Source organism: Cibotium barometz, chromosome 24, assembly GCF_041138505.1.
Source record: "Cibotium barometz isolate CiBa-2024 chromosome 24, ASM4113850v1, whole genome shotgun sequence".
Taxonomy (NCBI): Eukaryota; Viridiplantae; Streptophyta; class Polypodiopsida; order Cyatheales; family Cibotiaceae; genus Cibotium; species Cibotium barometz.
The window spans coordinates 45,321,385-45,393,473 of NC_141069.1; the positions used below are offsets into that span (position 1 = coordinate 45,321,385).

Genomic DNA, 72,089 nt, shown 5'->3' on the forward strand with positions numbered 1-72,089 from the left:
CCTACAGTACTATATATGGGCACCTACAGTACTATATATGGGCATGGTTTCCATGATCTATCAAAGTATATATACGCATCTACCACACCACCTATAGTACTATATATGGGCATGGTTTCCATGATCTATCAAAGTATCCAATGCTTTTGAGTATCCACCCCCTTCTACACCTCGTACATATTCCATCCATAGTCTATCTAGATTGCCATCTAAGCTCTACTTTTGAGAGCGCACGGGTGGACAGCACCATCACATGTACCTCTTTGGTATAATCGAAATTTTAATTTCTCTCCATTGTGTATATATTGCATTGTCTATTGTGCTTTATCTTGCTATCTCTTTCCGCTATGCGATATTCTATTATGGTATCAGAGCTTAGGTGCTCTTAGCAAGAATAGTGCATAAAGTTTAGTCTTTCTTTGCATAGAACCCTAGGAGTGATGGCTTGTAGCTCTGTTGTGGTGCTGCTATTGCACCAATCCTGTGCATTCTTCCACCTGCCTTCACGGAAGGCAAGCTTGATGGGACGAACTATACTCTTTGGGAATTCTAAATTAATGCCATTCTAGACTCTTATGAGCTCCTAGAAACTATTCTGGGAATGGATACAGAACTAGTGGGAAGTCTCGACCCCAACAACCTTACAAACATGCTTCCACCAGCAGATGCTACACTTCTTCAGGCATGGAGAAGGCACAATGCTGACGCACTTTGTGCCATCATCAACTAGTGTAAGTGATTCTATTCTCACTCTCATTCAACATACTACCAAGGCTATAGAGGCTTGGATCATACTGGGAAATCAGTATGAGATTCGTAATCAAACCAGGATTTTGAACCTCAGCTAGCTGGCTGAAAAGTTTGCTGGAGAAGCTGCTAAAGCATTTATCTCGTGAACTAAAAATCTGAGATGAAATGGTTGCTGTAGTAGGGATTACACACACTATAGTGAGAGGAGTTGGCCCGGAGGTGCATCCGAATTCTTGCACAAAAGTATGATGGCTTGGCTACATCACTAAACACTCAGGTTAGAGTACCGTCTTTATCATTTGAAGAATTTAGTGTTATGCTACTTGAGGAGAAGATGCGGCTAAAGACCCACGAGATGGTAGTGATGCTGCATTTTTTGCCAATGCTAAAGGCAAAGGCACGACATCTTCTAATGATAAGAAGAAGAAGCCAAAGAAGAAGAAGTTTTAAGGGAGCTGTTATTACTGTAGAAAGAAGCACGCTGACGAGAAGAATGGCACCTTGAAGTCTTCATGGAAGGGAAAGGAGTTAGTCAACAATGTCAAGATCGAGCTTGAACTTTGCATCACCATTGAAGAGGTATGTTCATCTGCTCAGACTCCAATTGATGATTCATGGATTTTGGATAGTGGAGCATCCTGACACATGACCAGTAAGAAGGGCTGGTATAGTTCCTGGAAGCCTCTACAAGAACCCATCAGTGTTGTTGTTGGGAATAATGTAAACGTCTAGCTAAAGGGTCTGGTGTTAGAATTTGTGGTGCTCATGCTAGATCAACTATGTGGAGGAGCGAGACTCACAAAATACAAGAAAATATCTTGCTTATTAAGTTGCTCAAATACAACTAGGCTTCTTGCTCCATACAAAAAAGCCTTCTAGCTCCAAATTTAAATAGATGAGCTAGTGGACCTTAAGTCCCTTCACACACACACCCTTCTCCTCCCCTTTTACATAACCTTAGTCTCTTAATACCCCCCCTCAATACCAACTATGACATAATGGAATAGGTGGTATTGGACATAGGATGCCTTTATAACATTAGGCGTACAAGGTTTGGAGTATAGGTGTGGTTACATTGAGATTTAAAACAATTTCTCATCGGAGTTAGAGGCTGATACAAAGTTAGCCTCTGACTCTTTGTTAGGACATTTAGAAGTGATATGTCCCGTTTGTTTACACTTGTTACATTTCATTTTGTTGGGATATTTGATCCAACAATTATTTGCCAAATGACCCACCTTTTTGCAATGGGCACATCTTACTTTGATCACTTGATGTGACAAAGCTTGTTCGATATTCGATGAAGTGGTTGCATTTGAAGATTCAACTCCTCCCTTTGACCTCTTTTCTTCATCAAGACAAGATTGATTGACTCCTTTAAGGGTGGGATTAGGTATGTTCTTCAGGGTGGTGACTAAGGTGGGGTACACCTTCTTGACTACTTTTAGCAAAACAGCCATCCACTGCATCATCTTCATCCATTCTCGCATTCACTGATGCAAGTTGAGCCATAAGGCCCTTCAAATGAGACATGAAGGCTCCAATGCTGTCTCCCTCTTTGAGTTCCAAGCTAAAAAATTCAATTTTGAGTGAGATCTTGGAATTCTTACCACGAGCTCCATAGAGCTTATCAAGCTCATCCCATTTCTCCTTTGCAGTCGAAAGCTAGTCCACATGGTGAATGAGAGCCTCATCAAGATGAATCATGATGATGGCTTGTGCCCTCTCATCATCTTCAATATCTTTAGCCTTTGTTCGATCAATAACCTTAGTGTCGGAGATGAATGGCCAAAAACCTTTGGACATCATCTTGTATTTGACAAAGACTTGCCAAGTGTGGAAGCCCTCTCCTGAGAACTTCTTAATTTGGGTGTTGTCCTTTGACATTGGGTATTGAAGGAGGTTACTAAAGAGTAATGGGCTGATATATGAAGAGGAAAAAACCAAAAATTTATGATATTTAGGCTTAATTAGAAAGAGATAGGCTTATGAGAGTGCAACAACCCTTAATCAAGTCAACGATGTTGCATAAATAGGAAATTAAGATGGTAAATTTTATGGTTTAGCACTTAGGGTTTGTGCCCAACCAGTAATTTTGATGGAGATTAACTTCATTAGTGTTAAAGAACACTTTGTTTGGTGATTAAGATCACCATTAGTGTTTAAAAACATGATTAGTGCTTAAGAGTATATTTTTAGTATCTAATGATACTTGTATTGGTGATTAGATTCACCATTAGTGTTTAAGAACACTCTTAGTGTTTAAAAACACTTTGGAATAACTCCCCTTTGCTAGATTAGAAGCCTCATTAGTGTTAAACAACACTATTAGTGCTCATAAGCACACTTTGAAGAGCTTTGTGAACTTGAAGATGATGAGGAAGCTTGATGACATTTTGATGAATGAGACTTATGAATGCCTCATGTGGTTGGCCACCGCTTCAAAATCAAAACTAGGATCAGTAACAAGCCCTCACAAGATCACTTAGGTGATTAGAGCAAAGGGGGGAGGATTAGAGCAAGAAAAAGCTTAATTTTGAAGCTTTAATGGTGAGCTCCTCAATGGATTGGAAGGAGTGCAGCCTGGTTTTTCCACTATAGCAGATGAATGGCTGGGAGTGAAATTAGAGCTGTAGACTCCTTAGAGTATGGGCTTCAAAAGCCCTAAGCCCACGCAACTAATAATCTACTGTGGGTGTCGAATTTCTGTACGACCTCCACGACAGCAAGAAACTGTGCCGGCCTGCACAGGTGGCAATGCCGCGACGGAAAGCAACCGATTAAGCTAATGAGCTATACGAATTCGAACACCCAGACCTCCTCTTCACTTCTTTAGTTGAAATCTCCCCAAGATATTGCCTCCCACGAGCTGCTAGAGCTCCTCCAATGGATGGGGGTTCAGCTCCACACAAGAAAAAAGTGACAATTTTGACCTATTCTACACCACAAAGGGGACCTAATCTTGCCAAGCTCTAGATACCGTGTTAGAATTCATAGTGCTCATGCTAGATCAACTATGTGGAGGAGAGAGACTCACAAAATACAAGAAAATATCTTGCTTATTAAGTTGCTCAAATACAACTAGGCTTCTTGCTCCATTACAAAAAGCCTTCTAGCTCCACCTTTAAATAGATGAGCTAGCGGACCTTAAGTCCCTTCACACACACACCCTTCTCCTCCCCTTTTACATAACCTTAGTCTCTTAATATCTCGAACCATATCTTTTGTGGTAGCTACAGGTGAAGAGAAGAAGATGTCAAATGTGTTCTATGTACCCCAGATAAAGAGAAATCTACTAATCAGTTATGTGATGACGGATCATGGGCTTGAAGTACATGCTTCAAGAAAACTGAAGCAGAAATTCTAGATGCTATTGGCAAGATAGTTGGCAAAGGAGTAAGGTGCAATAATCTCTACGAACTGAGTGCCCTTACAGTGTCTATAGACAAGAGTACAAGCATGCTTTGGCATGAGCGATTTGGTCACATTGGATTTGCCATGCTAAAGGAGATGTAGAAAAAGGTTATGGTAGCTAATTTGCATGCATTTTCATAATTGCAAGAACCATGTGAAGCTTGTATGATGGGCAAGTAACAACACAAGGCATTTCCACAGGAAAGCAGCAATCGAGCTAGGGGGATCATCTTACTTTATGCTATTAGATGACGATTATAGTAGGAAGATGTGGGTTTATTTCCTTTGGATAAGGCTGAAGGATTTGGCAATTCAAACAATGGCATAAGCTTGTGGAAAATGAGACAGGAAAGAAGGTGAAGAAGTTTCGTATAGATCGAGGAGGAGAATTCCTTTCAAAAACGAAATTGGACAGCTACTGTAAGGAGAATGGCATCAGGCGCCAACTCACCACTGCTCACACAACTCAATAAAATGGTGTTGTAGAACGCCGCAACCAAATTGTCATGGAGATGGCTCGATGCATGTTGAAGGCAAAGGGTTTGCCCAATACATTTTGGACTGAAGTAGTTAACATAGAAGTTTATGTCCTCAATCGGAGCTACACAAAGGCACTCAAAGATGTTACACTTCAAGAGGCCTACTTTGGTAAGAAACCTTCAGTCTCTCGTTTCAGAACATTTGGCTGTGAATGTTATGTGCATATTCCAAATGCATCCAGGACCAAGCTAGATTCCAAAAGCAATAAGTGTATCTTTCTTGGATATAGTCAAGAGTCCAAGGCAAATCGGCTCTATGATACACAGAGGCAAAGAAGATTGTGGCTAGTCCCGAGATGTGGTATTTGCAGAACAGCCACACTCAGTGGAGGAAGGAGGTCCATCCACTCTATCATCAGCAGTCGGAGAAATAGTCCACCATGATCTAAACCCACCAGTCAGATTTCCTCTCAAGGAGGAGGAGTTTTTAGAGGATGAAGACTCTCACACATCACAACAGCCTGCTCTACTGCACCACAAGGAAAGCCACTTCCAAAGTGGGCACAATAGCTCTTTGATGAGCGTAATCCAATACCTGAGAAGCTAGAATCTTCAGTAGATGGACCACGCAGATCAAGGAGAATAGAGGAGCAGAGAAGAGCATCTGATCTCATTGTCAATATGGCCTTGATGGATGAGATAATGGGTATAGTGAAGGAGCCAGCCACCTTGGATGAATCCTTAGCAAATCCAAAGTGGAAAGCAGCAATGCAGTCTGAGCATGACAGCATCATAAAGAACAACACATGGGAGCTAGTTGACTGACCACCAAACAGAAAGGTAATTGGTACCAAATGGGTTTGGAAAGCTAAGTATAAGGCTGATGGCTCACTTGAAAAATACAAAGCTAGGTTGGTTCCATAGGGATTTGCCCAAGTAGAGGGTTTGGACTTTGATGAAACCATTTCTCCTACAACTCATATGACAACTATCAGGGCGGTACTTGCCTTGGCTGATCACAAAAAGTGGTCAGTCTTTCACATGGATGTCAAATCAGCATTTCTGAATGGCCATCTCAAGGAAGAGGTATATGTAGCTTAACCACCAGGTTTTGAGATGCCCAGATTAGAAAACAAAATTTGCAGGTTGAAGAAGAACGCATTGTACGGGCTGAAATAGGCCCCACGGGCATGGTATCACAGGATAGACCAATTTTTCAAAAAGATTGGGTTTATAAGAAGTGCTTCTGATGCTAACTTGTATGTTCTAAAAAGTCATGACAAGATTGTGTTGGTTGTCTTGTATGTAGATGATTTAAACATTTCAGGTGACAATGAAGAGATGATCCAGAGAAGACAATGGATATCATGAGCCATGAGTTTGAGATGATAGACTTGGGTCATGCATTTCTATTTGGGGATTGAGGTCTGGCAAGAGTCAGGTAAAATCTTCATTTCACAGCAAAAGTATGCTTAGGAGATTCTCAAAGCATTTGGAATGACAAACTACAAGCCTGTGGTTATGCCAATGGAAGTGAACATGAAGCTTTCTACAGAGGATTCTTCATCACTTGTTGACATCAAGAAGTAGAGGAAGTTGGTGGGGAGTTTGTTTTTTCTCACTAACATTAGACCTGATATCAACTTCAGAGTTGGTGTGTTGAGCACGTTTTCCAATAAGCCAAAAGAGAGTCATTGGGAAGGAAGGGATGAGGGTACTTAGGTACATCAGAGGTTCTCTTGAGTATGGCATCACTTACAGCATGGGTGACACTCTGACAGGTTATTGTGACTCAGATTGGGCAGGAGATTGTGATTTTAGGAAATGAGTTTTTGGATATTATTTTTGCTTGGTTCTAGTGCTTTCTCTTAGACCAGCAAAAGCAACCTACAGTGGCACTTTCTTCCATCAGAGGTTCTCTTGAGTATGGCATCACTTATACATGGGTTGCACTCTGATAGGTTATTGTGACATCAGATTGGGCAGGTACATCAAAAATTCTCTTGAGTATGGCATCACTTATAGCATGGGTGACACTCTGACAGGTTATTGTGACTCAGATTGGGCAGGAGATTGTGATTTTAGGAAATGAGTTTTTGGATATTGTTTTTCGCTTGGTTTTGTGCTTTCTCTTGGACCAACAAAAAGCAACCTACAGTGGCACTTTCTTCCCTAGAGGCTGAGTATAAGGTAGCTTGCTTTGCTATATGTGAGGTAGTATGGCTGAGGAGAATCTTGGTTGACATGGGAGTTCAGATCAGGGAGGCTACAGTCCTTTGGTGTGATAATCAGAGTTGCATGGCTATCTCCAAGAACCCTGTGTTTCATGCTCGCCACCACGAAGCACATTGAGATTCAGTATCATTATGTGCGGGAGATGATAGAGGATAAGATAGTGGAGCTGGAGTATTGCTCTACAAAGCAAAACTGCACTGACATCTTCACCAAGGCTCTTGGGAAGGACTAGCTCACTCGGCATCTTCATCAACTTGGCGCTTGGCCAAAAACCTAGTTCATCTTCGGAGGGGGGGTGTTAGTATACACTCAATGCCCGCCTCTCAGCATGTATCTCACTTTAATGTATGATGCACATTTGTTAGGTCCCCATTATGGTGCATATGGTGCATATGGTGCATATGGTGCATATGTCTTCAGTGGGAGCCCCGGCTCTTAGACGCCGATGGGGTCATTATTATGACCATTGATGATGGGGTTAGGAGATGGTCGGGGGTATGAGCATTAGCTGGGGTCCGGGGCATCGCTCAAATATTCCCTTAGATACTAGGCCCATCATTAGTGGTGGCGGGCCACGTTCTTGATATGCGGGCGGTGATCGTGTCTATGCAGTGTAACCGCCCTCGTTGTATACGTGTCTACCATACCACCTACAATACTATATATGGACATGGTTGCTATGAGCTAAAGTATCCAATGCTTGTAAGTATCCACCCCCTTCTACACCTCGTACATACTCCATCCAGAGTCTGTCTAGATCGCCATTTAAGCTCTACTTGAGAGTGCACGGGTAGACATCACCACCATTACTTGTACTTCTTTGGTATAATCAGAATTTTAAATTCTCTCCATTGTGTATCTATTGGATTGTCTATTGTGCTTTGTCTTGCTATCTCTTTCCACTGTGCCATATTCATATAAGTGCATGCAGGTGAGCTTGCTGATTTGCAAAGGAAGCGGCCTTGTGAAATTGTTGTTGTAGGCATCCAGTACCTCTAGGGAAACAAGCTTGCTCGAGTTCTGAGCCGAGAAGTGGTCGCCCAAATTTTTTTTAGAGATGTTTAAGAAGCGAAGGCTGAAGCCTATGTCGCAAAGATGATGCGAAAGGAGCCTACCTGTTAGATTATTCACACAGCAAGGGAGAGGTTCACCAAGTTATGCATCCGCCCAATTTCGGGTGCGATAAAGCCTGAAAGGTTCATGTTGGAGAGGTCTAAAGCCTCTACCACCATCGGCGATGAACCCTAGCTTGGTGTGCTAGACATGTTGCAATGCACGCCATTCCATTTGTTGCAAGGGTACGCGGTTGTTGGCTATGTAGTGGCAACACTACACAGCCTTTGATCTTTGCCCAGTAATTCGTAATATAATTTTGATAGCATTTAACATCACATTTTAGTATTGGTAAGAGGCCACAATTGAAGAGGTAGATTGGCTAATTAAAGAATGTTTTCAAGGGGATCATATGATCTCGCTACTTGATGATAGCCACTAGAGACTTCAGCTTTGATGCGCTTGATGAGATGGACACCATAAAATTCTTTTCTTTCTCTTTGTGCTCAAAGACGGCCACTACCAGAGAGAGGCTACAACTAATTTGTTGTGCTTTGACAAAATGGCCACTAGGTTGACATGTCGATCTCTGTATGGAGGGGCGTTGAAGGATGAGCTTGCATCCCAGCCAAGGGTGTCATCCCAGATTCCCAGACACTATCCCCACAGCACCCCATATGAGAGCGTTAGATTCTAATCTATTTGTCCTTGCACCTAATAAAGGAAAAGCTTTCGTGGCTTCGTAGTGCGGACTTCATGCTTTGCTACCTGTATGAACAAGCTGTCTGTATTTTGTGTTTCTGATATTTTGATCTTTCCATTTTTTGTAATTTTATATTTTTTTCGTTTTCTTTTTATCTATAGGCTAAAGAGTGAGATACTAATGGTAAGGCCGCAACAGAGAAGCTTGCACCTCTGCAAAGGGCGAGCCGGCACAGCGACGTGTGGTGTGATAAGGTGAGAGAGAGAAGGAGCGAAAGAGAGGGAGGCATGCTAGGCAGTGTGTGTGTAATACAAATACAATGACTATGGGGTGCACCTTGAAAGCCTATGGAATAGGACTAACTGAGCATGTTTGTAAAATGTGTTGTGCTTGCCAACACAAAAAAATCGTTTGGTATGGTAAGAGGTATTCTTGATTTGAGTTTTTGTCTTTTGATCTCCACTAAACCAAAAAATCCAAGGTAAAGTAACATCGAAATATGTTGATCTAATGTAGCTTTTGTCTATACATGGTCAACTTTACTTGCATCTTAGGCATGTGGGCGGTAGAGGAACAAGTGACAAAGAAAAACAAATTCCTAATGCAATTGTGTGTCAAGGGTTCTTGGGCAATGCCTTGGTGGACGTGCATATCAAATGAACAGCAGCACAAGTGCTCGATGGGCTTCAAATTAAGGCTTGTCTGCATGGTATGCATTTCTCCCCGTGAGGAGGACGGGTGGGGGACTAGTTACTTATAAAGTGTAGTAAAAAGTTGAAAACTGGCTAAGGATGAGAAAGAAGTTTTTCGTGAGCACTGGTGTAACTGGACTACACAAGCATGCCTTTAATCTTGAATTGACACGCCAAAACTTCTCGGAGAGGTACGACAGCAGTTGCCGCGTTTGTCTTTTCTTCATTTATCACATTGTACGAAGGGTTTCTTTATATTTGTTTTGAAATCTACAGCTGTAAAGTTGATACCGATTGATTATATATACCTACATGTTTTAATTATAAAAAAATTAGTTTGGGATTATCTAGTTGCGTCATCCCATTATTTGTCAATTTTTAAAAGCACTGCGCCTCCCATGCACCATGCAGTGCTCGATAAAAAACATTTATAGAACCAATCAAAATAAGGATAAATCGACCCGTTTTTAGTTCTCAAAATGTATACATGTAAGTTCTATAACTAAAATATACTAGTATTGGACCCGCGCGTTGCTACGGCCGATAGGTAGAGTTCTAGAAAAAATAAACTCAGTTTTTCCAATTTAGGTCATGTTTTAAGTAAACACAATACATTATTTCAAGTGACTTTATATATACATATCTCAAAATAACATCCATGTCTCGTAGATTTATGGCGAAAACAAAAATATCATAGTAATGTAGCATACGAAGATGCAAAAAGGACCAATATTACATATTCTCAAAATGCACCACAAAATACGTATTCTCAGTCAGTAATGTCAGAATCAACAAATTGAATTCTTCTCTTGTGAGAAGGATCATTCAATTGTCTCCTCATCACAATACGCTCTCTATTGTAAAGCGGTGATCCATCCCGCACATGCTCTACTATCGATGAATGCAAAGGACCTGCACAAACGAAACAATGATAAATCAAATCTGCACATAACGACACATCGATAAATAAAATCTCAAAAAAATCTTATAATAAAAAAACATAATCAAAATTACCTCGTACAATAGAACATCGAGTGGATGGTACATGAGGAGCTCTAGTATAAAACGCATAACGAATACCAATGGTCATGATGGATGTAAGAAACAACCACTCATCGGGTACTGAATACCCCTCAAATGATGCAAAGCATCTGTCCATCTCTCTCCAAAACAAATAGACACCCCACTCCTCATCAGGAACACCAATCCCGTACATCTCGATGCCTTTGTCGACAACTCTTACCATAAACGTATCAATGTCATGTAATATCCTAAAATCAAAGCATAACAAATAGGTTATACAATTATTTATATATAGGTTCAAAAAATATTCATACAATGCCTAACAATTACACTTATACTTACCCATCCCTATAAGCATCAATCATAATCCCTGCTACGTGACCTGCAGTAACAGGAGCTGACCATAGCGGTGGCTCTGTATACAGATAGACATTAGTATAGAATGTCATGTTCCATACTTTGTAATCAATAAAAGTTAAGCAAATATAGAGAAAAACTCACGTACTATCCTCGACAAAGGCATGTCCAATGTAAAGGTAATCTTAAACATGTCTGTCAAAACATAAACAACAAAAATAGGTACTTTTACCATGGACAAATATGTATAAAAAAAGAAATCATAACAAAATTAATCAAATTGCAGAACTTAAATAAGAAACCTGACTTGTCACTTTGAAGTCATCAAGATCTCTTTATAAACAATATTGTTTGTTGTAGGTGTATAACTTTGAAGATCATCAAATGAACACTCCACATTAGCGTTATCCTCAAGTAACACCTTCACAGCATGAGGAGACCGTGCTCGTGACAACGCGACATACAGTTGTCCATGAGTAAACACTGGAGTCACCAAATACAACCCCAAGACATTTAGGGTTTGGCCTTGTGATTTGTTTATTGACATGCCAAATGCCAGCCACACGGGAAACTATCTCCTCCTCATGGTGAATGGTAGTTGGGCTTCGCTGCATATAAAGGTAATCCGTGGAAGAAATACTCTTTCACCAACTTTAGTACCAGTGATGATTTCAGTCTCCAAGACTTTAGAGTGAAAGGCCTTACATATCATCCGCGTACCATTACAGAGTCCACGTCTTGGATCCAAGTTACGAAGCAAAATAACAGGAGCTTCTAACTTTAAAACCAAGCAGTGAGGTGGATATCCGCCCCGAAGGTCGATTGTGTTCAAAAATTCTGTGGAATATAAGAATGAATTTTCATCATTTTCAAGAATTGAATGCACTGAAATATTGCTTAGGCTCACCAGGCATTGCATCCAAAGCTGTCTTATTCACAATATCCACTTGACTATTTATCGGAGCAAGAATAGCACGCTCACTAAAGTATGAAGCATATGTCGTAGTGATAGCCAATTCAGAGTATACCCAATGTACCAAGTCTTTAAGACTCGATCTTTGCAAGACCATATGACTTGGTAGTGTCACCATCGTATTATCATTGCTACAATCCACTCCATTCCCAATATTCATGACCCACTGTTTAAACTCATTGCATCCATTAGTATTGCTTGATTGAATACGCATATTTCCAGCTAACTTTAGAACTTTGATAGAGTTCCATAGAAAGGAACGACACAATGCTGCATTAACAATATCCCATTAGGAAGTGAATGGGGTCTTCTTGGGCCCTTTAATTTGCCCAAGCCTAATCAAGGTGATTAAGGAATAGCCAAATGGGGGGTTGCCATGTGGACTGAAATGTTGGGTTTTTAAGAGAGGTGTAAGAGTGGTCAAAGGGTGCACTTTTTCCCCAAAAAGGGGTGGGGGGGCAATTTTACAATTTTCGGACCTCCATAACTTCTACATACAAGCTCCGATTTGAGTGGAGATTACAGATCCGTGATCTACGCGTCAAGAGCTTTCCACAGATATGTTACATGATATGGTTTTATCCGCTAGATTTTAAATTCCATTTTTCCCCCAAAATTCAAATTCGAATAAAGTAGCCGTTTTGAAGCTTCTAATTAGAAAACGTTTCTTCTTAAGAGAGAAGGTTTGACTCCCTTAAACTGCCAAATAAAAGGGCCCAAGAAGCCTTCCATTGAGGTCCTAATGTCACGTCTTCCGTTCATAATAACAGGCAAGATTTGCCTAAAATCTCCTCCCATTAATACAACCTTTCCACCAAATGGCTTATCTGAGAATAATACATCTTGTAAGCTCCTATCCAATGCTTCAAAAGCATAACGATGAATCATTGGAGCCTCATCCCAAATAATGAGCTTACAAACTCTCAAAACCTCAGCAAGTTGTCCATGTACAGGGATTTTGTAAGTTGAAGAATTGTTTAGCTCCAGAGGTATCTTGAATCTAGAATGTGCAGTACGTCCATTTGCCAAGAGTAGAGAAGCAATACCTGACGATGAAGTGGCCAAAGCAACATACCCTTGTCCACGTACTCGCGCAAGCAAGCAATGATACAAATAGGTCTTGTCCGATCCCCCCGGACCATCCAGGAAAAGAATGTCACCTGCATCTGTCGCAATTGCATGCATTACAGCATCGAAAGCAACACGCTGGCTATCTGTTAATGTTGACTCCATAGCACTTGACAGGTTATATTGTTCCACAGTATCAAAAGATCTCTCTTCCAAAAGCAATATATTTTCACCCAAGACTTCCAAATCAGTTCTGTTTAGTTCAGGCATTCCTTCAAAATTTGCCAATGTCCGTCTCTGAGCACGAAGAATTTCTTCCAAATGTGGTAGTGCATGAGTTTCAGCTAATTGTTCAATACCAATAAACTGACCCCTGCTTCTCGATAACTGGTATAGAAAATCTTCTATCATTTCTTCTCGAAATCTCTTCCACAATATTCCTGGATAGGAAGGCTCACAAAATAGCAATATAGTACCAAAAAGACATCTCAATTGCAAGGCATTTTGCATAGATGATGCTTCCTCCATACATGCAACCCATTCAGAATCATCTTCCAGTATCCCTCTGGCAATGCAAGCTGCCTTGAAAGAAGGATAGATGTGACCATTGAGCGAACGCAAATCTTCAAATGACTTAGATCCTTTACATATTGTAAGAAGTAGGCGAACATAGTATGCCTCACCTGCCAAAGGAGCTACAAAGTACATGCGCCCTATAGTGTTTCCAATCTTTCTTTTGGTCCATTTCTTCAACCTGGAGTTCCAAACCCATTGTTGAGGGAAATCACTATACAATGTATTGTTTTCTTCAGGATGTTGTTGATTACACGTAAACCATTCAGTCATAGTAGTCTTGCCTACATTTTCCCTCTGAAAAACATCTGCAATATTATCATCATCTCTGAAGATAACATTATGAACCCCATCTAAGTGTACCTGCAATCATTGCACATCAGGCTTCTCATTGTGTAAATCATACTCAAAGAGTCTCCAACATGCCTCTGATGCAGAGACGTAACGTGCATCCAAATACCTCTGAATCTCATCGACTACGCAAGCAGCATTAACATCCCCACCTTGTACAATGCTAAATCTTATTGTTGCTCTGTCATGCCCCTTGTATATGTACTTGTAAAGATATTTCACTGCTGCTATTGTTGAGCATATTTCCACATTTACATGAGCATTATATGTGATTGAAAGATAAGGGTTATATGGCACAACCCATCTATTATCAACATTACACTTTTTCAATGCCACAGTTCTTCCATCGTTTCGACGCATATACACGGGGTAACCACTGTCATCCACAGTAGTCTCTTGTGCAAAAGCTCGTGGATAGTTCCTTGTGCATTTCCCTTTATCCATACAAATTGCACTTGGATTGAATGGCCCACAGGGCCCATGGATATTGCAATGCAACACGACATCATGCAGAGCAGGAAACATTTGCTTGTCAGGCAATTCGGCACATACTAATCTGTCATAGTCTTGGAGAGTCTTAGGTTTATGGGCACTATCCAAGATCAATAACGTGTGAATGAGGCAATCCTCTTTTTTGGAACTCAATGACACTCACATATCCAATCACCTTACCAAAGAGCTCCTTCTTCACGATATTTTTCATCATATCTGAATGTTTTTGGTGAAATACTCTAGTAGTCAAATCAGGCCGGTCACATGCACTTTGCCCCGAGAGTAAAGCATCTAATATCTCTGGCCACTTTGGGTTACAGGTGAAAGTAATGAATAAATCGGGCTTGCCCTTTGAGCGAACAATTGCCATGGCATCCTGATAAAGTTGATACATTTGTCGTGGCCCACCAGTAAAACTGGAAGGTAACACTATTCTACTTCCCACTGTCCTTCCTGCAATACCACTTCCACTTCCTTCCACATGAAGCATGTCTGCTAAACCACTATAAACCTCTGAACGCAAACTTTTTTGATTATGGCGTAGCCAAGATAATCGTGACTCTTCAACACTGCAATAGGCATCAACCATAAACTGTTGCAACAACCTTCCACCACGTAGCAAGCATGCATTTGTATCTGGGCGAATTTGCAATCGATAAGCATAGTATTGTCGTTGAGTCACACAATGACCATTTCTCAATGCAATCACTTGTGCATCAGCATAAATTTTTATTGAAAACATACGATTCTTTCGAATAAAATGTATAACTCAAATCTCTCTCTCTCTCTCTCTCTCTCTCTCTCTCTCTCTCTCTCTCTCTATATATATATATATATATATATATATATATATATATATATATATATATATATATGTATGTATATATATATATATATAAGTTTCTAAATGTCCACCACCATGCATTGACGTAGAGGCGGCAGAGAGAGAGAGAGAAAGAGAGTAAAATGATTTTGGATTTTTAAAAAAAAAAGTGATTTATTTTGTTGTATATATATATATAATATATATATACAAACGGCTCCTTCTCTCTCTCTCTCCCTCTCTCTCTCTCTCTTTCTCGAGAGAGTAAAATGATTTTGGATTTTCAAAATAAAAAGTGATTTATTTTGTTGTATATATATTGACGTAGAGGCGGTAGAGAGAGAGAGAGAGAGAGAGAGAGAGAGAGAGAGAGAGAGAGAGAGAGATAAATCACTTTTTATTTTAAATCATTTTACTCTCTCTCTCTCTCTCTACCACGTGAACGTGTGGGGATTGACGTAGAGAGAGAGAGAGAGAGATAAATCACTTTTTATTTTAAATCATTTTACTCTCTCTCTCTCTCTACCACGTCAACGCATGCATGCATCATCTCCCCTCTCTCTCTCTCTCTCTCTCTCTCTCTCTCTCTCTCTCTCTCTCTCTCTCTCTCTACCGCCTCTACACCACGTGGAGAAACATGCCATGCATGCATCATCTCCCTGCCTCCCTCCCTCCCTCTCCCTCCCTCTCTCTCTCTCTTTCGCCTTTACGCAGAGGCTTGGAGTCGGCTTCTTGCACGTAAACGCAGAGAGCTTTTCAGCGTTTCCGGGCAAAGCTCTCAGCATTTCTGGGCTACGTCGAGGCTTGGAGGCGGCTTGCAGCTTCTCAGTGTTTCTGGGCGCGTTGGTGGAATCTACGTCCAGGCTGGCTGCAGGCTTGGAGTCGGTTTGCAGAGAGCTTCTCACTGTTTCTGGGCGCCGTGGTGGACATGCATGCATCATCTCCCTCCCTCCCTCCCTCCCTCCCTCTCTCTCTCTCTCTCTCTCTCTCTCTCTCTCTCTGCCGCCTCTACGTCCAGGCTTGGAGTCGGCTTGTGTTTCTGGTTTTGTGTTTTGTCTTTGAGGACTTGGTCTTTGAGTCAGTCCAGAAAGCTAGCTCTCAGCATTTCACAGCTCTGTGGACTCACTCAAAGACCAAGTCCTCATAGAGAATGTCTCTTTCAACCTTTTTCTCTTCTCTCCTCCATAGCAGCGCCCCTCCCTGCCTCCCTACCTGCCCTTCGTGCCTCCCCACTCTCATGTAAGCACCTTCACAATCTGTTTGCATGCAACACAGAGGAGCTGTTGTTGCAAGCAAATAGAGGAGTTGTTGTTGCATGCAACACAGAGGAGCTGTTGTTGCATGCAACACAGAGGAGCTGTTGTTGCATGCAAATAGAGGAGTTGTTTTTGTTGTTGGAAGAGGCCATGGGGGCTGTGGGCGGCTCCGTCTTCCATCTCATCAACGCCATGAAGAACTCGCCCAGATGCGGGCTATGGACATGTGCTGCAACCCGACGCTGCACCCTTACGACACCCTTACGATGTGGGCGACAGGCGTATCATCGATGGGGTCCAGGTAGAGCAAACACGGCACCAACATGCCAGTGTTTGCTCTCTTTCCTCTCTCTCTGTGTTGCATGTATATTCTAGGGCATTTTTGACGCTATGAGGAATCCTCTTGCGTATTTTGACCTAATTGTGGCTTGCTGTCACTTGCAGATTGCCTAGTTGTTGCTGCAGGTTGCAGATTTTTGACGTAATTGTCCTTTTACCCATGCAGATTGCAGCTCAACATAGTTGTGCTTGGTAGATCTTGGTGTCTCTTTGCTCCTCCGGTTCCATCCCCTGTTTCAGTGGTGCAACATAGGAGTCAGCTGTCAAAAGCATTCTCCATGGCCATGCGAGGAGGAGGGGGAGGTCCAAACCAACAGGGTGGAAGAGGCAGAGGCGGTGGTGGGAGAGGAGGCGGCCGAGGTGGTGAAGGAGGGAGAGGAGGTGGCCAACAGAGATGGTGGGATCCAGAATGGCGAGCAGAAAAGCTGAAACAAATTCGTGCAGATGTAGGTCATCTTGTTTTTTTATCAGTCCCTCTCATCTTTGTATTTTTGCCTTCCCTCATGTGCATACACTATACATATGAATGGCTATACTTGTCGATGGCCTTACACAGAACTGCATGTGACCTCTCCATCCTCACTAACACCACCTACGTTTCTCTGCATCGCAGTCCCGACATGAAAGACGTCTTGCAGTAAAAGCAGACAATGGACACGGAGTAAAAGCAGACAATGCACGTGGAGGGAACCTTAGAAACGTACCTGCATCGTGTGGAGGTCGAGGCGAACAGCAGGCGTGGAACAGCAGGCGACTGGAATTGATTGGACCCGGGTATTTTCAAATGCAAGCGTGACGTGAGTGGGTATTTTCAAATGCAAGCGTGAACGTCACGCTTGCAAGGAGGAGGGAGTATTTTGAAATAGGCCCCCCTCCTTTGCCCACGTGGAGGGAGGGCCACTCTCCCTTAATCCTGTATAGATAATAAATAGTTTTATAATTAAAATATATAATAAATAAATATGAAAATAAGGATAACCAAAAGTCTTATAATTCTACCTTAGAAAAATACACAAAGTTACTTACCGTCTTATTCAAGCACCTCCCATTATACCTGTCTTATTCAACCACCTCCCACTGTACCTTTTTATTGCTGCAGCTTCTTGTCCTCTTCACCTTTCCCTCAATGATAAGATTCCCCATCACCTGTATGATAACAATATTGCTGCTTGCCTTTACCTAATGGTTGTGTATTGCAACTTGAATAGCTCTTTTTTTTTGGTAAATAAAACAGGATTTGTCATTCCCACGAGCTTGGCTTTTGGGCTTCCCGCGAGCTTGGCTTTGGGCTTCCAAGAAATACGATGGAAGATATTACGATGGACATTGCAGTCGAGGAGGAGCTCGACATTCCAGGAGCAGGTAGCGCAGTGCTGAAAGGGGATAACACTCAAGCCCCATCTGCCAAAAAGGTAACAGACATGGCTCAGAAGATTCCAAGGGAGCACTACAAGATTGAAGTAACAGCCGTGAAACCCGGTGAACAGTAGGGAAAGATCAACGTATCTAGCAAAGAGCATGGCCAGGCCACCTCATTGATTCCAGGAATCTCATTTGCAAACATAGTTCAGGGTATAGGCTCCAAGGAGGTGTCTAAGGCAATCCCTAGTGGAACAGAGAGGGAAGGGGGATATGACACACTAAAGATCAAGAAGGTCCGGCTGGAAAGAGAATTGAAAGAGATAATAAACAGCTGGACAGAGGAGGTAGCAGTAACAAAAGAACTAGCTCTCAAATGGATAGTGGTTGCTGAGGAGGCGATCACAGTAACTATTCCTCCAGCACTCATCAAGAAACAATTGGCCTTGCAAGCAAGTTTAACATTGATCTTTGGGTTTAGTGGAAGGACCCCAAACAGATACAAACTAACACAATGGCTGCTCTACAGGGACGTCAGTTTTACTGGTGCATGGAGGTGCAGTGGAAACTGCTAATTTCCTTGGAAAGGGCTTCTTCTCGGTTAGATTCAATGAGGAAGGAGATGTCGCTAAAATCTTGGACAAAGGGTTCACTAGTCTTCAATAGGACAACGATATGTGTACTGCCATGGGAGCCTTTGTTTGACTCGCCAGAGTCCCTTCAAGAAGTCCATCCAGTTTGGGTTGAGTTTGTAGGCTTACCTTGCTGGCTTTGGGATCATCTGAGGGACTTGGCAAGCCAATTGGGGACCCCTTTGTTTGTTCCAAACAGGAGGGATCTTGGTAGGGCGTCTAACAGAGTGTGCATTGGATGGAATGCCACGAAGACTCCACCGAAGAATATGGTGGTTAATGTGGGGGCGGGGTTGAAAACAATTCCACTTAACTTTGGGACCTACTTTGGGGCTTGTTTTTCATGTAACACTTTTGATCATTTTGCAAAGGACTGTCCAAGTAAAGCCCGTGAAAAGAAGAATACCAAGGAACAAGAGTCAGGGATAAGAGCTGATAGTCAGAGGCAATCTAGCATTGGAGCACAGATGGAGGGTGAAAAGAAGGATGAGAGCCTTTGTTTGACTCGCCAGAGTCCCTTCAAGAAGTCCATCCGGTTTGGGTTGAGTTTGTAGGCTTACCTTGCTGGCTTTGGGATCATCTGAGGGACTTGGCAAGCCAATTGGGGACCCCTTTGTTTGTTCCAAACAGGAGGGATCTTGGTAGGGCGTCTAACAGAGTGTGCATTGGATGGAATGCCACGAAGACTCCACCAAAGAATATGGTGGTTAATGTGGGGGCGGGGTTGAAAACAATTCCACTTAACTTTGGGACCTACTTTGGGGCTTGTTTTTCATGTAACACTTTCGATCATTTTGCAAAGGACTGTCCAAGTAAAGCCCGTGAAAAGAAGAATACCAAGGAACAAGAGTCAGGGATAAGAGCTGATAGTCAGAGGCAATCTAGCATTGGAGCGCAGATGGAGGGTGAAAAGAAGGATGAGACCAATAAAAAAACAAGCGCAGGGGAGATGGAGGGGGTCAACGAGGCAAAAACTATGGAAGATGTAATAGGACAACTTAAAGATGTGGTGGAGTAGCCAACGACAAGATTTCCTCAAGACACTAAAGGCATAAACAAAGAAAGTACTTTCATTTTTCAATCTGCCTCACCTAAATTCTTAATTGTGACGACTTCTTCAGCACTATAGATCCCACCCTTACAAAGGACATTCAGACCAATCAAAAGGGTGAAAGCTCTGGCTAGAGAACTTAAGGCGGGCAATAACAACACTCTTAAAGAGAAGGATAAGCATCCCCCACATGTAAATGGGAAGGCCGGTATCCCGCTACACAACCCCTTTCAAGCGTTGCAGGAGGCTGATCTGCCAGCCTTGGAAGAACCTCCTGCATCGCAGAAGACAAGAAATAAAGAAATGGATCAAACATCAGATGTTAAAGAATTTGTTCCTCTCTCCCCATGAGCTCTACACTCCAAATTGCTTCTTGGAATGTGAAGGGCATTAAAACAACAAGGAAAAGTACCCTCTTTTGGAAAGAGGTCAGGAAGGCGAAAGATAAGGATTGTTGAGCAATACAAGAGCATCATTTAGATGCTAAGTGTCTGAGAAAACAAGTCTTTGGGAAAAAGCTGGTTTTCTATGGTGATAGCATAAATGGCTTCAGTGGGGTGCTTATGATTATAGACAGGGATCTTGAGCCTCGAGTGGTGCTGAATCACGAGTCAGGTAGAGCCCTGGCTGTAAGAATTAAGTGGGCTGAGTCGACTCTTACCATAGTGAATGTTTATGGCCCATGTGATACAAAGGGGAGAGCGAAACTATGGGCAGATCTCAAGAATGCTCAGCTTGACAGCGATTGGTGCTTAGTGGGCGACTTCAACATGGTTGAAGCAAGGAAGGATAAGATAGGGTCTCCTAGCCTCCTGGACTGGATCAGAGAAAGTGAAATGGCAGGCACTCTGCGAAAAATATGCACTGGTAGATATCTGGTCGTTAGGTCCGTGGAGCAGCTCTCCAGGATTCTCCTATACAAGTCTGCAGTATGCTAACACAGCATCCAGACTGGACAGATACTATTGCTCTCACTATGCGGATTGGTGGCCCTCATCAGTGGAGGTAAGCATTGACTATTCCAAGTGCCTTTCCGATCACTTCTCCTATACAAGTCTGCAGTATGCTAATACGGCATCCAGACTGGATAGATACTATTGCTCTCACTATGCGGATTGGTGGCCCTCATCAGTGGAGGTAAGCATTGACTATTCCAAGTGCCTTTCCGATCACTTCCCACTGTTAGTAAAATTTGTGCAGACTAAGGAGGATGACTTTGTTCCACAGAGGAAGAAAAAAAACTTGATAACAGGTCAATATCTCTTCTCAGACCCCCTATTTAGATCTCTGGTCAAAAGCTCACTGTGTGCAAGTCTAGCAAAGAGACGATGGAGAATAATCCCAGGCCCTGGTATAAATTGTCAAATAGAGGATAGGCTAGGTTTCCCATGAAGGCACTTGTATCTCTAGATATGGTTGTGTTGTTTTTTTCCTCCTGCAGGCCGATGTCTGTGTATACTTGAACCCCAAGTTTTGCAAGCAAGGAGTTCCTTTTTGGAAGATTAGCCCCCTTAAGGCACAAGTGGTGCTTAAGGCCCAATGTATACTCTTTGAGAAATCAATTTAACAATACCACTCACATTTGTGAGTATTTTTATAAAAAAAAGAAGATTCCCCATCACCTCTAATGATTTAGATGCTTAAATTTGAAACCCAATCATATGGGACCAAACTGCTTGTTTGCTATTAAATAATTTGTTTGTGTGGGTGGTGAACGAATTCAAGGGCCTAAACTTTAGGCAATCGAACTTTAGGGGATGATTAAAAAACCTTACGCATGTAGAAGTGAAATCGTGAGTTCTCCAGATTCTTCTCACCGCCCCATGCAAGTATAAATACAAGCCGTGCATAGAGATTGAAATTTCTTGTGCGCCGCCTAAGAGAGAGAGAGGACGAAAATCGTTTCTGCCAGGTTGTCCCGCGAGAGCGTGAAAATCGAATAGGGGGGAGAGAGAGAGAGAGGACGTCTGTTTGTTTGCAGTGGTTGGTGGTCATTTCGCCTGAGAGAGAGAGAGAGAGGATGTCTGTTCGCCTGGTGGTCTCGTGAGAGGACGTATGTTCGCCTGGTCGTCTCATCCAGCTTGGGCGCCTTTACCCATTGTGTGTTTCAAAGGTCTGTTGGGGCTTCAAATGAAGCTTGCAAATTCACCCAAGGTTACAACACAATGTATATATATCTGTTACCATACACACAAAAAAAAATGTGGAACGAAGGTATTCATGCTTCATGATATCCCTCTGTGGCATGGTCTATATAACCGGTCGTTCTTAGTAGACCAATTAACGTGTGGTGACTTTTTGACTCTCTTTTCTCATTTCAAAATTTTGTGTCAAATTTTTTGCGTGATTTGAAGGTAATCTAATTGAAACATGCATTCGTCAAAGATTTTAAGAAAAGATATTTATATGGATTTCATACTATAAATGACTTGTTTTCTAAAACCTTTGTTTTCTTGAACAATGATTTACTCAGCTCAACCTTTATTACTACTCATCCTTTGGTGGAGTGGGAGGGCCTCGGGACTATTTGACACACCTTTTTTCAAAGGGGATCAATGGCGGACATTGTTGCTCAAAAATCGAGGATCGAGTGGGCCGTCGGATTTTTGTGATCCATGTGTAATCCCTATGAAATCCAAGTGTGAATCCTGTGTGATCCCATCTTGGCATTTGGTTCCCTTTACATTGGCTCACAAGATGGCATTTGGCATTTGGCTCACAAGACGGGATCACACAAGGTTCACACTTGGATTTCACAGGGATTACACATGGATCACAAAAATCCGATGGCCCACCCGATCGTCGATTTTTGAGTGATAATGTCCGCCATTGATCCCCTTTGAAAAAAGGGGTGTCAAATAGTCCCGAGGGTGGGAGGCCAGGTTTGAAAAGGGGTCTCGAGGAGAGCTCCCTACTACGGGTACCATAAATGACTTGTTTCCTAAAAACCTTTCTTTTCTTGAACAATGATTTACTCAGCTCATCCTTTATTACTACTCATCCTTTGGGTGGACCGAGGAGTGGGAGGCCAGGTTTGAAATGGGTCTCGAGGAGAGCTCCCTACTACGGGTACCACGAAAACCTTTATTACTACTCATCCTTTGGGTGGACCGTGGAGTGGGAGGCCAGGTTTGAAATGGGGTCTCGAGGAGAGCTCCCTACTACGGGTACCACGAAAACCTTACCATGAAATGAGCGTCATCGAACGGTAAAGGTATTGCTATAGTTCCTCCTTTTGAAGGTACCGACATTGAAGAGGATAGAGCTGATGTTCCTCGTGTGGCATCTTCTTGCTGCTATCTAGCACCCTCACTAGGAGTTGATAAAAGCCCCGTGCGACCAAGATTGCGGCATGGATCTCCTCCTCCTCCTCCTCCTCCTCCTCCTCACCAGTCGGTGAAGGACTGCTTCGACGCTCTCTTTCTACCGCTCTGCATGCCCTCCTCGTCTAGCTCGATGCCTAGCCGCCGCCGCCGCCGCCGCCGCCGCCTCCTCCTCGTACCCTCGCTCAGTGCTGCTGCTGATGGAGTATCTGCTGGGCATGGAATTGGACGAGGAGGGCTTGCACTAGAGCCGTTCAATCGATCGTCGACCTCCTCCAACAGTCTGCCGTGGAACACGTCTATTATTGCCGCGTCGCATTCGCTTTGTTGGTGATCCCATTAAATTGTTTTTCTTTTTCTTACGGCTTGAACTTTGTATACGTAAACACTCGGCTTAGCGCGCTACTCTTTTCAATTGTTTTTGTTTTTCTTAAAGGTTTTGAACTTATACCACTCACACGCACAACCACCGCATATAGTCAGCAAGGATCGAATCCAAGACCTCTTGGATAACATCATGAGAGGATAAGGAAAGATGTCCCCTCCAATTTCTCTAAAATATAGTAGTAATTGGAAGAAATTATGAAAAAAGTGCTAGCTCAAATTTGTATTTTACTCTTCAAACAACGCGTGGTGACAAGGTTTCATGTTAGGTTCACTAAAAAATGTTTCTCAGACACAGGTTCTTCAGTTATAGCACTGCGTCGTCCCCAACTCTTACGCCATCGGTTAGCTATTTATGGCGCTTTAAAAGAGAGTAAGATTTTGCTTCCTCCTCGGGGCCTAATTTTGCACTCCATCTATAGCCATATATTCACTTGTGTGAATGGAATGTGATTTGTGGCTTCATCCACAATTTGTGGTATGGCATTGATACAAAATGAGTACATGGATTTTGTTTTATCTTCTAATTTGAGTTATGCTTCAAGGATAGTACACTTTAAATCCTTTTTTGCTTTTTTGATATATGTTTTAAGGATAATATGCCTTTAATTGTTCTTTGTCTTCCTCAATTGCATGGCTTACTATTATAGCTACCTATTCTTTTTGCCAACATTTTAATTCTAAAGTGTGACAAGCTGAATGTTTTAGTATGATGCCTCAAGTTAGGACTTAAACCTTGATTTCCTATTTCAGTGCAAACGCTATGGTGAGCTTCAATAGGAGCGAGGCCATGAGGTGGTGGTGCGTGACAGAAACTTAAATTTGGTGGACTAGCATTTCAAGCTTTATTAAAATGCCCTGAAGAAAAGATTATTTGCCAACATAGTATCAAAATATTCAACCTATTTATTTATTTATGGATTGACAGGTATATGAATGTGGTGGAGACTTATATGTAGACTTGTTTATGATGTAACAAATTTTAATCTTAGGAACTTGCTCAACATGATGGTTAGCACTTTAATGAATTTTACCTCTACAAGATGCATGTACTGAGTTCACAAGATATACTCAAAAGAAAATGTAAGCAAGGGCAGTGCTCTTGGTTGTAAGGAGTAGGTCATTAGGAAGAGGGCAATGATGTTTGTTCTCTAAATGGGCGTATTGGTGTTTGAGTTACATGTAGGTTGAAATTTGATTTGAGCCTATTTATTTTGAGCTTCTCTTTATATTAACCCATTTTTTATCAAATGAAAGTAGTGAGTCATAATTTGGCATCTTGTTATTCTTATTTTTATTCCTTTCTCCCTGAATGCTAATAGACTCCCCCACACCCCTTGCTTCAACATTGCTATCAAATCAAGTTTAGTTTTTGGTGCTTATTTTCTAGTCATAGTTATTCTATGAGATCTATTCTTACCACATTTTTGAGCTTTAGTTAAAATCTCAAAGCAGGTCAGAGATCAAAATAATAAATAGTGGCATGCTTTATTCCATTGGAACTTCTACATATATAAATTAATGAGACATAGAGATATGCTTTGATAGGACCAAGATGGTCTATAGCAAAATAATGCAAAGATCTTCAAGAAGAAAGGCACATTCATCACTTACACACATCACTTATCGTTGGTTGAGTAGACTTTTAGACCTCATTGGACTTGAGATTTATGTCTAAAAAGTATTGGGGTGTGTAGAAGTGAATTAGGATCAACATCTTGACAAAGCCAATGAGAAAATGAGTGTATAATGGTAAGACAAAAGGTTTAACAAAAAGTGCATATGATAATCCATTAGATAGAGTGCCTTTTTATAGGCTTTAGTACATCTCCATTAGCCATTAATCATGTCTCATAAGTTTGAGTGCATCCCCATTAGCCATTAATCATAACCCATTAGTTTGATTAAGTTCTCTCTAATCTTTCCTAGATTTAAGCACATCTCTCTTGAACTGAGAACCCACTTGGCTTCTTTCCCACCTTCTAGGCACCTACTTTTGGCCTCCACGTGGGTTGGCCATTTCATGTATTCCTTCATATTTGGGCTCCTTTTGAACCATACTCTATGACTTTTGCAACTCATATAATCATTTGAGGGTCACATAACACTCCCCTTACTCCTACCATTTTCACAACATCTCTTGCTATTCCTTCATATTTAGGCTCCCTTTGAACCTTTAAACCATAGTCTATGACATATGCACCTCATATACTCATTTGAGGATCACATAGTACTTTCTCTTGCTCTTAACATTTACTCAACATCACTTGCTATTTCAATGCTCCCCCCCTTTGCTCCCAACATTTACTCAACATTACTCGCTATTTCTTCACCCTCCCCCTCAAGTGATGAACTACTATCATTTGCTATTTTGACACTCCCTCTCAAGTCACGAACTACTATCACCATACATACACTGGATCTATACTCTTATTTATTTGCTAGAGTGGTCTATCATAAGGTGCCTCCAAGGCCATGTTCTTGAGAAGGATTGCTATGGCATCCTCCTCTTCCAATGTAGACCCAACATATGTAAGTTATAACACTTTTTATTTGATTTAAATGTGCTTGGAATGACTTCTTCACTTTGATGTCAAATCCAAAATAATAATAATTTTTAGACTAATTGTAGAGTTCTTTTTTTTTGGCACCAAATAGCTTCTTTATTTTTTTTCCAGCACCAAATAGCACCAAAAAACTATCTCCTACTCGTAATGCAATGATGGCTAGAGCTCTCTAATCTCCTCTAAGCCAAAATCTTTTGTCGTTCCCCTTCTAATTCGAGACATTTGCCCCTTCCACTTACTACGCCCCAAAGTGCATCTTTCATGAGAATAAACATAAGTTTTACCTCCCTTATATGGAAATTATTACCATTAAATTTATCAACTCTATGAGTGGATTTGCCATGGCTTCCTTTGGGGATGGGGGAAGGTCTTTGCAATTGAGTTACCCAATGCCAGTGTCTAGTCCCTTGCAAAAGTGGAGATATGCATTTCATTTAATTAATGCTTCCTAAATAAAAAAACAAATGAGAATATCCAAAGATGTGAAGGAAATATTTCTTTACAAAATACTAAAGAAGTAAAGAATATAATAGGAAACCTTCTTTTTGTTTCTTTCCAAAATCAATTAAGAAGCAAATACAATACTAAATCTTACAAAAACTATACACACCTAAAAAGATGGAGAGAGAGAGAGAGAGAGAGAGAGAGAGAGAGAGAGAGAGAGAGAGAGAGAGGAGTTACATTAGCATAAATTAGTCTCAATGAAATTGATGAATTTAGATTTGGGTTCTTGACCAATTAAGAAGAGTTTAATTCTAGTCAACAATGTTTGTATTAGTATGATATCGAATAATATATAAAAAATGATATGTTTATTTGTTTTGTCAAATATTTATTGTACATGTGCTAAAAAAATGTTCAAATGGTTAGGGTTGGATCAAATAAGAATAGTACTATGGTTTATCTTAAACTATGTGAATCATGTGTATTTAACATATTATTAAGTTTTGATATATTTAATATGCAAGTATTTATGTGATGGCTTACCACATAATTAGCATGTTGTGAGAAAAGCCTTCTAAGAGAGCTTTATTGTGATACAGAGTGTGTTGAGATATTGAGCTCAACTAGTATTGTGGACATTAATGACCTACTTGGGTGATACCTTCCACACTTATGCCACTAGCATGGTTGGTGATATTATGGTTGATATGTCGCGAGTGGATGGTAGGTTGTGTGATAGTCACTTTAGAGTCCTAGAGTTATGGCATACTTATCGTGCCATATCATATAGTTGAGTTCATACTATGGATCCACCATTGTATGTTATTGTAGGAGAGTACAAGTTTTCACTTATAGTATGTACTCTTACCTTTTTAGTTATATGGTTGTAGAGAAGAGAAGAAGATAGAAGAAAATTTAGCCATTTGTCTCTCTCGTGTCTTGCTCTCTATTGTGTGTGTGTGTGTGCTTGCAAGGAACTCAAGCTCTCCCTCTCCCCTACATTCTCTTTATGGTATCAGAGCTCCAGTTCGTGTGAGAGCTAAGGAGGCAAAACAAGAGGCAGTACATGGCTAAGAGCATCATCATGTCTTCCCCTTCTTGTTTAGGTATGACACCTGCTAGGTAGCTCCAAGGGCTACACATCTTCGATCGAGGAGCTCTCTTCGTATACTTAGAGGTTCCTAAAACATACATAGTACTTTGTACTATGGGTTTCACTCTAGAATCACGTTTTGGTCTCCATTTGATCACTGCAAGGTGTTTTTAATATAGTTTTGGGAAGTTCTGGTGGTTGAGAACTGTCTTTGGTCGAAATTTGGTTATTACAGTGCAACAATATATTTTGGGAGTGCAAGCATTGTTTGCACATGTATTGGTGATCTCGAGTGTATGTACATGTACTTTGGTCATATCTGGTGACATACAAGTTGTGCTAAAGTACTGCCTATAGCATTCATAGAAGATACTATTGTGTTACAGTTTGCATACATAAATTATATGCCTGTTTGTAGTTTTCTGGTTGTTGTAGTCAAATATATTTGACGGACTCAATCAAATTGTTTTCTGGATGTTGTAGGCAAATATATTTGACAGACTCAATCAAATTGTCAGTTAGAAGTTAGACAAGAACAACTTCCATACTTGGAAGTTTAGAATGGTCCATTTTGTTGAAATTTGAGCATAATGATGAGCTATGGTGGATCAAACACTAGAATCAACATCATTAACAAAGTGATTAGTAAATAATTAAGACATAATTAATGGGTAATTAGCAAATAGATTAATGTAGGCATGGATACTCAAAAACCAACAAATTCTCATTAGGGCTATGCCTCAATTTATAGAGTTTACATCAAGCATCAAATCCCATTGATTTCTCCATGATTCACTCCCAGAATATCTCCACCTCTTGCCTGATTCTCTCCACCTCTGGGTGGTTGCAAGATGAGGTTATCTAGTTTCATGGCGTGGGCGCCCTTGGCTTTAGCTGAAAAACAGGCATTTTTTCAAGAAGAATAGCCAATCTCTCATAGTTAGCCAAGGAGTTTCACTTCAAGGTCTTCTAATGAAACATCATATGCAAAGTTGGGCACCTAAAACTATAATCTGATCGAATATCCAATAATTGCAAATCCCCTTTTCTTTGGGAACCAAGTTTGTATACAGGCCCTGTCCTAGGTTTAGACAGGTATAGTGAATGTGAGTAAATTGCCTATAACTTTTACATTATTACTCATACGATGTTCCCACTTTGCATTTCACAAATACAAATAACATAGAGCTTAACTTGATTTATCGAGTAATTTTTGATGTGTTCTACTATTTTCTATATTATTTAAAAGATATTAGAATTGTCAAAAAACATACTATTTTATCCTCCCACCACATCTACCATTTAAAATGCTCAAATTGTATGGATCTAGTGATGATTAGATTGGGAAAGATTAGTATAATGTGGGTATAAGATAAAATTACAAATCTAACGGTTTGATTTTTGTAGATTTACTTTGGAAAATTTATTATGACTGTCAGAGGCCCATTAAATCAATAGTAATTTAATTCTAGAAAATTAAATATTGAATCTTTCAATCTAAAAACTCATGGGATCAATACTCTTGTTGCCATGAATTTATCAAAAAAAATTTGGCTTGATTTGAGTATGGGAAGGTCCATTTTCAATCCTCCCAAGTGAAAATTCCCATATTGTGTCCACTCTCCCCTTTTCAAGTCTAAAACCAATCCTAGTTAGGTTTGGAAATCTAGGCTTGGTAAACTTCACAGCTTAGGTTTCATTCCATGTGTGAGGCTTGGGTAGGCCCAAACCTTATACATGCATGCCACTTTATGTCCACGTGAGCATCGAGAGGATCCACATAAGCAGCTTGCCACCTCAGCTTGCCACCTCCACCCTCCATGTCAACATGGTCAACCTAGTTGACTCCCCACCTCATCATCCTAGTCATCATTAATGCCACATCATCTTGCCACCTTTGCATGCCACCTCGCACATGGTGACATGGCATGCCACATCATGGAATTGCCACATCAACCATAATAGTGCCACATGTCAAGAGAATGCCACGTGTCATGCACGCTTGTGACACGTGGCATCTCCTTCCCACCTCCCCTCTTTTTTCAAAAACATATTTTTGGAAAAGTTAATTTAGTAATTTAGAGAAATAAAATATAGAAATTTAAATAATAAAATATATGTAACTTATTAAATAAAAGAATTTAAAATCACTAATTTAAAAGGATTATATTTTGGGATTAGATCAATAAAAATATTATTAAAGATCATATTATTAATTTTAAAAAAATAAATTTTTTATTTTTATATTTCTTGAAAATTTTTTATGTAGAATAAACCTTTGAATAAAATATGAAAAAAATACTTTATTTAAAAAAAGCAGTTATATAATTATAAAATAAAAGATTTCTTTAAAGATATATTTATATACATTTATATATCTGGTAATGATAAATATTTAGACTTGTTAATAAATATTATAAATAATATTAATTTTTAAGTGGATAATAGTTTATCTTTAAATATCTTTATGTTTATCTTAGTTATCCAATCAATCTTAGATAGGAAATCCAGTGAGATTTGAAGTGGATAACCTATTTTTCCTATATAATCACACATCTCTAGTACTATCCCACACTTATCTGTAGTACTATCCCATCATTGAGCCCTTATAATATTTTCTCTCTTAGCTTCCTTGAGAATGGGTTCTCAAAGCCGTAGGAGTCGGAAACGTGATAGGACTAGACTCCCCCCCATCCACCAAGTTCAAGAGGAGGAGAGGAGAAGGGTAGCTCGTGAGAGAAAGAGAGAGTGGAGAGCACGTCAACGAGCAACACCTTCCGTTGGCGATGATCCAAGCCTTGCTCCTCCTCTTCCACTTCCTCTCCCTTCGCCCTCTTCCCCCCCACTATCCCTTAGTTTAGATAATCCACATGAACCCGCCCTTCTTGAGTCCTCTCTTCTACAAGAACCCACCCCCCCTCCTTTGGGCGCCCTTCGTGTGGATAGGAAAGAACTATCAAAGTCAGGGGCACATCGTCGTGCCCGTGCAATCTTCCAATCCTATTTCAAAGACCTCACGTCTTCATCACAGGCATGTGTGCTTGATGCTTTGATTGATCTGCCCAACATGGCCAACTGCAGGGCGCTTTCCGACATTGGAGGTCGAAGAGAGAGGAGAGCTGGCATGGCGGTGCTACAAAGTGTTCGTCATTCCTATAAAGTTAACAAGAAGAGGAACTCTGCGGACGCTTTGGCTGCTCGACGGGCTATTGTGGCAGCCATAAGTAGCTCCCAAATGAAGGGTAAGGTTAGTGCCACATCTCGCATCCTTTCCATAGCACCACACGCACTTAGAGTTGGGTCTATTAGGCGACAAAGTTTAGATGCCAATGAGGTTGGTGCTATGTGGGCGAGTAGTGGTCGTGTAGCTAGGCATGATCGCCTACTAGATGAAACCACTAGAACCTTGATAGAAAGTTTTTGGGAGGAGAATTGTCGTGCATCGCCAGTTTTCAAGAAAGCTTTGCGTAAGAGAGTGACAAGAGGAGTGTTCATTGAGCACGGTGCTTGCTTTCTTGAAATGTCCCAAACTGAGTTGTATTCTCAGTTTGTAGCTTCGTATCCAGAGCTTAAAATTGGGCAAAGGTCATTTGAGGGGTGTAAGCCTTGGTTTGTGAGGTACTCACGTCAGCGTGACACATGTTGTTGTCGCTACCATGTTGAGTTCAATCTTTTTTATGATGTGTTCCGTTCTCTTAGTGGGCATAGAGAGTTGCCTCGTAGTCCACGTGATTTCATCCACTCTCTTTTGTGTGCACGCACGGAGGATGCCCAGTTCCATAGGATGCCTTGTGTGGAGAGCAATTGCACATCATGTGGTTCACTTGCACATCTACAGATGGTAGATCTTGATGCAAGTGACCAAGAGATAGTGGCATGGCAACGTTATGAGTATGTGACACACCAGCTCCAGAGTGGTGGACAGTCCAGGAAGTTGCAGCTCGTGGACAAACATACACCACGTTGTCACTTCACAGCCACATTTAGGGAGCAGATCTACCCCTACATACGGCACAGTCATTGTGCCAAGTGGCAGGATCGTCAGTTCCGAGCATGCCTAGCAGAGTTTCCTATTGGTGTGGTCGTCTCTGTGATTGATTTTGCAGAGAACTACACTTTCACACCTTTTCAGGAGATACAATCTGAGTATTACTTCTCAGAGCAGGTAATGGTTATATTTTGTACTATTTGTTTTATGTTTGAGCTTCATTACTTAATTGATTTTTTGTGTCCTAAACGTATGTATTGCTTCCCTCACCAGGTTGCTATTTTAGTCCACATTAGCTATCGACATGCAGAGGCTCATGTAGATGGGATAGCGAGTACCCCCGAGACCCGTGTCATTATTCGAGAGTATCATTTCTATATCAGTGATGATCGTTCACATGATGCACATTTTGTGCAACACTGCTTTCGTCTCCATGACGATTTTTTAGGAGATTGTGGGATCAGACATGTCCAGCGATGGGTTTGGTCTGATGGTTGTGGCGCACAGTTCAAGTCATCACGTCAATTCTATTGGCTCTACAGGTTGTACTTATGGCTTTCTTACATTTTCAATTAAACTAAATTCACTAGAACATCTTAAAGAAAACAATAACTAAGACTATCTTTTATGGATTTATAGGTGGCATGTGCAGTCTAGTATCCCAGTGATTTGGTCATTCTTTGAGACTGGTCACGGGAAGGGTGAGCATGATGGTGCAGGCGCGTGTGTGAAACGTGCCTTGAGGCGTCATCAGCTGCGACAGGATGCTCAGCGGTTCAGAGATGCGGGCCACGTAGTCGAGTGGTGCTCCCAACATTTGTGTGGGAGTGCAGCATCATCGTACCCCAGACGTGATGCTCGGATTGTCAGGAGATTTTTTTGGCATGTGGATGGTGGCACGATTGACCGCAGAGCCTCCCATGATTGTGACACAGTACCTGGCACCTTGGGCTTACATTCCATCAGGAGCACGTGCATGGCGGCCCCCACGATTTACACACGACGGTTTGCATGCTTCTGTGGAGCATGTATGGATGGCGATTGGTCACATTGTGCCTCGAGAGGATGGGCAGATGCATGGATACAGACATTCCTCTCCCCCGAGCATCCTTCACATCCAGTGGTGTCTGATGAGCACACAGGTCCTGCATTCATGGTCAGTTATGATGACCTGACAGATTTGCTACAGGAGGGTGATGTATTTGCTGTTATTGCCAGTGAGGGAAACAGCGAGGGAGTAGACTACTATCTGATGAGTTGCACTAGGCCAAAGTGCATGCTTGACCAGGATACAGTGGATGATCATGGGTTTTCTTATGATGCCCATAGCATGATTGTGGCAGGCCGGTTCTACCAGCAGATTCGACTTCATCGGGGGAGTCTTGAGTTCCAGCAGTGGAAGTGGGAGTTAGAGGCATTTCAGTTCTCTCATCTAGTGGTTGCTACCAGACTCACTCTTGTTCGAGTACAGAGCCGAAAACACAGTTCTCACCCTCGTTTTCGGCTTCGAGTGGATGACCATGAGACAATTCTAGAGCAGTTGAGAGCTAGAGAGGGTGCTGCTGACTAGATCTCTATCTTGATAGTGACTAAACTCAGACTAGCTGGGTTAGCTCACTTACATTGTACTTAGATTTTTGGGCAGTGACTAACCTCAGACTAGCTGGGGTAGCTCATTTTCATTCTGATGTTTATATCATTATGAGTTTTCTCGTTATTGAGTATCATTACATTTTAGTTGATGTTCTTGATTTTATTATATTTTTTAACACTTTGGCTATCATATTGTTTGTTGAAAATCTCCATGCCATCGTACCCAAACATGCTCTGATGGTGACCAAACTTTGCAAGCATGGGGAGGGGACCCACCCCCACACGCTTGCAAAGTTTGGTCACAATCAGAGCATGTTTGGATTGGCAATTGGCGCCCAGTGCGGGTTTTTCAAGTCTCTTGGTGCTTAAGAGGCCATGGAAAATCCGGGCCTTCCCCATACCATCGTACCCAAACATGCTCCGATGGGGACCAAACTTTGCAAGCATGTGGGGGTGGGTCCCCCCCACATGCTTGCAAAGTTTGGTCACAATCAGAGCATGTTTGGATTGGCAATCGGCGCCTAGTGCGGGTTTTTCAAGTCTCTTGGTGCTTAAGAGGCCATGGAAAATCCGGGCCTTCCCCATGCCATCGTACCCAAACATGCTCCGATAGAGACCAAACTTTGCAAGCATGTGGGGGTGGGTTCCCCCCACATGCTTGCAAAGTTTGGTCACAATCAGAGCATGTTTGGATTGGCAATCGGCGCCCAGTGCGGGTTTTTCAAGTCTCTTGGTGCTTAAGAGGCCATGGAAAATCCGGGCCTTCCCCATACCATCGTACCCAAACATGCTCCGATGGGGACCAAACTTGGCAAGCATGTGGGGGGGGAAGAGGCCATGGAAAATCCGGGCCTTCCCCATACCATCGTACCCAAACATGCTCCGATGGGGACCAAACTTGGCAAGCATGTGGGGGGGGACCCCCCCCACATGCTTGCCAAGTTTGGTCCCCATCGGAGCATGTTTGGGTACGATGGTATGGGGAAGGCCCGGATTTTCCATGGCCTCTTAAGCACCAAGAGACTTGAAAAACCCGCACTGGGCGCCGATTGCCAATCCAAACATGCTCCGATGGGGACCAAACTTTGCAAGCGTGTGGGGGGGACCCACCCCCACATGCTTGCCAAGTTTGGTCCCCATCGGAGCATGTTTGGGTACGATGGCATGGGGAAGGCCCGGATTTTCCATGGCCTCTTAAGCACCAAGAGACTTGAAAAACCCGCACTGGGCGCCGATTGCCAATCCAAACATGCTTTGATTGTGACCAAACTTTGCAAGCGTGTGGGGGGGACCCACCCCCACACGCTTGCAAAGTTTGGTCCCCATCGGAGCATGTTTGGGTACGATGGCATGGGGAAGGCCCGGATTTTCCATGGCCTCTTAAGCACCAAGAGACTTGAAAAACCCGCACTGGGCGCCGATTGCCAATCCAAACATGCTCTGATGGGGACCAAACTTTGCAAGCGTGTGGGGGGGACCCACCCCCACATGCTTGCAAAGTTTGGTCCCCATCGGAGCATGTTTGGGTACGATGGTATGGGGAAGGCCCGGATTTTCCATGGCCTCTTAAGCACCAAGAGACTTGAAAAACCCGCACTGGGCGCCGATTGCCAATCCAAACATGCTCCGATGGTGACCAAACTTTGCAAGCATGTGGGGGGGACCCACGCCCACATGCTTGCAAAGTTTGGTCCCCATCGGAGCATGTTTGGGTACGATGGTATGGGGAAGGCCCGGATTTTCCATGGCCTCTTAAGCACCAAGAGACTTGAAAAACCCGCACTGGGCGCCAATTGCCAATCCAAACATGCTCCGATGGTGACCAAACTTTGCAAGCATGTGGGGGGGACCCACGCCCACATGCTTGCAAAGTTTGGTCCCCATCGGAGCATGTTTGGGTACGATGGCATGGGGAAGGCCCGGATTTTCCATGGCCTCTTAAGCACCAAGAGACTTGAAAAACCCGCACTGGGCGCCGATTGCCAATCCAAACATGCTCCGATGGGGACCAAACTTTGCAAGCGTGTGGGGGGGACCCACCCCCACACGCTTGCAAAGTTTGGTCCCCATCGGAGCATGTTTGGGTACGATGGCATGGGGAAGGTCCGGATTTTCCATGGCCTCTTAAGCACCAAGAGACTTGAAAAACCCGCACTGGGCGCCGATTGCCAATCCAAACATGCTCCGATGGGGACCAAACTTTGCAAGCGTGTGGGGGGGACCCACCCCCACACGCTTGCAAAGTTTGGTCCCCATCGGAGCATGTTTGGGTACGATGGTATGGGGAAGGCCCGGATTTTCCATGGCCTCTTAAGCACCAAGAGACTTGAAAAACCCGCACTGGGCGCCAATTGCCAATCCAAACATGCTCCGATGGTGACCAAACTTTGCAAGCATGTGGAGGGGACCCACGCCCACATGCTTGCAAAGTTTGGTCCCCATCGGAGCATGTTTGGGTACGATGGTATGGGGAAGGCCCGGATTTTCCATGGCCTCTTAAGCACCAAGAGACTTGAAAAACCCGCACTGGGCGCCAATTGCCAATCCAAACATGCTCCGATGGTGACCAAACTTTGCAAGCATGTGGGGGGGACCCACGCCCACATGCTTGCAAAGTTTGGTCCCCATCGGAGCATGTTTGGGTACGATGGCATGGGGAAGGCCCGGATTTTCCATGGCCTCTTAAGCACCAAGAGACTTGAAAAACCCGCACTGGGCGCCAATTGCCAATCCAAACATGCTCTGATTGTGACCAAACTTTGCAAGCGTGTGGGGGTGGGTCCCCTCCCCATGCTTGCAAAGTTTGGTCCCCATCGGAGCATGTTTGGGTACGATGGCATGGGGAAGGCCCGGATTTTCCATGGTCTCTTAAGCACCAAGAGACTTGAAAAACCCGCACTGGGCGCCGATTGCCAATCCAAACATGCTCTGATGGGGACCAAACTTTGCAAGCGTGTGGGGGGGACCCACCCCCACATGCTTGCAAAGTTTGGTCCCCATCGGAGCATGTTTGGGTACGATGGCATGGGGAAGGCCCGGATTTTCCATGGCCTCTTAAGCACCAAGAGACTTGAAAAACCCGCACTGGGCGCCAATTGCCAATCCAAACATGCTCCGATGGTGACCAAACTTTGCAAGCATGTGGGGGGGACCCACGCCCACATGCTTGCAAAGTTTGGTCCCCATCGGAGCATGTTTGGGTACGATGGTATGGGGAAGGCCCGGATTTTCCATGGCCTCTTAAGCACCAAGAGACTTGAAAAACCCGCACTGGGCGCCAATTGCCAATCCAAACATGCTCCGATGGTGACCAAACTTTGCAAGCATGTGGGGGGGACCCACGCCCACATGCTTGCAAAGTTTGGTCCCCATCGGAGCATGTTTGGGTACGATGGCATGGGGAAGGCCCGGATTTTCCATGGCCTCTTAAGCACCAAGAGACTTGAAAAACCCGCACTGGGCGCCAATTGCCAATCCAAACATGCTCTGATTGTGACCAAACTTTGCAAGCGTGTGGGGGTGGGTCCCCTCCCCATGCTTGCAAAGTTTGGTCCCCATCGGAGCATGTTTGGGTACGATGGTATGGGGAAGGCCCGGATTTTCCATGGCCTCTTAAGCACCAAGAGACTTCAAAAACCCGCACTGGGCGCCAATTGCCAATCCAAACATGTTCTGATTGTGACCAAACTTTGCAAGCATGTGGGGGTGGGTCCCCTCCCCATGCTTGCAAAGTTTGGTCCCCATCAGAGCATGTTTGGGTACGATGGCATGGAGATTTTCAACAAACATGATAGCCAAAGTGTTAAGAAATATAATGAAATCAAGAACATCAACTAAAATGTAATGATACTCAATAATGGAGATTTTCAACAAACAATATGATAGCCAAAGTTTTAAGAAATATAATAAAATCAAGAACATCAACTAAAATGTAATGATACTCAATAATGAGAAAACTCATAATGATATAAACATCAAATAGGTACATCAGAATGAAAATGAGCTACCCCAGCTAGTCTGAGGTTAGTCACTGCCCAAAAATCTAAGTACAATGTAAGTGAGCTAACCCAGCTAGTCTGAGTTTAGTCACTATCAACAGCAACCCAATCAAAATCGTCATCTCTAACTGCCGGTCGACGTGCGCGTCGAGGCTGCTGTGCACGTCGAGGAGGCTGTGCCGGCTGCGGGGGTCGTCGAATGTCTGCGGGGAGGTCTGCCTCAAAGGAAGGATCGTGAGCTGGTGCCGGTGTACTCGGGAGCTCACGAGTCCCAAAAGCTGCTATGGCCCTCTCTCTCTCTCTACGTCGTGCTAATGCAAGACGCCTCTGTCTATAAACCCAAAATCGATAATCTGCAATGGTGCGTGTCTGCCACTCTGCTCGTGTAAGCTCCTCTGCTGTAAGGACACGCTGCTCATGAGAAGCAGCACTGCTGCTAGCACCATCACCCGCTGTGCCACTAGGGCCAGCACCACCCACGCGCTCAAATGCTGTCACCTGGCTCTCATGCAGGACTCTCTGGTAAGCGTCGAACTCATGTGAGCTCCACTCTATCTCAGGAGGCACCTCAGGCTCCTGGGCTCTATCGTCGAAGGCGTCGAGTCCCAAGTCCATAGCTGATGTAAAGTCGACTGGCCTGCCAGTCCTAACATCTACTCGTACAAGGCCTGGGTGAAGATCATCGATGCCCAATACCCTGTACGTCGCTAAGTCGACGCGTGCACGGCAGGATGGGCATGCTGAGAACCGGACGAGCTCCTGAGTGATGCAAGACAAGTGGAAAATATGTCCACATCCTAGGGCATATCCTCCTGTACTATCAATGTCCTCGATACATAAACAGCAGCACGCATCACGCAGGAAGGGTGGTGCATCCTGCGGGAGAGGTCGTCGAAAAACCTCTGTGACAGGCCGTGGATATAACGGTAGATAAGGCACTGTCACGTCCGATGATCTACGATACTCTCGAACATGCAGCATCAGCTGCTCTGCCCTGTGCTGGGCAATCTGCTCCATAATCTGATGACGCTGTGCCTCAGCTCTGGAGCTCTCTACCTCGGTCCGAGTCTACGCAAAAAAGTAAAGCATTAAAATATTTGATTAGTCTCTCATTAGGTATTACTTAAAGAAATTTGTAACTTAAACGTGCAAGAGAAACCAACCTGCTGGATGTCGGACTCTCTCAGATGCTGTGTCTCTGCAGTAGCTGCCTCTGCCATCTGTAATGCAGCTCGGAGGCGGTCTATCTCCGCTCTCGCCTCTACCAACTCCTGAGTGAGCCTCTGAGTGGCAGGTGTGGGAACCTGCGTGACACAATCAACCATGCTGCTCATGTAAAAATATAGAAAAGTACATATAAACATGAAGATAAATGACCAAAAAAACTTAAGACGTAATATATATGTAAATACCTCCACATCTGTCGTCGGTATAGATCGTGAGAATAGGCGCACCACGTGCTGGATGCTCTCCGTGGTGCTCCGTACGTCAATGCCGACCTGCGTGCCAAGAGCCTCTACTGTCGACAATGGCACAAAGGAAGGATCGTGAGCTGGTGCCGCACGAAGGGCCGGTGGAGGCCGCCTACCCTGGTCCTGGAGACGGCCCCGGCCAGCACCACCACCCGGACGATGGCTGGTGTAATCGACCTCCTCCCCTAAGACAAACTCCGCATATAACTGCTTTGCGAAGTATATGGGAATCTGGCGGTTGTTCGGCATCCTCCCATATGCGGCAACATATCGACTATAGATATGTGCCGCCATACGAGGATGCGAACACCGCGAAATAGTGAGGGGCTTGCCCGCCCCGGGCCTCATCCCACGACTATCAAGGAAAAGATCTAGGAAAGCCCCATCCCTAATAGGAGCAAGATCACAGACCTGACGATATGTCAGGCCATGTGACACAGGAGCAGCGCGATGGTGGGCTATCCACTCATCTACATAAACAATATCGTGAAGGCTACGAAGGGACGCAAGCATCGCCTCCAAGTCTGCCACGATATGTAATGTAGACGGAGTGTCTCCAGCACTCCTACGGATAGCCGCTAACTCACGGTCTATCTCCGCGATGAGGTCCGCAATAGATGAGCGGCCCTCCTCGTGGCCCTCCTCGTGGCCCTCCATGCTAAAACCTAGGCCAAATGTGAAGGGTCCAATGTGAATGGTCTAATGTGAATGGTCTAATGTGAATGGTCTAATGCTTAGTGCTAAGTAGCACTAATTAAGCTAAAAACAAAGCTAATGGGCTCACTAATACTAATCCAAATCAAGAGCGCAAGAGAGTGAAAACGACTTGTGAAAATGAGGCAAAAAAAAAAGTTTTCCGGTTTTATAACCTCGATCGAGGTTCGGAAACATCATGCAATTTAGGGTTTGCAAGATTAACGCTCTGGATATTAGGGTTAGTGCAACGTACGGCCAAGATACACACCTAATTCTAGGGTTGGGGAAGGATCGACGGCTGCGATTTGATATTACTATCTCGTTCGAGGTAAATGGACGGCTACGATTTAAAGGCATTACCACGACAAGGTATCTCGACGGTCAAGATTCATTATATACCTCGATCGAGATATTTAAACGGCCGAGATCGAATCTTCCAGCGTACGTGAATGGACGGTTTAGATTGCTTTTCCGTATCTCGATCGAGATAATTGAACGGTGGAGATTGCATCTAGGTATCTCGATCGAGATATTCGGACGGTGCAGATTGAATCTCTGTATCTCGATCGAGATATTTGGACGGCTAAGATTTGAACTCTGTATCTCGATCGAGATATGGGGACGGTGGAGATTGTATCCGATTACCTCGAACAATGAATGGTCGCGATTGGATGTAAATTTCTCGTTCGAGATACGTGGACGATGGAGATGTGCTGGTCAAATATGCCTACGGGGATACAGCGTGGCCCTGATGTGGATCCGAGTGGCATAGGTATCTCGATCGAGATATTGTGGTGGCGGTGACATGTATTGGTGACATGGATGACGCCTGGAAACCCGGACCTGCTAGCGTGGCATTAGTTGGCATCTCGATCGAGATATGTCGGTTTAGGCTCGGGAGGCACGTGTCGTGTTTTGATTCGCGGTACTATCACGATCGAGGTACTCCGCCCGAGATGCATGGATGTCCCAATTTTAGAGAGAGTGAACGAAAGTGAGTACCCTCATCTTGCAACTACCCCTCTTCTCTTTTCCCTGAATATCTCCCAGAATAACTCCACACTCCTAAATTCTCTTGCCATGTGTCCTGGATTTCCACATTTGTGGCAAGTGAAGGTCCTCCCTCCTACTCTACCTCTTTCTCATCCTCGTCCTCGAGAGAATCCTCCTCAGGTGAAGAATGCTTTTTCTTCTCCTGCTGTTGAGTCGAACCCTTTCTTCTCTTTGCCTCTGCTCTCTTTCTCTAGTAGAGCTGCTTCTATCTCATGTAGCTTCAATTCAGGTACATTCTTTAGTGTTGCTACAATGTTTTCATAATCTCCTTTGTCCACACTCTTCAGAAGTACAGCTAATGCTTCATCATCTTCTACCTTTTTGCCAATCGCTGCCAGCTGTTGCTTAATGCTTTTATATTTGTTCAAGTGTGTGATTAAAGGTTCACTTTCCTTCATGTCCAATTTGTAGAATTGCATTAACAAATTTATCTTAGAATTTTTTGCTTGTGTACCAAATAATTTATTGAGTTCATCCTATGCATCTTTTGCCCACTGTATCCCTGTGATATGATGAATGATTTCATCATTTAAACTGAGTGCAATAAGTCCCAACGCTTTTTCATTCCTACTCTTCCACTCATTTTTCCCTCTCTCTGGGCATTCATCTCTCCCTTCAACTAATCCCCACAGATTTTTCCTCATCAGCAAATACATGGTTTTTGTCTGCCATGTATAAAACTGTTCCCCATTAAATTTGGCTATTTCCTGTGCTGAACTCATGGTGGTGATGTGAAGGGGATCTTACCTCTTGATCCAATTTCAAGATTCAAGGGTAGTGTCTACCCTTTTACAACTTAATCTGGTGTTTAATAGATGATTACAACAATTTTATTAGCATAAAATCACCAAAAATTACATTAAATTAAGGATAACCAATTTGTACGGGATGGTTGGAGTATCAAACCAACTCTGATTTGCAATATGAAGCTATAGGGATCTGTATCAGATACCTAATGGTTAATTTGAACCCTCAATTGCACCAAAATACAATGATTAGCACTGATTAATCACTGATTAGCAAATTAATGCTCTGTTTTGTGTGCAAAAAATAGAGTATGCGGGGAGCCCAGATCTGGTGCCTTACACTTCAAATGAGCTCAAATGCTTTCAAAGGCATCAATAGCAATGAGTCTAGTAGAGGATTAAGCCAAGAAACACAAGATTTGACCAAATATTGAAAGCTTAATCTCTGTTTTACCAAAGTCACCTGCAAATTTGATGAAGAGCTTGGATCTCACTGTAGACTTAATGAAATTGAATTCTGTCTTCACCAGCTTGTAGAGCATGCTTGAAAACCCCCGGGGCTAAGAGGAATTAGAAAGATTTGACTTGAGCAAGAAGAAATCTCCAATCTGCTTCAGAAAAAAGGCACCGACGAAAATAGCGATTTCTCCTAAATTACTTCGCGATTTGCTGCGCTATCTTGATGAGCTTGAAGCTAGGTGTGTTGGCTAGCTTTTGTTAGAAGGGCAAGACCTAATGTAGAGTGTACAAGCTGAATGGAGTCCTCCACTGGCTGGGGGTGAAGGGGTGAAGTGAAAACTAACTAAAAATTTGATTATTTGCTAATTATCTACTAATCTTGATTAATTAACTAATGGGCTCATAAACCTAATTGATTCTAGGCATGGCTCTGATACCATGTTGAAATTTGAGCATAATGATGAGCTATGGTGGATCAAACACTAGAATCAATAGCATTAACAAAGTGATTAGTAAATAATTAAGATATAATTAGTGGATAATTAGCAAATAGATTAATGTAGACATGGATACTCAAAAACCAAAAAATTCTCATTAGGGCTATGCCTCAATTTATAGAGTTTACATCAAGCATCAAATCCCATTGATTTCTCCATGATTCACTCCCAAAATATCTCCACCTCTTGCCTGATTCTCTCCACCTCTTCTCTTTTCCCTGAATATCTCCCAGATAACTCCACACTCCTAAATTCTCTCATGCTACCCTTTATTCTCTCCCAGTAGATTCTTCTTACCTTTTCACAGGTTCTTTCACAATTACATCTCCTCTTTTACAGCCTCTATCCACCAAGAGCTTGTTCCCACACACACCCTATTCACTTGTATTTTCAATAGTTATAACATCTATAATCTTTCTACTCCAAAGGATAACTAATAAAGATGCATTTCTCTACATTTAGATAACTTTATTCTCAACATGCACATATGCAATACACCCAAACACTTTCAAGTGAGACACATCCAGTTTTATGCGTGTAAACTTCTGTTCAGGTGTTAGACCATGAACAGCTATAGTGGGAGTCCTATTCATGATGTATACAATAGTGTTGCTACTACTTCTGCCTAAAAATGATATGGCATATTGTTTTCAGACATCAAGGCATGTGTCATTTCTATAATGTTCCTATTAACACCATTATGTTTGCGGAGTATACCTACATGTAAACTGTCTCTTGTGTCATTGCAACTCATTTGAGAAATACTCTCCCCCACATCTGATCTCAAGCATTTTCTTTGCATGCCTTTTTCCTTCTTGATGAAGACTTTAAATCTCTAAAAGTGAGCAAACACCTCACTTTTCTCCTCCATGAAATAAACCCACACTTTCCTAGTGTGATCATCAATGAATGTAACATAATACTTGTAACCTACAATTGTTGGAGTCTTGGTTGGTACCCATACATCTTTATGTATAACATCTAATGGACTTGCAATGACATGCTTTTCATGCACTGGGAAAGCATGGTTGGCCTGCTTACCAAGCTGGCATGCTTCACATATTTTATGCTTACCACCATCAACCTTAAATTTTGGAAAACCTGCAACAATATTTTGAGCCTACATAGACTTGATTCACTATATATTCACATGAGCAATGTGCTTGTGCCATATGTCAATATCTACAATGATACATATTCTATGCATAAACATGCTTGCATTTACCTCAAGCATGTTCACATGCAAAGTAAATATCCTACCATTTTTGTTACCCTTTGCAACCAAGTGACATTGATTTTTAATGTCTTCCACAAAACATCCTTGAGGATTAAACCTCACTTGTACATAAGCCAAGTTTTTCATTCTGCAACAATGGACAATGAAACTTTACCAACATGCGCAATGGGATATGTGCAATATCATCACCTGTTTCTACATAACTTGGTTTTTCCATTTTTTGCACGTCTCTAAACCATTCACCATGACTAGTCATGTGGTTATTAGAGGTGCCATAATCCACATACCATATATCTTTAAATCTTTACACATTGTGCTGCATTATAAATTTACTAGATGATGTGTAGTTGCCATGTTGCAACTTTCCACTTTTAATGTCATTCTTCTTTTTAAAGCACTCCTTTGCCATGTGCCCTAGTTTGCCAAATAATAGCTCTCTATGCTATTTTTACTATGATTTCTTTGCCAACCACCTTGTCCTTTTTGGCTCTTCTTACCTCTAGACCGGCCTCTTCCACCTCTGTATGAGTACTACTGCTATACGAATCATTGGACTATTGTTGTCCATAATTCTGGTTTCCAAGTCAGCCACCACCTTGGCTATCAACCACGAACTCTACCTCGGCCTCTACTTAAATTAGAGTACAATACATGTTCTGATGTGTTCTTCCTTTGTGAATAAGAGTCCTTACCAAGAGATTTTTCTTCTATGATAAGCATAGATACTAAATTGGAAACATTATTTGTTCTTGATTTATGAAGAAGAGTCCTTACCAAGAGATTTTTCTTTTATGATAAGCATTGATACTAAGTCCCAAAAGTTGGGAACATTCTTTGTGAGTGTAATGTAGGTCTTGAATGGCGTATACTCTTTGCCAAGCCCATTCAGAGAGATGCTCACTAAATCATCATCTTCCACCAATACATTAATAAACCCAAGGGATTCAACAATTCCCTTGATCTTTAAAGCATACTCATTGATAGACATGCTTTTCTTCTTCACAGTATGCAGCTCTTGTTTTACCTATAGTTTTCTTCCCTTTATGTTGTCTGGAACATTTGCACTAGGTTTAGTCGCTCTGCAACTACTAGAGTGTTAGCATCTTGTATGTGTTATATCATTGTGCCTGTGACACTAATTGAAAGCCATTACATGACTTTTCTTGTACCCTAGTTCTAGTCCTTGAATGCCTATTATATTAGCTGGAGAAGGCATTCTCCTCACACAAATCTACAGGCTTCTCATCGTCTCCTTTGATATAGTCCCAAAATCCTTTACCCATCAAGAAATTGGTCATTCTGAACTTTCAAGCATAGAATTATTTCTCATATTCTTGTCTAGTTTCTCACATTGATAATCTAATTAAGTCCATCAAACATGTTTTCCTACAACCATAAACATACATAATTTCTATATGCAACTTATAACACAGGATAATCTTCGATGACTACTATGAAAAGATGCAAGGGGGAAGAGAGCTTGAGCTCTTGTAAGCACACACACACACTCACAAAACCCTAATAGAGAACACACAAGGTGAGAGGCTGAAAATCTTCTTCTTCTCTACTCAACACTCAACACACCATATACAAGAATAAGAGTACACACAATATGAAAGGTACTCAACCAAATACATACACGGGTTCTCTATAGTGTGAACCCAACTAAATGAACTGGCGCTATAACTATGTCAGTCTCTAGAATGACTGTCACACAGCCTGTCATCCCACTGGCCGCATATCACCCAAGATCTCACCAACCATGCCAGTGGTGTAAGTGTGGGGCCTATCCCCCAGGCGGGTCATCAGTGTCCACCGCCTCACTAGACGAGCTCGATATCTCAACACTCCCCCTCGAGCTCAACTCCATCTCATGTACACCAAGCGAAGCCCTGAATCTGCGGAGCTTCTCTGTACCCAATGCTTTGGTGAAATGTCAGCTACCTGATCCTCTGTGCTGACATAAACAAGATCAAGGTCTCCTGCCAAGACCTTCTCTCTGACGAAATGGTAGTGAACCTCTATGTGCTTCGTACGAGCATGAAAGACTGGGTTCCTGGCCAACTGTATACTGCTAATGTTGTCACAGAAAATGACAACTTGTCTATCCACTGATAGACCCAAATCTGCAAGTAGCTTCCTCAACCAAGCTACCTCACATGCTGCCATAGCAGCTCCTCTGTACTCGGCCTCTGTACTCAATAGAGCAACCGTAGGCTGCTTCTTGCTGCTCCAAGTCACAGCAGCACTCCCCAAAGAAAACATGAATCCACTAGTAGATCTCCTATCTGAGATACTACCAGCCCAATCAGCATCTGTGTACCCATGTACACATATCTCTGTCCCAGTCTCATAGAATAGTCCACAATGCAAAGTAGACTTCACATACCTCAGTATGCGTCTCACTGCATCCAAATGCGGTTTTCGTGGAACCTGCATAAACTGACTCACCAACCCAACAGCATAGCTCAAATCTGGTCTGGTGATCGTCATGTAGATGAGACTTCCTACTATGCTCCTGTACATAGTAGGATCCTCCAAGATCTCTCCTGAATCTGCACTCAACTTGCCATTCTGATCCAATGGCACAGAAAAAGGCTTACAGCCTGTCATACCATACTTGGACAACATGTCCAAGCCATACTGTCTCTGCAGTAATCCAATACCATGTGGTGACCTAATCACCTCAATGCCCAAGAAATATCTGAGCTCCCCCAGATCCTTCATCTCAAACTTCTGTCTAAGCAAGATCTTTACATCAAAGATCTCTGCATCATGGTCCCCCGTAATGATCAAGTCATCTACATAGATGACAACAAGCACAACTCCTCTATCACCATGTCTCACATACAATGAGAAATCTGCATTGGCTACATGAAAGCCAATAGTGACAAGATATTCAGAAATCTTGTCAGACCATGCTCTTGGTGCTTGTTTTAAGACATACAAGGCTTTCTTCAACCTGCAAACATGCTCGGGGTGACCCACATCCTCATAACCAGGTGGCTGCAACATATACACCTCTTCTTGCAAATCCCCATGCAAGAACGCATTCTTTACATCCATCTGATGTAAAGACCATTGCTTTGACGCAGCCACTACTATCACAACTCTCACTGTTGCCATCTTGGCAACTGGGCGAAAAGTTTCCTCATAATCAATCCCATATGTCTTCGCATATCCTTTGGCTACCAATCTAGCCTTGTACCTGTTTATGCTTCCATCACTGTTATGTTTAACTTTGTACACCCACTTGCATCCAATGGCTTTCTTGCCTTCAGGCAATTGCACTAAATCCCAAGTTTCATTTCCATATAGTGCATCCATCTCCTCATCCATAGCTTTCTCCCAACACATATTTCCAATAGCCTCATCAATGCATGTGGGCTCTACAACCTGCACAACCTTTGCCATATATGCATAGTGATGTGCCACATAACCATCATAGGTAAATCTCTGCACAAGATTTTTCACTCTCCCAGATCTTCGTAGCTTCTCATTCATGGCTTCCATAGCCTTCTTTACACCAGGTGTTCTCATAGCTGGGATCCCAAGCTCCTCATCAAGGCTCATATCTGAACCACTACTCTCCATCAACATGAGAATGCCCTGCAGAAATGTCAGGCATACCAAGGGGCTCAACCACTTTCTCTTTTCCTTTACGTGATGTAGTAATCACATTTGCAGGACTGGTATTATGACGCAGCCTGCCACTCCATGGTCTATCAATAGACCCACTAGATGAGGACTCTCCTGGTCCACTCAAAGACTGTGATTGCTGACCTGCATTCTGTGCAACCACACTTCCACTCACATCATCCCCAACAGCTTCTTTTTTAGCAACATACCAGCTGCTCATCTCATCAAAAACAACATCCTTGCTTACCCTCAACTCACGTGTAGCAGGGTTATAACACCTGTATCCCTTTTGCTCAAGGGAATATCCAATAAACACACATTTTTCAGCTTTCGGATCCAGCTTAGTTCTCAGCTCATCTGGCACATGCACATATGCAATGCATCCAAAGACTTTCAGATGAGACAAATCTGGTTTTCTGCCAGTAAACCTCTCCTCTGGGGTTACATCATGTATGGCTACAGTTGGAGTCCTGTTCATGATGTATACTGCTGTAGAAATAGCCTCAGCCTAATAGCAATGCGGCATATTCTTCTCTTCCATCAATGCTCGCGCAATCTCTGCAATGTGCCTGTTTTTCCGCTCAGCAACTCCATTTTGCTGCGGAGTGTATCTGCATGTAAACTGTCTTCGAATACCATTCTTCTTAAAAAATTCAGAGAACTCATTGGAGAAGTATTCTCCCCCTCCATCTGACCTTAGGCACTTGACATATTTCCCTGTTTGCTTTTCAACCAAAACTCTAAAATTCTGAAAGTGAGTGAACACCTCACTCTTCTCTTTCATGAAATATACCCACACTTTCCTTGTGTGGTCATCAATGAAAGTCACATAATACCTGCAGCCTCCCATAGATATGGTCTTCGTAGGGCCCTATACATCTGAATGCACAACATCTAGTGCATTTCTGCTCACATATCTATTACGTGGAAACACATGCTTTGTTTGCTTCCCAAATTGGCATGCTTCACATATTTTCTGCATACCTTCCACTTTAAATTTTGGCAGCCCTGTCACAATTCCTTTTGTCTGCATAGACTTCAATCTCTGCACATTTACATGTCCAATCCTTTTATGCCAAATGTCTGTGTCTGGAACAATTCCTGAACCATTTGCAAACATCGCAGCACTCATTTCAGGCATGTCTACATTTAATGTAAACATTCTGCCCACTCTGTTGCCTTTTGCAACCAACCTGCACTTGTCTTTGAAATCTTCAACATAACACCCATCAGGGTAAAACCGAACCATCAAACCCTGCTCAATCATCTGGCCAACTGAAACCAGATTCTTTGTTATGTTTGGTACATGAAGTACATGTGCAAGGTACTTCACTTTGCCATCCTGCATAGACAATGGCACATCTCCAACATGGGCAATTGGATGAGCAGTGTCATCCCCTGTTTCCACAAAACCTGGTCTTTCCAGGTTTTTCATCTCCTTGAACCACTCCCCATGACTCGTCATGTGGTTCGAAGCGCCTGAATCCACATACCATACATTATCTTTTTGTGCTGCATCAACATTTTCAGACATGGCATTCACGACATGCTGCATAACAAACAACCTTTCATTATCCTCATTATTTCTGCTTGAGGATGCATAGTTGTTTTGCTGCACTTTCCCATTTTGCATGTCAGCCTGCTTCTTATAACATTCTGCCTGTACATGTCCAGGCTTACCACAATAATAGCATTCACGTGCATCATTATATTGCCTTTGCCAGTTTCCACGGCCTCTTTGACTCCCCCTGCCTCTAAATTTACCTCTTCCACCTGCGTGTTGTTGTTGTTGTTGATTCTGGGACTGTTGTTGTTGTTGCTGCTGCTGACCATAATTCTGATTACCTGTTCGGCCACCTCCTTGACCGCGTCCACGACCTCCTCTACCTCGTCCTCTTCCTGAACTCGTGTAGAAGGCCTGTTGCTCTGAACTGTTTTTGCTTTGTGAAGACTGTTGGTCTTCACCCAAGCTCTTCTCTTCGATAATCAGCATAGACACCAAATCTGTAAAGTTGGGAATGTTTTCCCGAGTCTGAATAGACGTCTTGAATGCCTTGTATTGTGGCCCGAGACCACGTAGACAGACTTCCACCTTGTCATCATCATCTACTGACACACCAATAGATGCAAGGGATTCCACAATACCCTTTATCTTCAGCGCATAGTCATTCACAGACATGCTCTTTTTCTCCACAGTATGAAGTTCATTCTTCAACTGTATCTTATGTGCCTTGGTATTTGTTTCATAGAGCTTTACCAAGGTGTCCCACGCCTCCTTGGGGGACTTGGCATCCTCAATGTGCCCAATCATGGTGTCCTGTATACTAATGGATAGCCAATACATAACCTTCCTGGCTCCTTGGTTCCAGTCTTTAAACTCTTTCACATCTGCAGTAGTCGGATTTATATCCGGTATCTCCGGTGCCTCTTCATGCTCACCTTCTATGTAGTCCCAATAGCCTTTTCCCATCAGGAAATTCGTCAACCTGAACCTCCAAGCATGGAAGTTATTCTTGTCAAGCTTCTCAGCCACAATCTGAGTTATCCCATCATTTGACATCTTGCCAAACACACAATTTTACCAGAAACTGCACTCTGGTTTTTCTGCACAAACTGCTGTATTTTCTGCACAGCGGTACTGTAGTACTCTCAAATGTCACAACCAGTGACTTCAATGTGCATACATACACCCAATGGCAACTGTAGACCTATTTGTAGCACCCACAGTGTCTGCACAGTCAATCTGTCTTCCTGCAGTTCTTAAAACAGAGTTCTGCAGAGAATCGATGACTTACCCGCAGTGCTTGAAATTGCCTGCTTTCTGAAAAACGGAGGTCCAGACGCGCCCGAAACGCGTTTTCAGCCCGAAAATTGTAGTCCGATAGGACTGTATAGTTGCCCTGTAGCTTTACTCCCGCGAAGAAAGCTCCTCAATCAGAGATCGTTGCCGGTGCCTCCCGTAGAGCTCCCGACAAGGGTGTAGTCACCAACACAAATAGGGAAGAGTAGTTGAAGCTCTTACCCTCGTACCACTTCCTGTGGTTCTCTTGCTTGCAGCTCAGCCCTTAGCACGAACCAGGCTCTGATACCATGAAAAGATGCAGGGGGAAGAGAGCTTGAGCTCTTGCAAGCACACACACACACTCACAAAACCCTAATAGAGAACACACAAGGTGAGAGGCTGAAAATCTTCTTCTTCTCTACTCAACACTCAACACACCATATACAAGAATAAGAGTACACACAATATGAAAGGTACTCAACCAAATACATACACGGGTTCTCTATAGTGTGAACCCGACTAAATGAGCTGGCGCTATAACTATGCCAGTCTCTAGAATGACTGTCACACAGCCTGTCATCCCACTGGCCGCATATCACCCAAGATCTCACCAACCATGCCAGTGGTGTAAGTGTGGGGCCTATCCCCCAGCGGGTCATCAGTGTCCACCGCCTCACTAGACGAGCTCGATATCTCAACATACTATAGTAGCAGTACTTCAGCACAACCTATATGTTACCAGATGTGACCAGATTACATGTACATACACCCAAGATTATAAATACATGTGCTAACATAGGCTACTCTCCCAAAATGCATTGTTACACTGCAATAACTAGATTTCAACTAGAGGCACTTCTCTTGATTCCCTGCTTTCTCAAGAAATCATTGAACTCATTGGAGAAATACTCTCCTCCACCATCTAATCTTAGGAATTTATTTGTATGCTTGACCAAGACTTTAAATCTGTGAAAGTGAGAAAACACCTCACTTTTCTTCTTCATGAAATAAACCCACACTTTCCTAGTTTGATCATCAATGAATGTAACATAATACCTATAACCTGCATCGTTGCAATCTTAGTCGGTCCCCATACATCTGAATGTATAACATCTAATGGCCTTGCACTCACATTTTTTTCGTGTGTGGGAAGGCATGTTTGGTCTAATTACCCAGCTGGCATGCTTCACATACTTTATGCATACTATCAACCTTAATCTTTGGTAAATCTACAACAATATTTTGGGCCTATATAAACTTCAACCGTTGTATATTTACATGACCAATGAGCTTGTGCCATATGTCAATAACTGCAATGACAAATGTTCCATGCATAAACATGGCTACTTTTACCTCAGGCATGTTCACATTCAAAGTAAACATCATACCATTTCTGTTACCCTTTGCAACCAAGTGACACTGATTTTGAAAGTTTTCCAAAAATCATCCTTAAGGATTAAACCTCACTTATAAACCTTTCTCAACTATCTATCTAATAGAAACTATGTTCTTTGTAATATTTGGAATATGAAGTAAATCTTCCAAGTACTTCATTTTTCCATCCTACATAGACAATGGCACTTTCCGAACATGTGTAATGGGATATGTAGTATCAGCACATATTTCTACATAACCTGGTTTTTCCATTTTCTACATGCCTCTAAATCACTCACCATGACTAGTCATGTGGTTAGAGGTGCCAAAATCCACATACCATATATATTTAGATTCTGACATTGCTTTTTTTTAAGAACTGAACATGCGATGCATCACAATCAATTGCTCGCTTATGTTATCACTCACCATCGTGTTTACTAGATGATGCATATTTTCCTTGTTGCTACAACTTTTCACTTTTAATGTCATTCTGGTTTTTAAAATAGTCCTTTGCCATATGCCCTAGTTTGCCATAATAATAGCACTCTATGCTATTTGCACTCTAATTTCTTTGCCGACCACCTCGGTTCCTCTGTCTCCCCCTGCCTCTAGACTGGCCTCTTCCACCTGTGCATGATTGTTGTTGCTATTGGAGTGGCGAATCATTGGATTGTTTGTTGTCCATAATTCTGGTTTCCATATTGGCCAGCACCTTGGCCTCTCCATGGCCTCAACCATGACCTCTACCTCTACCTCTACCTAAATTGGAGTAGAAGGCATGTTCTTACTTTGTGAAGAAGAGTTCTCACCAAGAGACTTTTCTTCTATGATCAGTATAGACTTTTCTTCTATGATCAGTATAGACACTAAGTCGCGAAAGTTGGGAGCATTCTTTGTGATTGCAATGGAGGTCTTGAATGTCTTGAATGTCTTGTACTCTTTACCAAGCCCATTCAGAGAGATGCTCACTGAATCATCATCTTCTACTGATACATTAATGGACCCAAGAGATTCAACAATTCCCTTGATCTTTAAAGCATACTCATTAATAGGCATGCTTTTCTTCTCCACGGTATGCAACTCTTACTTTAGCTGTAGTTTCCTTGCCTTTGTGTTGGTCTAGAACATCTGCACTAGAGGCTCTACCATCATGCAACTGCAAGACTAGTGGCATCCTCAATGTGTCCTTTCATTGTGTCAATGACACTGATTCAAAGCTAATACATGACTTTCCTTGCACCCTGGTTACAGTCCTTGAATGCCTTTATATTTTCTAGAGTGGCATTCTTTTTAGACAAGTATGGAGGCTCCTCATTGTCTCCTTTGACATAGTCCCAAAATCCTTTACCCATAAGAAAATTGGTTATTCTAAACTTCCAAGCATGGAAGTTTTTCTTGTCCAGTTTTACACTAGCAATTCTAGTGATTCCATGAAACGTTTGCCTGGGATAACCAAAAACTTGTAAATATATAATTTTTGTATGCAACCTTTAACATAGTAGTATCTTCTATGACTACTGCAAACGGTACTTTAGCACAATCTGTATGTCACCACATGTGACCAAAGTACATCTACATACACCCAAGATTAGCAATACATGTGCAAAAACTATCTACACTTTCAAAATGCACTGCTACATTGCAATAACCAGATTTCGACCAAAGACAATTCTCAACCACCAGAACTACCCAAAACTACCAAAAGCACTAGTGATCGAACAAAGATCAAAACATTCCCGAACCATGATTCTATCTGCAAACTTTAGCACAAAGTATTGCTCACCATAGAGGCACCTCCACACCTATGAAGAAAACTCCTCAATCGAAGATGTGTAGCTCCTGGAGCTACCTAGGGGGTGTCGTACCTACACAAGAAGGGAAAGAGATGATGATGCTCTGACCTATGTACCACCTCCTTGATTGCTTTGTTTTTTCTTTTTTCTTGCCTCCTTATCTCTCACATGAAATGGATCTTTAATATCATAAAGAGAATGTGAGGGAGAGTGAGAGCGTAAGTTCTTTGCAAGTAAACACACACACACACAAGAGAGAACAAGCCACAAGAGAGATGGATTGGTTAATTTTCTTCTATTTTCTTCTCTTCTCTACAACCATATAACTAAAACGATAAGATTATATACTATAAGGGAAAGGACTCTCCTACAACTATATAACTAAAAAGATAAGAGTGCATACTATAAGGGAAAGTACTCTCCTACAATAGCATGCAATGGTCGTCACAATAGCGTAAACTTGACTATATGAGTTGGCACTATAACTATGCCATAACTCTAGTACTCCAAAGTGGCTATCACACAACCTGTCATCCATTGGCGGCATATCAATAACCATAATATCACCAACCATTCCAATGTCATAAGTGTAAAATCTATCACCCAGGTGGGTCATCAATGTTTGCAGCACTAGTTGAGCTTAATCTCTCACCAAAAGCATGCCAATGTCAGAACAAAGCAACAAAGTTGAATGCATGCCTGATAGAGGAGATGGACCAACTTACCAAAGATGTAGAAGAGAATCAAAGGAATCCTTAAGTGTAAGGCTAACTGTACGTTGACTCAACAAGTCCAAGATTTGTTGCATGAGCTAGAAAACTAAAGACATGAGACCAAAGAAGCCCAAGCTCACACAATGCAACTACAAATCCAAGTGGAAGCCACAGAGTTTAAACATCAAAAGTGGAAGTATTCAAGCTACTGGTGAAGGCACATAATCAAGTGATGGATCTTTAAGCCCAACTCTCAAATTCCCTTAACGATCACCAAGCCTTGGATTGGAAGGGAAAGATTGAAATAGATGTGTGAGTACTACTTCCGACCTCTTCACTTTTCTTTTTACACTACTCTCTCCTTCTTATTTTATTAGACTGATGTTAGTTTTATATCCAACATCAGCTCTAGCATGTCATGAAAAGAAGAACCATTGTAGCTTATACTCAAGGGAGGCTGTCTAATACCATGCTCTCTCAAGAACCCATCAAATGCATGTGAGGTATACTCACCACCACCATCTAACTTCAAATTACATGTAGTCCAAAGAACTAACTTTAATTAAATTACTCCTCACATACATTTAATAGAACTCCTCAATTTTCTTGCATTTCCTTAGCATAATCAATTACATAACCATTCAAGCATCAGGAATAACCCTATGCTACTCAAATAATAGACATCCTACTCGTATGCAATGGATAATCTTCCTTTTAATAAAAAATATTTGTGGAAAACCCATTCATATATTTCATAGAACCCTTTCTAAAGAGAATGTGGGGGAGAGAGAGAGCTAGTTCCTTGTTGTAAGCAAACAAACACACAAGAGAGAGCAAGAGAGAGATGGATGGTTGGGTTTTCCTCTATCTTCTTCTCTTATCTACAACCATATAACTAAAAAGATAAGAGTCTGAGTACATACTATAAGGGAAAGTACTCTCCTACAATAACATCCAATGGTCAATCCATAGTGTGAACTCGACTATATGAGCTGGCACTATAACTATGCCATAACTCTAGTACTCCAAGGTGGTTGTCACATAGTTGGTTATCCATCGGTGGCACCTCAACCATAATCTCACAAGCCATCCCTATTGAATATATGCGAAAGCTATCACCCATGCGGGCCATCAATGTGCAGCGCTAGTTGAGCTTGATATCTTAACACTCCCCCTCAAGCTCAACTCCACACACTGCACTCCAATTAAATTCCTAAACTTGTGGAGATTCTTTGTGCCCAATGCCTTCGTGAAGATGTCAGCTACCTAATGCTTTGTTCTGACATATACCATATCTACATCACCTGCTCCCTTACAAAGTGATAATGCACCTCAATGTGCTTTGTTCTAACATAGTATATGGCCATCTGTATACTACTCACGTTGTCACAATAAATGACACCTGCCCTATCCACAAGCTCACCCATATCATCAAGTAGCTTCTGAAACTAAGCTACCTCAAAAACTGCCATAGCAGCACCCCTGTGCTTGGCCTCTATACTCACCAAAGTAATTGTTGGCTATTTTTTACTGCTCCAACTCACAACCGCAGTCCAAAAATAAAACATTAAGCTACAGGTAGTCCTCTTTTATGTGACACTACCAACCCAATTAGCATATGCGTACCCATGTAGCTATATCTCTATACCAGCCTCATACAAAAGTTCATAATCAACTGTGGACTTTATGTACGTGAGAATTTGTCCAGCCACATACAAGTGTGGCTTCCTATGGGGCATGCATAAACTAACTCACAAGTCCAACAATGCACCTCACGTATATGGCCTAGTAATGGTCATGTAGATCAAGCTACCACTATATGCACTTGTATGTTATGGCGACCTCCAAAAGCTCACATGTATATATGGAGAGCTTTGTGTTCTGGTGAGGTTCTGCTCCAATGGCACTGAAATAGGCTTATAGCCTGTCATATCGTACTTGGACAATGTGTCCAAAGCCATACTACCTCTGTAATAACAAAATTCCATGAGGTGATCTCACCACCTCTATGTTGAGAAATGTGGTGCCAAAGAGCACAAGGAAAAGGCAGGGAGTGAGTTGAGTAAGCTAAGAAAATGCAAAGCATAGCATGTGGCCACATGAGCAAAGGAATATATCCCACATTGTTGTACAAGCCTATGTTGTACTCTCCTCATATAAAAGGAGGACATTTCAAGGAATGGAATATCACTTGCACTTATCTCAAGTCTCTTTATGTATCCAAGCTAATTTATCTTGGTGTCTAATTGTACCTGTGTACATCTTAATTAGCACACTCATTATGAATTTTCTTCATTTCTATCCAACTTAGATTAGTGATATAATTAGTGTAAGATTAGTAAACAATTAGGTCAATGTCTTGCCATTAGGAGAGCTAGATCCATGTTTCTAAACACTCTATGCCCAAGAAATACTGTAGCTCACCCAAATCCTTCATCTCAAACTTCTACTTCAAACACCTCTCCTAACATCATGTATGTCAACATCAACATCCCTATCACCAGTGATAATCAAGTCATCCACATAAATTAACAATAGCATGATTCCTTTATCTATTTTTTCCACATAAAGTGAGAAATGTGCATTGGATATCTAAAATCCAATGGTAATAAGATACTCCCCGATCTTGTTCGACCATGCTTTGGGTGCCTACTTCAAGACATACAAGGCTTTATGTAACCTGCACACAAAATTTAGGTGTACAGCACTCTCATAAACTAGTGGATATATCATGTATACTTCTTCTTGCAAATCACTATGCAAGAAGGCATTCTTTATATCCATCTAATGTAAATACCAACCCCTTTTTGTAGCCATATCAATGACACCTCTCATGGTTGCCATTCTTGCAGCCAACCTGAATGTCTGCTCATAGTCAAAGCCATAGGTCTACTCATAGTCTTTGTCAACCAATCTTCTTGCAAATCACTATACAAGAAGGCATTCTTTATATCCATCTAATTTAAATACCAACCCCTTTTTGTAGCCATATCAATGACACCTCTCATGGTTGCCATTCTTGCAGCCAACCTGAATGTCTGCCCATAGTCAAAGCCATAGGTCTACTCATAGTCTCTCTAGCTACTACAAGTGCTCGTGACCTTGACTAAAGTGCTCACACATACATCTACCACATGGCCTACCACATGGCCTACATCATCGGTGGCTCAGAGGTGGTTTTACTCTGTTGGGGCAAGTTACATTGGGTTGTGGGTTTTCTCTCTCTCTCTCTCTCTCTCTCTCTCTCTCTCTCTCTCTCTCACACACACACACACACACACACACACACACACACACATTTTCACATGGCTCCTCACTTCTTGGAGCCTCACATCTTCTCTTGTCTTCAGTCTTCTTGTCGTGGAAGCTTCTCTTCATACGTCCATGTCTTCCTTCAATGCTTCATCTAGCTCTTCTTCTCGGTGTTGATCTTCCTCTTGGAAAGAGATGTTCTTCTTCTTTCATGGCTGGGGCCACGAGATTGTCCCATCAGTTCTTGCTCCATGATGTGAGCAACATGTTTTAATGTTTTGTTGACAGTTCTTTTAGGCATTTGATGTTTATCTTGTGTCATTATGCAATGCAAACCTAAATCTATGCGGGAGGTCTTGCCTCTTGCCTTATTCTGGACAAGGGTAGTGTCTGATCCCATTTTTACAATGATGTAATCACCCATGTGTGCCCAATACATAATGCATATAGCATTCATTCTTATGCAGATTCCAAATGCAACTCTGGCTGTGAATAATCTTGAATTTGAGTGTGATTTGCAGGTATTAACCAAGGGGTAAATGCAAGTTGATGATTACCACAAATTTATCAGCATAATTTTACCAGAAATTACATTAAATCAAGGGTAACAAATCTGTACGGAATGGTTGGAGTATCAAACCATCTTCAAATTGCAATCTAAAGTTATAGAGATCTGTATTAGATACTAATGGTTAATTTAAACCCTCAATTGCACCAAAATATAGTGATTAGTGTTGATTAATCACACTGATTAGCAAACTTATCCTCTGTTTTGTGTGCAGAAAATAGAGTATGCGGGGAGTCCAGATCTGAGACCTTAGAGTTCAAATGAGCTTAAATCCTTTCAAGGCCATCAATAGCAATCAGTCTAGTAGAGGATTAAGCAAAGAAACATAAGATTTGACCAAACATTGAATGCTTTATCTCCGTTTTACAAAAGTCACCTGTAGATTTGATGAAGAGCTTGGATCTCACTGTAGACTTGTTGATGAAGAGCTTGGATCTCACTATAGACTTGATCAAATCAAAATCTGTCTTCACCAGCTTGTAGAGCACCCTTGAAAATCCCTAGGGCCAAGAGAAATTAGATCCATTTCATCTAGTACAGAAGAAATCTCAGTTTTGAAAAGTGGCGCCTGCGAAATCGCAAATTTCTGTAGCTTCAGTACTAGTGGTTTCATGACTCGTCTTCACTGGCTTATGCGTGGGGATCATGGCTATATGTGGCTAGAAGCATTGGGCCTAATGTTGAGGATGGAGGGAGATCAAGCCCCTCCACCAGATGGGGGTGCAGAGAATAGTTGAAAAAGGCTTTAAAATGTGGTTAGCTATTAATCAATGATTAGCAAGATAATCTATTGCTTAAAAACTAGATGAGTCCTAAGCTATGTCTCTGATACCATGTTAAAATGCAAGCATGAGTGGGCTATGGTGGATCAAATGCTAGAATCAACACCATTAGAAAAGAGATTAGATGATAATTAAGATGTGATTAGTGAGCAATTAACTGATAGTTTAATGTAGGCATGGATAATTAAGATGTGAGAAATTAACTGATAGCTTAATGTAGGCATGGATAATTAAGATGTGATTAGTGAGCAATTAATTGATAGCTTAATGTAGGCATGGATAATCAAAAACCAGCAAATTCTCATTAGGCCAATGCCTCAATTTATAGAGTTTACATCCAAGCATCCAATCCCACTCATTTCTCCTTGATTCACTCCACCTCTTTTGCTTGATTCTCTCCACCTCTCCCAAAATATCTCTACACCTCCTAAATCTCCTCATGCTACCCTTTATTCTCTCCCAGTAATACTTACCTTTTCACAGGTTCTCTCACATTTACAGATTCTCTTTTACAGCCTCTTGCTAAGGACTTGTTCCCGCACACATCCTATTCACTTGTATATTTCAACACCTCTTACATCTACATCTTCTATTGCCTTCACTACTGGTGCATACCAACTACTCATCTCATTGAAGACATCTCTTCTTACTTGCATCTAGTGGTAGGGTTATAACATCTATAACCTTTCTACTCGAAAGGATAACCAATGAAAATGCATTTTTCTACCTTTGGATCCAATTTTGTTCTTAATTCATCGTCGAGAACATGCACATATGCAATACACCAAACACTTTCAGGGTGAGACATAGCTAGTTTTATGCTTGTAAACTTTTGTTCATGCGTTAGACCATGAACAGCTGCAGTGGGATTTTTGTTCATAATGTACACACTAGTTGCTACTACTTTTACCTAAAAATGATGAGGCATATTCTTTTCATACATCAAGGAACGTGACACTTCTACAATGTGCCTATGTTTTCTTTCTCTACTACAACACCATTTTGTTGCAAAGTACCTACACATGATCCACTACTAGAGAACTCTCCAGATCCACTAAGCACATGTGATTGCTGCTCTACATGTGGTGCAACATCAGTACTTTTTACATCTGCATCTTTTGTTACCTTTACTATTGGTGCATACCAGCTACTTATCTCATCAAAGATAACATCTCTGCTTACTCACATCTCACGAGTGGCAGGGTTATGACATATATAACCTTTCTTCTCCAAAGCATAATTAATGAACATGTATTTCTCTACCATTGGATCTAACTTTGTTCTCACTTCATCGGGAACATGCACATATGCAATATACAATCAAAGACTTTCAAGTGTGACATACTCGATTTTATGTCTTTTGCAAACTTATGTTTAGGCGTCATACTATGAACCATTGCAGTGGGGGTCCTGTTCATAATGTAGAGAGCACTTGTTACTACTACTTTTTCCCAAAATTAATGTGCCATATTCTTTTCACACATAAAGGCACGTACCACTTTTATAATGTGCCTATTTCTTCTTTTGTAACACCATTTTATTGCGGAGTGTACTTGGATGTAAGCTGTCTCTTGATTCCTTTTGCTTTCTCAAGAAATCACTGAACTCATTGGAGAAATACTCTCCCCCACCATCTGATCTCAGATATTTTATTTGTATGCCTTTTTCCTTTTTAACCAAGACTTTAAACCTTTGAAAGTGAGCAAACACCTCACTTTTCTACTTCATAAAATAAACCCACTTTCCTAGTGTGATCATCAATGAATGTAACATAATACTTGTAACCTGGAATTGTTGTGGTCTTGGTCAATCCCTAGATATCTCAATGTATAGCATCTAATGGACTTTCAGTAATATGCTTTTCATGTGGGAAAGTATATTTGACTTGCTTACCAAGTTGGCATGCTTCACATACTTTATACATACCATCAACCTTAAACTTTGGCAAACCTACAACAATATTTTGGACCTGTATAGACTTCAACCCGTTGCATATTCACATGAACAATGCACTTGTGTCATATGTCAATATCTATAATGACACCTGTTTTATACGCAAACATGGTTGCCTTTACCTCAGGCATGTTCACATCCAAAGTAAACATCATGCCAGTTCAATTACCCGTTTCAACCAAGCGACGTTGATTTTTGAAGTCTTCCACCAAACATCCTTGAGGATTAAACCTCACATTCAAACCATTCAACCATCTATCCACAAAACATCCTTGAGGATTAAACCTCACTTGCAAACCTTGCTCAACCCTCTATCCAACAAAAACCAAGTTCTTTTAATATTTGAAACATGAAGTACATCTATCGAGTACTTCATTTTGCCATCCTGCATAGACAATGGCACTTTACCAACATGCCAAATGGGATGTGCAATATCGTCACCTATTTCTACATAACTTGATTTTTTCATTTTTTGCATGTCTCTAAACCATTCACCATGAATGGTGAATGGTTAGAGGCGACAAAATCCACATACCATATATCTTTAGATCTTGACACATCTACTATTTTTTAAGAAGTCCTCTGCCATGTGCCCTAGTTTGCCATAATAATAGCATTATATGCTATTTGCAGTCTAATTTCTTTGCCAACCACCTTGGCCCCTATGGCTCCCCCTGCCTCTAGACTAGCCTCTTCCACCTATGTATGATTGTTGTTGTTGCTTCAAATCATTTAACTGTTTTTGTCCATAATTCTAATTTCCATGTCGGCCACCACCTTGGCCTCGACCATGACCACTACCTCTACGTGAATTGGAGTAGAAGGCCTATTCTGATGTGTTCTTGCTTTGGGAAGAAGAGTCCTCACCCAATGACATTTCTTCTATGAACAACACAGAAACTAAATCCCAAAAGTTGGGAACATTCTCCCTAACTGCAATGGAGGTCTTGCATGTCTTGTACTCTTTGCCAAGTCCATTTAGACAGACGCTCACTAAATCAAGGTCCTCCACTAATACATTAATAAACCTAAGGGATTCAATAATGCCTTTGATTTTTAAAGTATAATCATTGATAGACATTCTTTTCTTCTCCACAATATACAGCTCTTGTTTTAGTTGCAGTTTCATTACCTTTGTGTTGGTCTAGAACATTTGCACTAGGTTCTGCCATGCAACTGCTCGAGTGTTAGTATCTTGTATATGTCCTATCATTATGTTTGTGACACTAATTGAAAGTCAATGCATGACTTTCCTTGCACCTTGGTTCCAATCCTTGAATGCCTTTATATATGTTGGAGTGACATTCTCTTCAAACACCTGAAGTCTCCTCATTGTCTTATTTGACATAGTCCCAAAATCCTTTACCCACCATCAGGAAATGTGTTGAAATATACAAGTGAATAGGGCGTGTGAGGGAACAAGCCCTTGGTTAGAGGCTGTAAAAGAGAAGATGTAATTGTAAAAGAACCTGTGAAAAGGTGAGAAGAATCTACTGGGAGAGAATAAAGGGTAGCATGAGAGAATTTAGGAGTGTGTTATTTGACATAGTCCCAAAATCCTTTACCCACCATCAGGAAATGTGTTGAAATATACAAGTGAATAGGGCGTGTGAGGGAACAAGCCCTTGGTTAGAGGCTGTAAAAGAGAAGATGTAATTGTAAAAGAACCTGTGAAAAGGTGAGAAGAATCTACTGGGAGAGAATAAAGGGTAGCATGAGAGAATTTAGGAGTGTGGAGTTATTCTGGGAGATATTCAGGGAAAAGAGAAGAGGTGGAGAGAATCAGGCAAGAGGTGGAGATATTCTGGGAGTGAATCATGGAGAAATCAATGGGATTTGATGCTTGATGTAAACTCTATAAATTGAGACATAGCCCTAATGAGAATTTTGAGTATCCATGCCTACATTAATCTATTTGCTAATTACCCACTAATTACATCTTAATTATTTACTAATCACTTTATTAATGATGTTGATTCTAGTGTTTGATCCACCATAGCTCATCATTATGCTCAAATTTCAACATGGTATCAGAGCCATGCTTAGAATCTATCAGATTTATGAGTCCATTATCTAATTAATTAGGATTAGTAGATAATTAGTAAATAATCAAATTTTTAGTTAGTTTTCACTTCACTCCTTCACCCCTAGCCAGTGGAGGACTTCATTCAACTTGCACACATAGAATTAGGGCACAAGCTTCTAGCATATGGTAGCCAACTCCTTTGGCTACAAGCTCATCAAAACAGGCAGCAAACCGCGAAGGCGTTGAGGAGAAATCGACGATTTAGCCAGCGCTGTTTTTTCTAAGTAATTTGCAGATCTCTACTTCATCAGATCAAATCTTTCTAATTCCTCCTAGCCCAAGGTGTATTCAAGCATGCTCTACAAGCTAGTGAAGACAGAATTCAATTTCATTAAGTCTACATTGAGATCCAAGCTCTTCATCAAATTTGCAAGTGACTTTGATAAAACAGAGATTAAGCTTTCAATATTTGGTCAAATCTTGTGTTTCTTGGCTTAATCCTCTACTAGAATCATTGCTATTGATGCCTTTGAAAGCATTTGAGCTCATTTGAAGTGTAAGGCACCAGATCTGGACTCCCCGCATACTCTGTTTTTTGCACACAAAACAAAGCATTAATTTACTAATTAGTGATTAATCAATGCTAATCACTATATTTTGGTGCAATTGAGGATTCAAATTAACCACTAGGTATCTGATACAGATCCCTATAGCTTCAGATTGCAAATCGGAGTTGGTTTGATACTCCAACCATCCCGTACAAATTGATTACCCTTAATTTAATGTAATTTCTGGTGATTTTATGCTGATAAAATTGTTGTAGTCATCTATTAAACACCAGATTGAGTTGTAAAAGGGTAGACACTGCCCTTGAATCTTGAAATTAGATCAAGAGGTAAGACCCCCTTCACATCACCATGAGTTCAGCACAGGAAATAGCCAAATTTAATGGGGAACAGTTTTATACATGGCAGACAAAAACCATGTATTTGCTGATGAGGAAAAATCTGTGGGGATTAGTTGAAGGGAGAGATGAATGCCCAGAGAGAGGGAAAAATGAGTGGAAGAGCAAGAATGAAAAAGCATTGGGACTTACTGCACTCAGTTTAAATGATGAAATCATTCATCACATCACAGGGATACAATGGGAAAAAGATGCATGGGATGAACTCAATAAATTCTTTGGTACACAAGCAAAAAATTTAAAGATAAATCTGTTAATGCAATTCTACAAATTGGACATGAAGGAAAGTGAACCTTTAATCACACACTTGAACAAATATAAAAGCATTAAGCAACAGCTGGTAGCTATTGGCAAAAAGGTAGAAGATGATGAAGCATTAGCTGTACTTCTGAAGAGTGTGGACAAAGGAGATTATGAAAACATTGTAGCAACACTAAAGAATGTACCTGAATTGAAGATACATGAGATAGAAGTAGCTCTACTAGAGCAAGAGAGCAGAGGCAAAGAGAAGAAAGGGCTCGACTCAACAGCAGGAGAGAAAAAGCATTCTTCACCCGAGGAGGATTCTCTCGAGGACGAGGACGAGGAAGAGGCAAAGTAGGAGGGAGGACCTTCACTTGCCACAAATGTGGAAAGCCAGGACACATGGCGAGAGATTGCTACAACAAACCCAGTGAAGAAGGAACGACATCGACAAACTTCATGGAGGCTCCAAAGGAAGTGGAGTCGGATCATCTTTTCTGACAGAGAGAGAAAGACCCCACAACCTGTAAGATTCCTTCCCCAACCCCCTTTTGATGTCTAGTATCTTCCCCTGTAATCAATCCCTCTTCAGAAATATAAAGACCTTGTTTCTAACTGTTTTAACCTAGAGAGAGAAAATATTCTAGAGAGAGAATATTCAGATTATGAATATTTTTGGATAGAAAAATAACTCATCTTATTAAAATAAGTTCCCCTGAAACAGAAATTCAAAAAGAACTTTCCAATGTGCAATTGGAATTAATTGGAAATGGGTATAAAGGACCTTAGCCTAAGGGTCTAGATTTTCAGAAATTTTTGGATTATGGTCCAATTAAGGTTCCTATGGGCCAATAGCATCAATCCATGTGTAGGGAGGAGATAAATCCAATTTGTAAAAGAAGATACCCAAAAATGAGTAAATGCTCACATAAGATGAAGAGTTGAAAATGTACAAGGTTTATTAGTAAAAAACTATGAGCAATATTAAAAATATGAGATATTTTGGGTATCCAAAAATGAGTAAATGCTCACATAAGATGAAGAGTTGAAAATGTACAAGGTTTATTAGTAAAAAACTATGAGCAATATTAAAATGATTCCATTATGACACATATGTAAGGAAGGGGAGTTCTTTAAAGGAGGTGCATATTTCACATAAGATGAAGAGTTGAAAATGTACAAGGTTTATTAGTAAAAAAACTATGAGCAATATTAAAATGATTCCATTATGACACATATGTAAGGAAGGGGAGTTCTTTAAAGGAGGTGCATATTTCACATAAGATGAAGAGTTGAAAATATACAAGGTTTATTAGTAAAAAACTATGAGCAATATTAAAATGATTCCATTATGACACATATGTAAGGAAGGGGAGTTCTTTAAAGGAAGTGCATATTTCACATGCTTGAATGAGTTTTAAACTCATAAAAATTGAGATATTTCATCTCTCCTCTCTCCTCATTCAAGTCTAGTTCCAAAAAGTTAGCTTAACCGACCTAAACATGGTCAAATATTGACCAAACTGATTTAGAAAATTCTAGAATCAGTTTGTTTGGTTAGGAGCTCAATTTTCCTATAAATAGAAGCCTCCCCCTTGTTGAAAAGGAGATAGTGTTTATGCATCGTTACTCTACTCCACCTAAGCCAAGAATTGTGAATTCATTTAATAATTCACTAGTTTTTGGAGCTTCCCTCTTTCTTCAATCCCAATTAGTGGCTCCATCAACATACTTAACCAATTGATTGGTTGGGGGCCTCTACCGTGAACAAAGAATCAAGCAATTTGTAAGGTAATTAGTGAATATTGATCTTTTCTATAATTTCTCAATGTTTCTCTCTTCTCAACCCCTCTCAAGCTTGAGAAGCTTAATTGGTATGGTTTTTAAATGCTATTGAAGTTAATTGGTGAATAGTAGTGAAGAGTTACATAATTTAATAAATGCTATTGAAGTTAATTTCCATTTATGTTTAAATTCTAATGGTTTTTATGTAATTTCTCTCTCTCACTCAAGAAATGGTCATACTCATGACCCATTCTCAATCCAAATTTGGCTTTTCATAAAACTTTTCCTTAATCCAAGATTAAGCTATGCTTGAGGCCAAATTAATGGTTTTTTTCTATGCTTTTAGTTTATGTATATTGATGATTCAATCCATTATGGATTAATGATCCAATTAGAGATCATTTTAATTATTTCCTTAATGATAAGCTTTATCCCTTAGAAAAATTGAGATTTATCAGTCATAGCAGCGGAGCTATGGCAAAATTTTTATAAAAATTATGCATAAAATAATTTCATTCAAAGCATAAAAAGAGGACTTCCTACCATATTCTAGGAATTATCATCCTAGATTAATTGAAAGATATTCATTGTAATCATAGAGAAACTGATTTTTATATTATGCATCATTGATTTTCATGCATAGAGTTATGCATAAAAGATTATTATTTTAACATAAAAGTGTTACTTTTATCATAATTGGATTTCATGCATAGAGGTATGCATAAAAGATTATTATTTTAACATAAAAGTGTTACTTTTATTAAATTTTAATTTTTATGCATAGAAGTATGCATAAAGGATAATTTTTTTATATTAAAAGTGTTACTTTTATCATTTTTAATTTTCATGCATAGAAGTATGCATAAAGGAAAATTTTTTATATCAAAAGTGTTACTTTTATCATTTTTAATTTTCATGCATAGAAGTATGCATAAAGGAAAATTTTTTATATCAAAAGTGTTACTTTTATCATTTTTAATTTTCATGCATAGAAGTATGCATAAAGGAAATTTTTTTTTAATATCAAAAGTGTTACTTTTATCATTTTTAATTTTCATGCATAGAAGTATGCATAAAGGAAAATTTTTTATATCAAAAGTGTTACTTTTATCATTTTTAATTTTCATGCATAGAAGTATGCATAAAGGAAAAATTTTTTTTATATCAAAAGTGTTACTTTTATCATTTTTAATTTTCATGCATAGAAGTATGCATAAAGGAAAATTTTTTATATCAAAAGTGTTACTTTTATCATATTGGATTTCATGCATAGAGGTATGCATAAAAGTTGATTATTTTATTATAAAAGTGTTACTTATATCACAATTGAAATTCATGCATAGAAGTATGCATAAGAGTTGATTATTTTATTATAAAAGTGTTACTTTTATCATATTTGGATTTCATGCATAGAAGTATGCATAAAAGATATTCTTTTTATACTAAAAGTGTGATTTTCATCATAAAGGGATTTTATGCATAACTTAGGTGCATAAGAGAAATTCTTTTATTCTAAAAGTGTAATTCCTACCAAATTGAATTTATGCATAGGAAGATGCATAAAAGATTGATTCAAAAGTGCCATTCTCATCTAAATTGAATTCATGCATAGGAAGATGCATGAAAGATTGAATTTTAATTCAAAAGTGTCATTTTCATTTAAAATGAACTTATGCATAGGAAGATGCATAAAAGATTGATTTTTACTTCGAAAGTATTAATCTCCTTAAATGGAATTTATGCATAAATAAATGTGTAAAGAAATCTTATATCAAATATAAGAATTCTCTTGTATTCTATAAATAGAAATAAGAGGTGATAGGATGTGATAAGAAGTGTATAAGATGTGATAAGAGGTGATAAGATGCTTATGAAATAAGTTAGGAGGTGATAAGATGAATTAAGATGTGTATGGGATGAGGTAAGAAGTGTATGTGATAGGATAAGGGTAGTGATAGGGCGAGAATGGATGTGATGTAAAAGATTAGATGTGAAGGCATATGGGGTTATATGAATGGGAATGTGAAAATGGATGTATGTATGTGGATGTGTGGATGTGGAGATGGGAGTGTGGATGTGTGAATGTGAATGTGGATGTATGCATGAGGATGTATATGCATAGATGTGAATGTGGATGTAGATATGGATGCATAGATGTGAATGTGGAATGTGGATGTGGATGTATGTATGTATGTGGATGTAGATGTGGATGTATAGATGTGAATGGGAATGTGGATGTGGATGTATGTATGTATGTGGATGTAGATGTGGATGTATAGATGTGAATGGGAATGTGGATGTGGATGTGGATGTGGATGTGGATGTATGTATGTATGTGGATGTATAGATGTGAATGGGAATGTGGATGTGGATGTATAGATGTGAATGAGAATATGGATGTGGATGTATGTGAATGTGGATGTAGATGTATGGAAATGTGGATGTGGATGTATGTGAATGTGGATGTAGATGTGGATGTATAGATGTGAATATATGATATGTGATGTAAAGGAATCTGAAGTGAAGAGATGGAAAAGGATGTGATTAGATGAGTACATATATAAATGGATGTGGATATGGATATGGATGTGGATGTGGATATGGATGTGAATATATGATATGTGATGTGAAGGAATCTGAAGTGAAGAGATGGAAAATGATGTGATTGGATGAGTACATATATAAATGGAATGTGGAATAAGTAATGTGGATTAATGACGGATAATGTGAAAAAATGAGAGTTAATATAGAAACTGTATTTGTAAACTGTTGTAAATGCTGTTTGTAAATGGCTGTTTTATGTCAAGAATGCTGGGAAAGAATTTTGACCGTCTTGTGATTAAAGTCGTGGAGCCTAACTGATAAAGTTGCAACTGCTGACGGAGAGTCAATGGAGGACGTCTCGCGTAGCAAGGTCGGCTGAGGTCTTGACCAGCCTCGGTTCGATTAAAATGGTGAGCTTCCGGTACGGTGGATGAGGGACCAAGGAAGCGGCCTATGAGTGAAGCGCTAGGTCACCTGCGAAGGATCCTAGAGGGTGCTGACCATACGGTGCTCGGGCTCTGGGTCGCCCAGGATACCCACGCGTGCATCGAGGAAGATATTGGAACAAGGAGTAAGAGTTGTTTTGTGAAACCGGGCATGGATCTGGTTGATTGACCTTGCTGGTCTTCAATGGATGAGTCCATGGCTCTTTATATGGATCTGTTGGTTGATCTTGCTGATCTTCAACGAGAGTCCATCTTGATTTTTATAAGTGATTATATTGCTGAGTATTATGGGCTAGGAACTATTGAAAAGGCCCCTGTGTGGACAGGAGGTGAGCGTTCTAGTTGCCAATGATGCCATAGATACTCTGATGAAGGAATGATGGGAAATTATGAATCAACCGGATAAATTGGAAGATTGTGATCAGTGGTACTATGGTTTCATTAAAGGATTGTTTTAAAGTTAGCCGATGCTAAGAAAAAGGCAATTTCATATTGGGTGTGTAAGTGGTGTGGCTAGTTTTATGTTTGCATGAACTTCCGGCTAGGGGGCCTTGGAATCTTTTCCTTGGTACCCGAGACAAAACCTAACCAAATTCCAAATTGGATCCCATCACTATAGTGGTTGGGCGGTTGGCTAACCCATGGGATTGGATGGGGTTAGGCTGGACTGATGGATCCGTAAATCGAGACTCAACTTTTGTTTTTACGATAGATAAAATAAATCCCGGACAGTAACTGTTCTATGGATAGGAATCAACGACTGTGCCTCTTGAATGGGGAAAAAAGCGTTGATCCCAATGATCCAAGTGCAAGTTTCCTCCTTGATCTGACCAAGTATCTTATAGATGCAATTGGATCAGCTCGATCAGAAATGACCTTGACTACGTTAGAGTAAAAAGTTATCCTGGTGGAATCACCCGTGCTTTCCGGTAAAGGAAGTTTTTCCGGGTTCGGTTTTGGAACAACCGACGGATTAGTCTCTTATCCGGATATCCGTGGGTGAGGCCCCGAATGTGGGACCCCTGTCCCGTGCGAGAAGTGCTACTTCCGCTGCTAGTATACCGAATCTGTTACTCGGTGGGAACAGGGACCTCACACAACCCAATGTAACCTGCCCCAACAAAGTAAAACCACCTCTGAGCCACCGATGATGTAGGCCACGTGGTAGATGTATGTGTGAGCACTTTAGTCAAGGTCGTGGAAACTTATAGTAGCCTTGGACACATAGAGAGAGAGAGTGTGTGTCAAGGACTTTGGAGTTTAGGGACTTGAGGCACTGGTCGCGGGCTATCAAGTAAGAGGGAAACTTGGTATAGGGTCCAGGTGTGCTAGGATTATTCACTTGAGGGGAGGTGTTGAAATATACAAGTGAATAGGATGTGTGCGGGAACAAGCCCTTGGTTAGAGGCTATAAAAGAGAAGATGTAATTGTGAAAGAACCTGTGAAAAGGTGAGAAGAATCTACTGGGAGAACCTAGTGAAGAAGGAACGACATCGGCAAACTTCATGGAGGCTCCAAAGAAAGTGGAGTCGGATCATCTTTTCTGAGAGAGAGAGAGAGAGAGAGACCCCACAACCCAATGTAACCTGCCCCAACAAAGTAAAACCACCTCTGAGCCACCGATGATGTAGGCTATGTGGTAGATGTATGTGTGAGCACTTTAGTCAAGGTCGCGGGCACTTATAGTAGCCTTGGACACATAGAGAGAGAGAGTGTCAAGGACTATGGAGTTTAGGGACTTGAGGCACTGGTCGCGGAATCTCTTGTAAACCTACCCATCCCTGATGCTTAACAAATTAAGGCTTGTACTTGGTTTGTTCTCTTAGGCTAGACTTGGAGTGTTGAACCTAGAGCGGATTCTCTTAATGGGCAATCCTTTCACATGTGTGGTCAATACCATAACCTATGTAGAGTGGTACTAAAGGATGTGGGTTAGTCGATGTGGCTATAATAGACTTCTTGATGGGAGATTGCCACCACCTAGTAAGGTCTCTTTGTAGTGATCTTGAGAGATTCACTTTAAGAATATGTGAAACAACATGAGAGTTCAATAGGAGTTTTTTTAATTTCTTTTTTTTATAAATTTATCGAATCACTCCATGGAGTTGGTGTGACTAGCGGTCTTAGGTGGCAGGAGTCCATGTTGGTGTGGTTTGCATAGCATATTGAACACTAGACAAACTCACGTCTGGGATACGGATGTGGTTGGCCTATATTAGCTTTTTGTAATTTGACCTTTCACTTCTTAGTCATTTGCTGCATGAGCACAACTGCCCACTACTAGGTTTGTTTGATGTGCAGTCTCTTTCCCTTTGATGTGGACCTTTGAAGGTTGCCAAAGGATGCTTTAGAAGGGGTTTCTTCAGGGAGATTCCTTTAAGAAGTTCCTATGAAGTTATTGTTAAAATTAAAAGTCTATGATGACACTTTTATATCATGTTTCAAAGTTTTTATGCTTTTCTAAGTACAAACCATTCTAGAAGGTTGAATCAAGGATCCTTTTAGGAATCTAACTTTTAATTGTTTGTCAAAGAATTTGTCATTATCCAAGCATCGAGAGTGAAGGTATCTCGCTCTATTTATGTAGACTTTGAATATAATCAAACACTTCCAGGTGTGTAATGGGGCCTCTAGTCTCATTGAACTTGCACTAAAACATAATGATAATATAGCAGCGTTATTATAACTACAAGCCGTGGCAAATGTCGGGGTCATTTTGTTGCTACATGCGCTCCTATATTCGTTGTAGTAGGAGTGCTACTCAACAGCACAAACAAAATTTCATTACCGATGAGTAGCAAAATAACATTGTTGGGCAGCGTTATTTTGCTATTATAAATGCTACTTAACAACAAAAATAACCCTGCAAAAAAAGTTGGGGTAGACTAGGAAGTTCTCCCAGAACTTCCCAGGCAAAAACATTAACAAAAATAAAGAGATAGTAGAAAGAAGTGGACAAAAACATTAACAAAAATATATACTTGGTGAGTTCCAACGATTACAAAGTAAAGCATAATAAAAATCTATGGAGTTAGAGGCTACATCAAGGGGTCCACATCTCACACATTTCAATTATTATTATCCCTTATAGATCCACACTCTTCTCTCACATTTCCATTACTTCTCGCTTGCACATTTTCACCATTTGTAGTAACATGATTCTAAAGGCTATGCATAGATGCTTATGGCTAATGCATAGAGGATGGCTAATGCATAAGCCTCATACATATGGTTTATACATGAGGCTTTATGCAAAAGTCTCATGCGTGGCTTATTCATAAGCCTCATGCATAAACCTTATATATAAGTCTCATGCATGAGGGTTATGCATATGACTAATGCATACATCTCATGCATGAGGCTTATGCACTAGCCTTATGGCCTTATGCATGGGCCTTATGCATATGGCTAATGTATAAGATTTATGCACTAGCCTCATGCATGAAGATAAGGCATATGGAAACCTCTTGAGAGAAGCATACCGCTGAAAAGGCTATCCATAGAGGGAAGAAAAATAATAAACCCTAATCTTAAAAACCCTAAAACTTACAAACCCTATAACATGTAAAAACATAAAAGAGAGATATCTCTTACGTTATGAGTCTTGTATGTGTGGATAACCTACAAAATAAAACCAAATAAAGGAAAAAAAATAGTAACCCTAATCCTAATCCTAATAGAAACCATATACAAAACCCTAATTTTTATAAAAATTCTAATAAAAGCTTTTGCATAATTTAGAAAACGTATTCAATATTTTTTCCCCCTTCTCATTGAAGCTTAACCCTGACCCTAACTTTTAAATAGAACCCTAATAGAGAGCTTTGATGGAGATCTCTCCATCAAAGCTCTCTACTAAGATTTCTATGTAGAAGCCAGGGTTAGGATGAGAAGGGAAAAAGAAGAAAATAAAAAACTTAAGGAGAAGAAGGAGAAGGGAAATAATCACAAGAAAGCTTTCATGGAAATCTTGTTTGCATAGGAGATGAAGGAAAAGAGAAGACATACCTTGCTTGAGCTTGAGGAGGACAGGGTAGGAGGATATGAT

The 72,089-nt window shown here is 41.1% G+C and overlaps 1 protein-coding gene across 1 annotated transcript; it reads right to left on the reverse strand.

The window, feature by feature from the left end:
• Positions 1-10,057: 10,057 nt before the first annotated feature.
• Positions 10,058-10,544, reverse strand: LOC147625361 (uncharacterized). Its single transcript, XM_086818996.1, has 2 exons — positions 10,341-10,544; positions 10,058-10,238 (listed from the first exon to the last, which is right to left on the reverse strand). Exons 1-2 carry the CDS (start codon positions 10,540-10,542, stop codon positions 10,096-10,098), a joined length of 345 nt encoding a protein of 114 aa, XP_086675122.1. The 5' UTR covers positions 10,543-10,544; the 3' UTR covers positions 10,058-10,095.
• Between the last annotated feature and the right edge of the window lie 61,545 nt (positions 10,545-72,089).

Coding starts and splice junctions, on each gene's coding strand:
- LOC147625361 (XM_086818996.1), bottom strand. CDS start 10,542: ATGTACGGGATTGGTGTTCCTGATGAGGAGTGGGGTGTCTATTTGTTT. Junction 10,239..10,340: donor TCGATGTTCTATTGTACGAG/GTAATTTTGATT, acceptor TCGTTTGTGCAG/GTCCTTTGCATTCATCGATA.